The 72,089-nt window shown below is 38.0% G+C and overlaps 4 protein-coding genes and 1 long non-coding RNA gene across 12 annotated transcripts in view; 3 read left to right on the top strand and 2 right to left on the bottom strand.

Annotated features, from left to right (window-relative positions):
• Window positions 1–309, bottom strand: part of LOC145820686 (uncharacterized) — a 2,671-nt gene extending 2,362 nt beyond the window's left edge. Inside the window, exon 1 of the long non-coding RNA XR_014362708.1 lies at window positions 13–309. This is a non-coding gene — a long non-coding RNA (uncharacterized LOC145820686). The remainder of the gene's footprint in view (window positions 1–12) is intronic.
• Window positions 310–1,377: 1,068 nt separating this feature from the next.
• LOC145819461 (zinc finger BED domain-containing protein RICESLEEPER 2-like) lies at window positions 1,378–1,815 on the top strand. The gene has a single exon (XM_082913461.1). It carries the CDS (start codon window positions 1,378–1,380, stop codon window positions 1,813–1,815), a length of 438 nt encoding a protein of 145 aa, XP_082769587.1.
• Window positions 1,816–7,001: 5,186 nt separating this feature from the next.
• Window positions 7,002–9,304, top strand: LOC114278236 (uncharacterized). Its single transcript, XM_028220249.2, has 3 exons — window positions 7,002–7,405; window positions 7,624–7,959; window positions 8,257–9,304. The coding sequence occupies exons 1-3, from the start codon at window positions 7,002–7,004 to the stop codon at window positions 9,302–9,304; spliced, it is 1,788 nt and encodes a 595-aa protein (XP_028076050.2).
• Window positions 9,305–19,161: 9,857 nt separating this feature from the next.
• LOC114278269 (tricin synthase 1) lies at window positions 19,162–34,857 on the top strand. 7 transcript variants are annotated; one of them, XM_028220294.2, is made up of 9 exons: window positions 19,162–19,736; window positions 19,826–19,889; window positions 28,815–28,898; window positions 31,707–31,832; window positions 32,152–32,219; window positions 33,951–34,020; window positions 34,100–34,165; window positions 34,241–34,318; window positions 34,403–34,857. In XM_028220294.2, exons 2-9 carry the CDS (start codon window positions 19,884–19,886, stop codon window positions 34,442–34,444), a joined length of 540 nt encoding a protein of 179 aa, XP_028076095.1. In that variant the 5' UTR covers window positions 19,162–19,736; window positions 19,826–19,883; the 3' UTR covers window positions 34,445–34,857. The 7 variants fall into 7 exon arrangements, 3 of the variants coding, with proteins under 3 accessions (XP_028076095.1, XP_028076094.2, XP_028076093.2); XR_003634848.2 differs by having other exon boundaries at window positions 19,356–19,736; window positions 19,836–19,889; window positions 34,100–34,173; window positions 34,391–34,836; XR_003634847.2 differs by having other exon boundaries at window positions 19,358–19,736; window positions 19,836–19,889; window positions 34,100–34,173.
• A 979-nt stretch (window positions 34,858–35,836) lies between these two features.
• LOC114278267 (transcription factor-like protein) lies at window positions 35,837–49,145 on the bottom strand. Of its 2 annotated transcripts, none has more exons than XM_028220291.2 (4): window positions 48,814–49,145; window positions 39,390–39,943; window positions 37,190–38,104; window positions 35,837–36,382 (listed from the first exon to the last, which is right to left on the bottom strand). In XM_028220291.2, the coding sequence occupies exons 1-4, from the start codon at window positions 48,982–48,984 to the stop codon at window positions 36,103–36,105; spliced, it is 1,920 nt and encodes a 639-aa protein (XP_028076092.2). In that variant the 5' UTR covers window positions 48,985–49,145; the 3' UTR covers window positions 35,837–36,102. The 2 variants fall into 2 exon arrangements, with proteins under 2 accessions (XP_028076092.2, XP_028076091.2); XM_028220290.2 differs by having other exon boundaries at window positions 39,390–39,949; window positions 48,814–49,131.
• Window positions 49,146–72,089: the final 22,944 nt, after the last annotated feature.

Raw genomic sequence — 72,089 nt, 5'->3', positions numbered from 1 at the left:
GTAAGGAATCACCTTCTTCTTAACATGCTCAAGCAAAATACATGTAATGGCCCATAAATCCAACTCTATACCATAGGATCTTCAAGATTTGAGAGACAAATCTTTGCCTAGAGCCTTCATAGACATTTAATCTTGCATAATTTTGACAAATCCAAGCCAAACTTGAGTTTCTCCTTCCTTTTCTTCACTTTTCCATTGGTTTTCCTTCAAATTTCCAGCAAAGATTTAAGGAGTTGAACTCTCCCTCATTCACGGTTCTCTCTTTCTCACCCACGGCTGTCTCTCTGTTTCTCACGGTTTTGCCAAGACAAAATGAACCACAGAATGCACTCAATAATAATAAGTGGGTTTGCCTACTCTCTCTCTCCTCATGTACACATATAAAACTTGAAGGCTTAATAATTTATTATATATATATTTAATATACACTCATAATTCTAATTTAGTCCACAATTCAATTTATAGTTAAGATTGATTTAATTAAATAATACATATAATTAAATTGACCATAACTAATCATAAATCTCTCATAATTTAATTAATCTAACTGACTTCTATTAGAGCCTAATTAAATATACTTAAGTTTATCAATCCAAATCAGATTTTTAGTCAGACTTCCAAAAAGGCTCCAAATATTAAATTGAATTTATTATCACTATCACTTTCGATTTCCCAAATCATTTAGGTCTTCAATTTCTGATCAGACTCAAATTTCCAACAGTAAATTACATATTCAAATTGGACGTTCCATAAATAACTTTAACTCTCAATAATCACAATTCTCAATCCTCATAATCTATTTAACTTAATTAACCCCAATTCGGACCCAATTTAATTGAATCTCAATTTATAAATCTGAATCGAATAGTTAATTAAACTTCCACACGGTCCGATATTCGAAATTAAAATAACTTAATTCACTAATTATATTCTCTTGAGCCATTTGGGCATTCTATTTCTAATTCCAAAATAAATCCTCAATAGAATCATGTATGAGTCAATCTACATAATTTTTATAAATCCCTAATTAATTATAATAATCGGCACTTAAATTTCAAATCCTCTTAATTACCCAAGTACTAATCATTATACGTGATGAGGTCGTTACAGTTTACCCATATTTCAATTACTCAAATATTATTTAATTAAGGTTTTGCACATTATGACCTTAATCATTTCCACCTCTGAGATTTTGCTGAAATAAAAAGGAAAGTGTCACTGCAACCTAAACAATTTATTTTATTGAAGTCAGTAACCAATCTACTTACATTCTCTCTAGCCAAAAACAATGTTTTCTGGCTTATCATTTTACGTTACATTTATGTTCCATGTCCACACACAAAAGAAGTTCTTTGTGATACTTTACTCAATTGTTTGATGGATTGGGATCTTGATAGAAAAGTATTTACTATCACTGTTGATAATTGTTCCACCAATGATGCGATGATTAACATTTTATTGGATAAATTGGATAGTAGTTCTCTTTTTTTGGGTGGGACTTTGTTTCATATGCGTTGTTATGCACATATTCTCAATTTGATTGTCAAAAATGGATTGGATGTGATAATATTAGGTGTAGAGAAAATTCAAGATAGTGTAGCTTATTGGACAGCAACTCCTAAAAGAGTAGAAGAATTTGAAGAAACAACTCATCAAGTGAAAAATTTGAATACTAAAAAGATGGGACTTGATTGTGCAACTAGGTGGAATTCAACATACTTGATAATCCAAACTGCCTTGTTGTACAAGGATGTATTTTACCATTTGAAATATGAAGAGACCCAATATATAACATTGCCAAGTGAGGAGGAGTAGGAGTTTGCTAGAGAAATTTGTAGGAGATTCAAAATATTTTATAAAGTAACTGAATTGTTTTCTGGAACTAAATATCCCACAACTAATGTTGCTTTTCCAAATTTATGTGAGATTAGGATAACTATCTCTCAATGGCTCTTTTGTTCAATTGAGGTGGTTAGATCAATGGCATAAAAATGTTGGGAAAGTTTGATAAATATTGGGTTATTATACATGGTCTTATATGAGTTGCTGTTGTACTTGATCCTACATACAAACTTAGTGTGTTGAAATTTTATTTTGATAAACTTTATAGAGATACAGCTGAAGAGGAAATTGCGAAGATTCGCCAACTTTGTTATGATTTGTTGCAAGAGTGTCAAAGAAAAGAAAATTTAGTTTGGGGACTAATGCTAATGTTGAATCTTCTACAAGTTCAAATTTTGGAGATTCAGAGGTAGTTTCGAATTATGATTTGTTAATTAGTAGAAAGCGAAGAAAAAAGTCAACAATGTAACATCAGAGTTGGAACATTATTTAGAAGAGGATGTTGTGATAAGAACTTCCAATTTTGATGTATTAACTTGGTGGAAATCAAATGCATCGAAGTATCCAACCTTACAAGTAATAGCTAGGGATTTTTTAGCTATTCTGGTATCCACTGTTGCTTCTGAGTCTACATTTAGCACTAGTGGTAGGTTGGTGAGCCCGTATCAGAGTAGACTTCATCTAGAAACTTTAAAAGCATTAATGTGTGCACAGAGTTGGTTGTGGGCTATAGAGATGCTAGATACTTAAATAAATCAATGAGTAATGATTCATCCCCCCTTTTCCCCCCACCCCCTTTGACCCCCTCTCTCTCTCATTGGTTACCTTTTCTTTTTCTTTTTCTTTTTTTTTCTGCTCCACCAATCACCCCCTGCCACGTGGCAAAGGGGGTGAGGGGGTGACCCCCAAAAGGGGGTCTCAAGCATTATTCTAAATCAATATGTAATTATTTTTAAAATAATATATTTTCATTGAATAGTCTCAGTACTTAATTTATTTTCTTATTTTTTAGGTAATTCAACATTGGAATCAGTTGCTTACGCTACTATATATGATGAGATGGATGTCAATCAAAGTTGATCTTTCTTTTGCATTTCCCTTGTTGGACAACTCAAACTTTCATAGTAGGATCTTTTTACATGTTATACATTGTCTTTCAATATATGGATGTGAATCAGAGTCAAGCAACATATTTTTCTTTGATCTTTATTATCCTTGTGTAGGTTTTGTTGCTGGAGCACTGCTGCTGTTGGAATGCTGCTGCTGCTGTAGTGTTGTTGCTGCTGTAAAAAACTTGTAAAAAATTAAAGTTGAAATGTCAAAGAATGCACTTTGTTGAATTGGGAGCTAAAATGCCAAAGAATGTGCATTAAGAGTTTAGTGTGTTTTGCTTTCAGCTGAATTAAGCCTTACTATGAACATCTAACTACTTTAATAATTTTGTGCAATTCATTTATGATGTTTAGAATTACACAGATAGGTACTTTAACATACATGTGTATTTAGAGTGAAGTCATGCATATATGGGCTTTGGTTGGCAAAGAGTTTTTTGACATTATTTTTTTGGTTTTGTCTTTAGGATCTTTGTTATGCATTTTGATTTGTTACAATTTATTTATTTTTTGTGTGCGCTACTATTGGGATGAACATGGGTAGCTCTGTATTAGTGTTGGTTAGTAGAGATCAGCAAACAATTCATTGTTTATGCCCTAATGCAATTTAATATGGGTCTTATAACACTTTCTTCAAACAGGATCTTTCACATTTTATTTCTGCAAACAGGCTCTTATAACGTTGTAAACAGGCTCTTATAACATTGTCGGGGGAAGAGAGAGAGAGAGAGAGATAGTTGTAATTTATTTTTTATTTTTAATCTTCTACGTTCTTCCATATTTTTTTTTTCAATTACTAAAACTTATTTGATTGTCTCAAAATTATATATTTGATTATTTTAAAATAAAATTTTTAATTAATTAATTAATGTGAATTTAATTTTGTTGTTGAATCAAATAAAATAAAATAAGATCGAATGTATATTTAGCTTTTGTTGTAAACCTTAAAAAAGTAATTAAAAAAAAAGAAGAAGAAGAAGTTGGTTGTTAACCTTAAATAAAAAAATAAAAATAAAAAAAAGGGGGCCAAGTTGGGCTAGGGAAAATCCAAACCCATTAGAAGATGGGAAGGATAGTATCCATGGGAATGGAGAAAATTTATTATAGGATAATGAGAATGGGGAATTAATATTCACCCCATTAACCTCCATTGCCATCCCTAGTCGCTACCTTCCCATCTTCTCGCTATCACCGCTCTCTCCCCCCTCTCGCCTCAGATCTACCTTTCTTGAAGACAAGTTTGCGTCAACGCCATGCGCAGTGGCAGCAGCAGTGGCAGAGCAGCAATTAGAGTTCAGATATACCAGCCTCGAAGAATATTTTCTTTCTAGGTCCATCCCCTTCTCTACTTTAAGGTAAAACCCCCATGTTTCTTCTTTCATACATGTGTGTGTATATATATATGTATATATGTATCTATTTTTGTGTATTTATGTAAGTAATTGTATTGGATTTCAAGAAGCGGAGTCGATCTATTACTGAGTATAAATATTAACGTTCCTCCACCGCTACAGCACTAATATTTTGATTTGATTTGGAATCTATAAATCCTTTGTTTCACTGCACAAAACTTATGGATTAGTTTAACAGTAAGAAGTCATGTCACGACTCGCTCCCCGTACCCAAGGGTTAAGCATCGTGATGGCCAGTAACTGAAGTTACCTACGGCCAATTCTTGAATAAATTAATAAACGCTAGTGGAAATAATATTTAAGTGAAGGTACCAAAATAATCATTGGAGCTTCTATTTAATTAAATTGTCAGAGCTGAACTATGTCTACGAAGTGCTTTGTGCCTACCTCATACGCTGGCCCTGACATGTGGCCTGAAAGTGGTAAACAACTATAAGAACATGGCAGAGTGAGAAATACTATACTAAGAGCATAAGGGCATAAAATCACAATGGATAATTATAGGGCTAAACAGAGCTTGATGTTAAATATAGAATATATAATACGGAAATCATTTGGCATATAATACAGCAATTATGTAAATAACTATAACTACGGTACAGAATAGAACAAAACAAGGGTCACCGGCGTGACAATTATAATAGGGGTCAATGGATCCATAACAAACAGAGGACCACAAAGTGGCCAAACAGGGGCCAATAGTTATTTAAGTCCCCCAAGGCATGGGACCACTGCGGTGGTACTTATAAAATAATTACTCAAAACACATTTTAAGAAACAGTTATATCCATGGGTTTTCCTTATTATATAAAATAAGGTTCATAAAATAAATAACATAATTAAAACATAATTATGTAAAATAAATTTTGGTAATTCAAAACATACGTAAAATATATTATGGTGACTCAATGTACAATATAGGGATTTTTGGTGAAACCCCCATTTTGGGCCTTTTTATTAGGGTAAAGGATAATCCAATCAATTTTCTTTCAAAAAGCCCCTGAGTAGGAAATGCCTACCTTAATAAGGACATTTTATATTTATATTTTTTTATAACAATATTGCCCCTCTATATATACGTATAATACATTTGAAATATTTGAAATCTAAGTTGAAGATCTCGCAGGAGCGAAATCGATGAAGACGATCTCCAAATCTGAAGATCTTGAAGCCGAAGATCTCTCACTTAGTCAACAATAGATGATCTCGCCGTCGACGATCAACACTCTCAATTAAACGAGAGTTTCATTGAGATTTGTGACTATTGATCGAGTTTTAGAGGTTTTTCTTCTCAATTAGGTATATTGATTTGTTGATTAATTTTTTTTTTTGTTTTTGTCTTTGTTTGTTTGTTTTTTTTTTTTTTTGATTTATTTTTGTTGTGTTTGATTTGATTTCGTTTGACAGAACCAGAGTAAAATTTTACTCTGGTTATTGCTCTGTTTTTTGTTAAGAGAATGAGAGTAAATTTTACTCTGATTTTATTGCTATGTTTTTTGTTTGAGAGAATTAGAGTAAAATTTTACTCTGGTGTTAGAATGACAGTAAAATTTTACTGTCAAGAGGTGGTTATTGCCAAACACTTCAATCACCACAAACACTGCCTCCACTGATGTTGATCATGATTATTGAGAAGATATGGGAGATATGTTCTTTTAGCTTATGCGTTTTAGTTATCAATTTTTAACTAGCAAAAAATTGCACCAAACAAGTTCATTGTCTGCAAATAATACCATTTCTATAAAGTACAAATTTACTATGTTATTGAATGGTCGTCTATGGGTGTGTTGAGCCTATGGTTTCATAGTAAAATTTTACTTTATTTCAGAGTAAAATGTTACTTTTAGACTAAAATTTTACCTTATTTCAGAGTAAAATTTTTTACTTTTGTGTAAAGTAACATTTTACTTTTAGATTCAGAGTCTAACATTTTACTTGTTTTTCAGAGTAAAATTTTATTTTTATACAGAGTAAAATTTTACTTTTGTACAGAGTAAAATTTTACTTTTAGATTCAGAGTGTAACATTTTACTCGTTTTTCATAGTAAAATTTTACTTTTGTGCAGAGTCTAGCATTTTACTCGTTTTTTAGAGTAAAATTTTACTTTTATAGAGAGTAAAAATTTACTTTTAGATTCAGAGTGTAACATTTTACTCTTATTCATAGTAAAATTTTACTTTTATACAGAGTAAAATTTTACTTTTAAAATCAGGGTGTAACATTTTATTCTTTGATTAAGAGTGTAACATTTTATTCTTATTTCACAGTAAAATTTTACTTTTAGATTCTTTTTGTAACATTTTACTCTTATTTCATAGTAAAATTTTACTTTTATGCAGAGTAAAATTTTACTTTTAGATTCATGTCTCAAGTTGTGTTGGTGACACACTGTATGAGTTGTCAATCTTTGGCAAACCAAATAGTAAAAATTAACTCTAAAATATAATACAATGTTACACTAAACCACAATAAAATGTTATCAATTCAAACTAAACACAAATTGACTTTTGGACTTGTAATGATAGTAAAATTTTACTTTGATAGTGATAGTAAAATTTTATTTTGATAGTGACAGTAAAATTTTACTTTGATTGACAGTAAATTTTTACTGTTAATTGATTGCAAATTTGTAAAATGGTTCCACCTCTTATGTTGTTATGCAAGTATGGTGATCGTACCATTGTGTTCAAGGTTATGTCAAACTGCACGTTAAAGGATTTAACTAATTTCTTAAGTTGTAAATTGAAGAAGTTTGACCGTAGTGGTTGCATACTGTTATTGTACTGTTTGCCTGGACATTTGCAATGCATGATTGATGATGATTCTGATTTTCAGAATATGTTGTCGCTTGTTTATCCCCTTGGTGTTGACCGGGTTGATGTGACTATTACTGAAATGGGCATTTCAAATGAAAAACATGGAGTTGAAGAATTAGGGGACGCTAGTGGATCCAACATTACTGATGATGAAATGGATTTACTCCCTATGTTTTGTCAACATGAAGAAAGGACTTTGTTGTCTTGTGGATGGGTGGATGGGTGAATGGAATTACTCATGTAAGTGAAAGATTTATTGGAGGTGCAAAGGATTTCCGGACTACATTATGTAAATATGCCATTGAGATAGGATTTGAATTTGTGTATGTGAAGAATGAGAAGTGTCGGGTCACTGCTGTGTGTTCAATGCGGGAGTCCAAAACTTGTTTATGGTGAGTACATGCATCTCTAGAAAGTGCTAATAATGTTTTCTACATTAGGACTCTACATGATGAGCATACTTGTGGAGCTACAGTTTGTACTTCTAAAAACTCAAGGATGAGTTCAAATTTGGTTGCAAGTTTGATTGTTAATGAAGTTCGTGGGAATCCCCAAACTCGTCCAATTGATGTTGCGCGTCAATTTATAGATCAATACGGGTTCATCATTACGTACAATCACGCTTGGTTAGGAGTTGAGAAAGCTAGGACTACTACTTTTAGAGATTTCTCTATGTCTTATGATGAAATTCGATGGTATATGGATATTGTGATGAGCACAAATCCTGGTAGCTATTTGCGTCTTGACTATAACCATCAAAGTGGACGGTTCAAGAGGTTTTTTGTTGCATTTAATGCTTCCATTCAAGGGTTTAGGCATTGCCGTCCTCTATTGTTTATCAATGGAACTTTTCTGAAGGGGAAATATAAGGGCACCTTGTTAACAGCTACAACGAAGGATGAGGATTAAGGTAGATATTACTATAGTTTATTCAAAAGTAACAAGCTACTTATTCTCAGAGTAACATGTTACTTATTTTCAGAGTAACATGTTACTGTTATTCAGAGTAAAAATCTACTATATTTGTCCTTTTCGTTTAATATACTTACTAATTGTAAAATGTTATTTTTCAGGTTTTTTTCCCTCTTACAATGGCAATTGTCGATACGGAGACTACAGACAGTTGGGAATGGGTTTTTTATGCATTTGTCGAATATATTGTTGGATGAAAGACCAAGTACCTTCATATCTGATCAGAACGCAGGACTTTTGGAGGCTTTACCCAAGGTTTTACCTACTGCTTACCACTATTTTTGTCTCCAACACTTGAAGGCCAATTTGAGGGATAGGTTCTCCGGTCTAAGTTTCAGCAATACTTTCAGGAGTAGAATAGTTTTTTTGTTTTCTTCATGTGCTTATGCTTCGATAGTGGGATGTTTTAATCAGTGCTTGAAAGAATTGCAAGATAAGGGAAAAGGGATCGTTTGTAGGTTTCTATCCAATTTGCCCTATGACAAGTGGACTAATGCATATTTTAAAGGACAAAAATACGGTGAAATGCACTCAAATGTGGCAGAGTCTTTCAAATCATGGATCCGTCAGGCTCGTCATTTGCCCACTACAAAAATGATTGATTCAATTAGGTTGAAGATCATGGATTTGATGTCGAGAAGGAGAGAACAAGCTAAGAAACTGAATACTTTTCTTTGTCCGGAGATGGATTCAACATTAGTAAATGCTCTTAAAAGTGGAAGAACTTGGTTGGTTAGTCGTTCAAGTGATCATGTTTTTGAGGTTCAATCCCGGCCATCGGTTAGCGTTGACCTCTTGAATAGAACTTGCTCATGTTACCAATGGCAATTGAATGGATTTCTTTGTGCTCACGCGGTGACCGCTATCCAAAAGAGCGGAGGTGATTTGCATGCACATGTGGAACCATTTTATTACACTAGCAAGTTCAAAGATTGCTATGCTGAGTCCGTTTATCCAATACCCACTGTTGAGAAACCTCTTGTAGCTATGGATGATCTTGTTGTCCTTCCTACAATTTGTAAGAAACCACTTGGTAGGCCAAGGAAGAATAGGACCCCATCTAGGGGTGAGAAGATAAGGCGAGTACAATGTGGTAAATGCGAGAAGTACGGTCATAATAGGAAGACTTGCAACGAGACATTGCCGTGAAAGACATTATTGATTTTGTAAAAGAAGTATGAAAATAATGCAGTTCTTCTGCAATAAATAGTCCATAGCAATAATAGTATAGTCTTTTAGACTAGATTTGTAAGGAGACATTGCAATAAAAGACATTTTTACTATGTTCTTGAAAGGTTGTCTGTTCTAGTTTCTGATTTGCTTTGTGGTTGAGTTTGACATTTTAATATTTTTTTTTAATGTGGTTGAATAAGTTTCATGTAAATGAACTTATAATGGAGTTTGTTCAGTTGGTGTGAAGGTTGGAAATGGTTGTGCTTAGCCTGTACTTTCAAAGTAAAATTTTTCAGTATTTCAAAGTAAACTTTTACTTTATTGCAGAGTAAAATTTTACTTTTTTCAAAGTAAAGCATTGCCTTCACTCACATGAAAGTAAAACTTTACTGCCTTTCAAAGTACAAATTTCCTATGTTGTTGAATGGTTGTCCATGGGTGCGATGAGCCTGTGGTTTCACAGTAAAATTTTACTTTATTTCAGAGTAAAATGTTACTTTTAGATTAAAATTTTACCTTATTTCAGAGTAAAATTTTACTTTTATAGAGGGTAAAATTTTACTTTGTGTAGAGCAACATTTTACTTTTAGATTTAGAGTCCAAATTTTATTCGCCCTTCAGAGTAAAATTTTACTTTCATACAGAGTAAAATTTTACTTTTGTACAGAGTCTAACATTTTACTCGTTTTTCAGAGTAAAATTTTACTTTTATACAGAGTAAAATTTTACTTATTCAGGCTAAAACATTTTGTTCTTAGATTCAGAGTGTAACATCTTATTCTTATTTCAGAATAAAATTTTACTTTTATACAGAGTAAAATTTTACTTTTAGATTCAGTGTGCAACAATTTACTCATGTTTCAAAGTAAAGTAAAATTTTACTTTTATGCAGAGTACAATTTTACTTCATTTCAGAGTAAAATTTTACTTTATTTCAGAAAATATGTTAGCCCCCTTAGAAAAACATTTCCAACCTACACCAAAATTTACCACAACACACAAACTCCCCTGATAATCATCATGCAATCTTTGTGCAAAAATAATCTAACAACACAACTACATATATCATTAGAGATACACAAGTATAACCTGTATCATTGTATTTTATCCATAACAACATTCATTCCTAGTCAAAACAATATCCTTCTATAATAATGTATTAATCACCAAACCACAGTAAAATTTACTAGAACAATAGACATAGCATGTACTATCTAATACTCTTTTAGTATTCTTTCACTTACAATTACTTTTTTACAATTCTTTCATTTACAAAAACCGAAATTACATACATCATTCACAATAGTTTCCCAGAACTTGCCCACATTGTCATCCTTGAGGTCTTCGCTCTTGCCTTTTTTTTTTTTTTTGAGGTTGAAGTGTTCGTCAGTCCATGCTTTTGAATAATCATTCAAAAATTGATGCACTATTGACGCTCGAAAATTGTTAATTTCATCATCTTCCATAGAATTTGCAATAGGCTCATCTATTATGATTTGGCGCATGATATAACATACAATAATTCCACAATCAACACTGTTAATAAAAATTGATATCTTGTTAGATTTAGTCAAATTGGAAAACTACCAATTCAAGCATGTAATAGTAGCGTGAAATACTTACGATGTTGGGCGTTGTTGCGGACTATCTTTCACCGAAACCAAGTTTGTAACCTTTCTTCTACCTCTCTTCGTTTTGTTGGCCAACTTGCTATCCACATATGTTATCTAACATCATTGCATAATTGTTTGGTCACAATTAAATTCAAGAATAAAACACAGCAAAAAATTATTGTTAATATGATGCAAAGCACTTACAATCTTTTTTGTATCCTTAAGGTAAGGATCTTCTCTGTTGTCTCTTGGCCTTAAAGAATTGTAATGTCTCCACTCATCAAGTTCAGTGTCAAATATAAGAAGTGTCCAGTGGTAGGGTTTTTCTTCCTTCTTGTTCCCATTGGAGTTCATGCAAAAGTGAAGGTATCTGTATGCACTCAAATCTTGCTCAAGCACTTGGTTAATTAAATGATTTCTCAAATCTCCATAACCCCATTTCACTAATGACTGCATTTAATCATATAAGAGTGTCATGTCTCAAGTTGTGTTGGTGACACACTGTATGAGTTGTCAATCTTTGGCAAACCAAATAGTAAAAATTAACTCTAAAATATAGTACAATGTTACACTAAACCACAGTTAAATTTTATCAATTCAAACTAAACACAAATTGATGGCTTACCCAACAAAGGCTTGAGAAAAAGATGACTTATTCTTTTCTAACTTCTTTGCTTGTTGCTCAATCTCAAGCATTTCTACAAAGCTGTCAATGACCTACAAAAACAAAAATCAATTAAATATATGTTAGTAAAATGAACTATTTTTAGTTATTGAAGTGAACACTAGCCATTGAAAATTGTATGGCCACTTACATTATTTGTAGTAACACCATCTCTCAGAATTGCATCCACATCATGCAATGTAACATATACTCCATTTCCTATGCCGGACCATATGATTGCATTAGTCATAAGGTAAAAAAAAATGTTGATTAACACGTTGCAGTTTGATAACAGTAAAAATCTATTGTTTGATAAAATTAAAATGGTCTTACTCTTTGGTTTCTAAATTGTAAATCTTGTTCAGTAGACACTTATCATTCTCATCAAGCAATTTGCATATTGCAGCCTTATCTGGAAACAAAAACCTTTCAACTAGCTTTGGTTGGCTTAGAGGCAAGTTGTCAACACAAATCACTTCATTTGATATCACTTCAATTGCTTGTTTTGTGGTCTTTTTTTTCTTTGCCTTTCTTGGCTCACATTTAAAATCAGACATCTCTTTTTTCTTTCTCGCCTTGATTTTGATTTTCTTGACCATGGATGTTTGCAATGGCTCTACGACTATAGGTGTTTCTTTCAATGTAGTTTGAATCCCAAAGTTTTGTTCTTGTTCTACTCCTTTAGCATGTGGCATTTTTTTAGAAGCAAAAGCTTAGGTAGCTGCATGAACTGCATTTTCTTCAATCTGTTCAACCAACTGTTTATTTTCAGATTTGAGTACTTCAAACTCCTTTCTCATTTTCTTTCTCTGTGTTGCTCATCTTTTCCATCATTTCTTTTGTTTTTGCCTTTTGATCCTCTTGTATTTTTTGCATTGTTTCCCTCATTTTCTTCAGTTTGTCAACCAATGCTAGATTCTCACTTTTCAGCCTCTTGTTTTCCTTTTGAACTCATTCTAATTTCCCAAGATCAATAAAGTCCTTCAAAGGTTGATCATTTCTTAAAGCTTCAACTACATGATCTTCATTTTCTTTAGTCTCCAAACTTTCCTCCATGTCCAATGCATCTTCTTCCTCATTATTGCGAATGAGATCCATTCCTTTTCTGGAAATGGGTTTCAATTCATCGTGATTTACCTGCATTTGAAAAATAGAAAAAGAAAAGAAGTCAGCAATGAAGAAAACTTTAACCACCAGAGTAAAATTTTACTCTGTTTCAAAGTAAAAGTTTACTCTGATTGTAAGTAAACTTTTACTCTGTTCAAGAGTAAGTAAAATTTTACTCTGTTTCAAAGTAAAATTTTACTCTGATTGTAAGTAAGAGTTTACTTTGATTGTAAGTAAACTTTTACTCTGTTTGAAAGTAAAAGTTTACTCTGATTGTAAGTAAACTTTTACTCCAATTTTAAGTAAACTTTTACTCTGTTCAAGTGTAATTTTAAGCAAAATGAACCAGTAAGGCTGAGTTTGGAAAATGATACCTCTTCGAGCTTTAGTGTTTGCAATGACCTCTTCATTAGCTTTTTCCTCAATGTTGATAAGTCCCAACGAAGGAGCCTTGGACACAAATTTTTTCCTTGAGGTTGAATGAGGATAGTATGCTCGCATAACCAATACTATAAAATAAAAAATCGAAATTATTTAATTTTGTAAAGATAGATTGCATAATATTTCAAGTAGTTCAATTTACTTACCAAAAGAAGAAGTACACATCCAGTTACATTTTCAGGACTTCTTAATGAAGAATGGATTGAAGTAGTCAACGTGGATGCAACTGCAATCGACCATGCATATGAATTCATCATTTCCAAATCTTCTACAAGGGCGACAAAAGCTTATCCAACTGTTAGACCAATTGTTGGTATTAGCAAAGTTGCCACAACAAACAAACACATTATTCGGGTAACATCCTCAACATCAACTGTCGTTGTGCCTTCCAATTCATCTCCTAATGCCTCTCGCAAACTCTTTACGGATATTCTTGACATATTGTGAAACCTTCTCTGCACAAAAGCTGATTCTTGTTTCTTCCCATATGAGACGTCTACTTTTTTCGTTCTCGATTTTATCCAAAAAATAAAAGTAACGTCACTGTCCTGTATGTCACACGTTTTCCCCCCAAGCTTAAATCCCTTTGCATGAAAGTCATAGTATTTGATCACATCCATGACATTATCATCAACTTTCTTGAACTTCTTTAACACCACATCTTCTTTCTTCCAAAAAGATTTAAATAACATCCCAAAAGTTGTTCTCTCGAGGATAGTAATATGTCTTTCAGTGAACCTCGTGTCTCGCATTAGGTTTATCAGTGAAACAATATTTGACCTATATTGTTTCATATAGTTCTCCATCTCCCGTATTCCATGTACAACATTCAACTTCGAAGGTTTTGTTGTTGAAGGCATTGGATTGCTTTCATTACAGTCTTCATCATCACTAGCATTGGACTGAACTTCTTTACTACTTTTGCTTTTTTTTTTTAAGGACTTTCTTATTTTGTATAGCCGTTGGTGGAACTTCAAAACCATCATCATCATCATCACCACATTTGCTTCTTGTAACAACTATTTTAAAACAGTAAAAAGTTTTCCTATATCAACAGTGTAACATTTTACTTTAAACAACAAAGTGACAAAACAAATAAGCACAAAATGCACAAGCATTGTAATGAGACAATAAAGTTTTACTTTGTTTGACAGTAAAACTTGACTTTTATTGACAATAAAATTTTACTCTGATTGGAAGAAAAATTTTACTCTGAACAATATACCCTAGGAAATAAACCAAAAACACATACAAAATTTATAGAACCAAGAATCAACAAAACCTTGTCTCAATTTTGACTATACGCAACACAATTCTGAAATTAACATGTACAATTCATATTCAAACTGAAATCAGAGAAATGACGAAACTACAATCACATTTACATACATAAATAGTAGGGGTGGGTGCAGGTCAGTTGCAGCCACGGAACTTCCAATCCGCCATTCGTCCGCCAGATTGGCGGATTGGAGAAAATCAATCCGCATCCGTCCGCCAATCCGGCGGATGTGGATTGAGTAGATTGGCGGTTTGGCAGATAGATACGAATCAGTTGGCGGTTTAAAATTTTATAAATTTTCAACATAATTCAACTTATGCACTTCCTCAAAAAAAAAATATATATATATATATATATTACAGTCAATGACTTAAAAAAATATTACAATCATTGCATGCCTCATCTAAAGTAAGAAAGTTTGAAACTTTAGAATATCATAATCACTGCATGTCTTATCCACATACTACAATCACAGCATACCTCATCCACATAAAGTATTACAATCTGTGGTTCTTAAAATATAAAAACAATTCAAACCACCAAAACCATGAACAGAGTAGTAGTAGAGATTGTATGTTTCTGTATTGTTACATCTATATCTATTTTTAAAAACAAAAATCAACCAACATATATCATATTTTCTATTTATTATTTTTAGAGATAGATTTAAAAACCAAAAAATATAGATACATAATACGTTTATTTTTTTCAATTCAAAAAAGATATTCAATTTGAAATTTTTTTTCAACAGAATATTTAAATTCTTTTTTAATTGAAAACACAAACAAAATATTTAAAAAAATTGAAAACACAAAGTCTTATAAATTATTAGAGATGCTCGCGGTTTGGCAGTTCGGTTGCGGCCAAAGGAATTTCAAATCTACCATCCGTCCGCCAGATTGGCGGATTGGAGAAAATCAATACGCAACCGTCTGCTCATCATTACGCATCTGTCCAAAATGCGGCAGATCAGTTCGGTTCAGTCGGTTTTGGCGGATCGGTATATCCGCTGCTCACCCCTAATAAATAGATACATATATATATATATATATATATACAAATTGATATGCACATTTATGTAATGAGCAAAGGCTAGAGTTAAAGTAAAATTTTACTTTGGTTGGAAGTAAAATTTTACTCTAAGAAATTCATGAAGCAAGTGAAATTGAAAGCATTGAAATTGCAGGACCAAAACACTACAGAAATCAAAGCAACAAAATTGAAGCAAAACTGCATACACCATTCTAAAATACCTAAATTAGTTTTCAAAATTTTTAAACCTTAACATTCTCACATGATTTAGTAATTTAAAGTATTTTAAGCTAGTGATAAAAATTTTAGAACAGATGATCCTTAGTGTAACCCAAAATCCCAAACTCTACTTACCCTAATGCGACAATGAAAAAAAAAAAGAAATAAAATCCTTAGCAGCCTTACAATCCCACCCCATACCATGCCAACGTAATCTCATACACCACTCGCAAAATGAAAACAAACCTAGACAGACTTCATAACATCGAAAAACTAGAAGAAAGGGAAAAAAATCACCTGCAAAATATGTGTCCAAGAGAGAGAGAGTAAAGCATAATGCAGAGTTCGATTCGAGCCCAAGCGACAAACCTATAACGTTCCAGGGGTAGAAAGACAAAATAGCTCTAGAGAGCGAGAGTAATGAGACTCAGAGAAGGGTTTTCAATCGATGCTAGGGTTTTCGAATGAGGCTAGGGTTTTCGAATGAGGATATTCAGAGGAGGGTTGTCAATCAATGAAACAGAGCGATGAGAGAAAAACGGTGCGATTGTTTCATATTTCTCTACTTATATGAAAGGACATTTCAGTCAATTCATAATATTTTTTTAATTGAGGGGCTTTTGGGCTCATTGTTTTATTTCGTAGGTTTCACACAAAATAGGCCCAATGGGAGGAGTTTTTTTACCAAAAATCCCTATAATATAACCCACATTTATATTAATCCCTTATCGAAACATCCTTCTTTACTGATTGACTACTCTTTTCCTTGTTCATCTTTTCTTACCCGAGGCATCCTTATATAGGTGTCTTTCCAACCATATTCTCTCTAATCTGACCATTTCTTTCTCCTCCAAGGAATCACGTGATATCACCACGTGGCCCTTTCTTTGGCATGCTTATCTTCATCTTCTTTTTTTTTTTTCTTTTTTTTTTTTCTTCTTCTTCTTCTTCTTTTGAGCCTATCCACTATCATGATTGATTATGGTATTAAAATACTAAGAACTTGTATTTGAAATGTTTTCATCCCGTTGATATTTTTGTCTCAAAATTTTTTTTTTTTGAAAAATTTAAACAGATAGTTATTGTTGTTGTTGTTGATGTTGATGATGATGATGATGAAACAAATTAAAATTTTTTTACTAGATTTATCAGTTCTAGGTTAGGGTTTTGTGATTTCCAGTTCTAGATGTGATGATGAATACATTTTTTTAATATGGAGAAAATAATATTGTAGATGATTTTCAGGAGTTTTGTTGTTATTGTTGTTGTTGAAAAGTATATCGTAAATGAATAGGGGAAAAAACTGATTTTATTGCCTAGATAGAGAAAGATAATAAAATTTGAACAAATAATAAAAATATATTTAAAATTTGAACAGATAAAAAATTTAAATAGATAAAAAAAATTGAACAGATAGTTTTAAACAGATAAATAAAAAAATTGAATAGATAATAAAATTTGGATAGATATTTGAATAGATAAGGGTAAAAAATTTGAACAAATAGGGAAAACTTTACATCAAATAAGAAAAAATTTGAATAGATAGGAAAATCTTTGAACAGATAGTTAACGAAAGTCGACAAATAAAAAAAATTCAACAGATAAATTAAGGGATAAAATTGAAAACATATTTCACAAATGGTGGACCTTTCATCAAAAAAAAAAAAAAAAAATATCGGATATACACTATTTAAATTAAATTTATCACCAATTTACTCAAAAATATATTTATTTTTTTTAAAAAAAATCACTATTTTCTTTTTTCTCACTATTAATGCTAGCCAACCAACTACCAGCGAGCTCCTTTGAGTTTTGGACACCTTCCAACACTCACCAGTCACTACCTATAACCTCTTCCCTTTAGGGTGGGTTGGGTCGCCTCCTACTCCTTTGAAGGAGCTGTTGCTGCTTGACGCTTCATTGTAATTCCAAAGTTTTCACCAGTTCCAAAAAAAAAAAAAAAAAAATTCAAATAAATTATGTATTTTTATTTTCTATATTTTATTCAAGTTGCAAATGTTACGAGCCTTCCGCTCGATTGCTACTATTCATTATTGGTGGCTCTAATGTTAAGAATGCTTCTTCTTTCTTAAGATTTATAAGAAGCCGCCTACATATACTTTTTACTTAGATTTTTTTTAATACTAAAGATGTTAAATTTTTTATGAAATAAATAATTAAATATCTTATAGGAGTGAGGGTTTACACTTTTGTGAATTTTACACTCATATGAGACATTTAGTAGTGGTTTGGAATAATCTAAATAAGTGTACTTTTTAAATTTTTATGAAATATGGATTAGGTATGAGTTAAGTTTGAAGTGATGTGATAGACATGTAATGTAACTTAAAAAAGATAATATAACTTAAATAGGATAGTGACTTTTTAACTTTTTTAAGTTATGACAAACAAGACCTTAATTATTCATTTAGTAAAAAAATTGAGACATGCAAAAATTTTCTTAGATTTTATCTTAGCATAAAAAGGCCAGAACAAAAGGATTATTTCTCATTTATCACTTAGATTTTGGACTCCGCAGAATTCTAAATTAACCATATAAAGGGTTCGTTTGAAAAGTGGGATTGGCTTTTTAATTTTTTGATTATTTTAGTTTGGAACTAAAAAGTCTCATTTATGAAATTTTTTTTGATTTTTTTTTACTTTTATGAAAAAAAGAATATAATGATTATGGGTTAGATATGATATTTTGTTTTATTAAGTTAAAGGTTTATTTTATTTTTTACAACTATTTTAGTCTAAAAAAAAAAAAATTCTAAAACCTAACTTCGCAAACGGGTTGAAAATATTATTTATCATTTTTATTTTTGAAATTACAAAATTGAATTCATTCCATTCCGTCTCGTTCACTCTCGTTATCTCTCCAATTACTAGTAATTTGCTCCGCTCCAACATATGGTGCAAGGAATTTGGATCCTCGGCCGCCCTTTTGGGCGGCAGTTCCAGCAGCCCCCCCAAAACGACGTCGTTTTGGGGGGTTTTTTCGTTTTTTTTTTTTTTTTTTTTCGCAGAACCAGAGCAGCAGAGGGGAGGGGAGGGGAGCTCGCCGGAGGGGAGGGGAGGGGAGGGGAGGGGAGCTCGCCGGAGGGGAGGGGTCCGGATTCGCCGTCGCAGGTCGTCGAGCTCGCCGTCGCAGGTCGTCGAGCTCGCCAGCCGTCCGATCGTCGCCCGATCTGCCGTCGCCTCCGCGTCCGGCCCGCCTCCGCCTCCTCCTCCTCCTCCCCCGGTGATTTAGGCCCCCTCCAGTCCGGTGCTCCCTCTTCTTCTCCCTTCCTCTCTCTCCTTCCCCTCCCCTCCCTCTCTCTCTCTCCCTCCCCTCCTCTGGTTCTGTCAAAAAAACGAAGAAGAAGAAAGAAAAAAAAAAAAAAATTCAAAAAACCCCCAAAACGACGTCGTTTTGGGGGGCTGATGGAACGGCCGCCGGAAAGGGCGGCCGAGAATCCGGACTCATGGTGCAAGAAGGGAGGGGCACTAAAATCTGCCCATAACATAGTAATACGGTGAGAGGAATTTTAGAGATTTCAAATATTCTATCAAAAGTTTTATCAAATATTTTATATGAATGTAAAATATACACAATATAGGTTTCATGTGGGTTTCATATTTATGTGACACATTTGATAAAACTTTTAATAGAATTTTTAGAATTTTTAGCGTTTTTGATACGGTAATATATCGGGTCCGAAAATATGCGGTAATGGACCGATTATCGATAATTAAATGTCGGGTCCAGACGTTTTCCTTCCCGCATGTCCATCTATGGCGGCTTCGCTGCTTCCTCGTTCAACATACCCTAGATTGATCTTCGCCCCTCTATTCTCTCTCCAACGTGATCTTCTCCTTCCAAGCTTTGATCGCCTCGTCCATGTCTCCTCCCCAATCGCCGCCTTCAATCGTCGATTTAGGGCTCAGAACTCGAACAACAGCGCCGACGCAACCGTCGTCGCCGGCGACGAGAATTACGGCAACAAACGAGTCATTAGCGTCACACCAAGGCTCTATGATTATCTATTGAGCAATGTCAGAGAGCCTGAGGTGAATTTCTTTCGATTTTGTACTCGAATGTATATATATATACACACATGTAAGTATTGTTTATGCGTTGTAATGATTTGATTTTAAAGTGTGTTTTAGATTCTGAAGGAACTTAGAGAGGAGACCGCGACCAGGCGAGGTAGTCAGATGCAGGTATTCATAGTTTCATTCAAACCTTAGTTCTTATTTTATTGTCGTTTTCTAGGGTTTGTTTGAATCAGATTTTTTGTTGTTCTTTTTCTTCTATTTTTGTTGAGCATAATAGTAATTAGAGATATAATTTATTTGTCATTTTGGTTGTTAAATTTTGTCTTGACAGTTCGATAATGGAAAAATCATGTTTGAAACTAGAACCTCTCTGCAACCAAAGAATCCATTATGTGTTCTGCATTTAGAAGATGACATATTATAATCATTTCATAATTAATTGGTGCTGTTGTTAGATCACCAATTTCCCCAAGAGTTCAAGCTGTTAGGAAATGAGTGTAACAATGTATATCAAACTATGCAACGCCCTCTTTCACGTGCAACCTATTTGGTTGTGAAGATGCAAATAGACATACATAGAGAGAAGCTCAATGCAAATGGGGAGCAAATGCAGACACAGAAACTTGAACTCAGGACTTTTCCTAACTTGAGTTTTGATACCATGTTTGGTCACTAATTGTCCAAAAATTAATTTGTCAGAAAATAGACCCACAATGTATGTCAAGTTAGTTGCACGTGCAAGAGTGACAAGGAAAATGGACCTCACATCATTTTATATTTTAGGGCGGTGAAGGAGTTATGAGAATTGAGCTTATTATGATGTTTGGCTTGACATAGCTTTGACTCTTTTGTGTCTCATGTGGATTATTTGGGGTGAACACAATGAGATTTTATAGAATCGAGGAACCTATGCATAGACTTAAGAGTGGTTTTGTTATTATTTTGTATAGTTGGATTTCTTGGGATATTAGACCTAACCTGGGTCAAGACTTTGATGTTTTTTGACAGTCTTACTTTCTGTAAGATGCTTGTATGGCTGTTGGATTCTTTGAGACCCTAGTTTAAGGTTGTCTGATGTATATAATACAATTATTTACTTATTAGCAAAAAAAGGTACCATGTGGGGTCTATTGTAGCGACATTGTGAGCATGGTGTGAGGCAGTAGTGCTCTTGCCAAAATTATTAAATACAAGGTGTGTTTTAGAGAGTACATAAATATTGTGATGCAAGTTGTAATAAGTCAACTTAGTTAGCTTATTTGATTAAAATAAGTTTAGTAATGGTGTTTGGTTGCAATCTTAGATTACAGTTTTTTTTTTAACTTTTTCAGTTTATTTCTCCGAAATAAGCGAGATTTTCTTAAGGTATAATTCGTAACTTTTTTAGCTTATTTGAAATTCTAAAATCATTATGGATGAAGAAGCCCCGTCTCTTTTGCCTTCATTATTATAGGTGTAGACGTCCCCGAACGTTCCGGGAGGGAAATCCCCCCCTTGTTTTGTTCATTGGGTTTACTACAGTTCAGGACTCAATGTCACGGTCCTGTATCTAATCTTGCAGAGTATAATGCAAGACCGATGAATCATCAAAGAGTCCAAATCCGGCAAATCGTTTTTGAAAATAGATTTTTTTTTTTAAAGAAGTGCCAAACATGAACTACTTTGCCAGATACAGAGTCGTCACCTAAATATTTTATTTTGAGAAATTTAAGAAACCCTGACTCGTTGTCTAAGGTCACGTGTCCGCCATCACCAAAATTGTCTCGGCTCGGGAACTTGGGTACGATTGGGGAAGGTCACTTCGTGAGCACCCCCGCTCGCCCGATCAAAGATCGGCCTCTACTAACCATGATATCGGATTTTGAAAATATTATGCATTCTTATTCCGGTTATTAGTCTAGATTTACTATATGATGCGCGCAACATATAAGTATAGACTGGATCGCCTGAATTGGAACAAAACATCTCATGTTTGTTTTGAAAACGGTTTGTTACTCGCAAGTAGGCTAAAATGTGGATTTGCCACCCTCGGGTGGGCTTAGAAAATAAGATGATTTGCCACTCTCAAGTGGGCTTAAAGCTCACAGCCAATGTATTATTCCAATTCAAATAACACAACCTTCACCCACAGGCATTCAGACAGTTATATCACATAAGCAATTAGCCTCATGGTAAGCATGCTATCATGGCAGTCACTCACACGCATGCAAGGATGCTAAAGCATAAAATTTACCGAGTACTCCAAGCCAAAACAAAAGCTATGTTAGAGATCCATGCATGATCCTAACTATACAGAAATGCCTAATGCAACACATGCAGGAATGCAACTACAGTAGGCTCGGCTATTCTAAAGATGGCATGTGAAATGCTACAACTAACAAATCTTCAACTCGGAATTGAAATACAATGCAGTTAGTATGATGCGCCGAGCCTAGTGCATGCAAGACAGATGAATGAATGCAAACATGCTATCATAAGTGAGAGGGTAATTTTGGTGAAAATTGGGCCGAGCTATGAGATGGACTTTATGGCCCAAAGTATGAAGGACTGGGTAAAAAGGCCGAAAAGTTACTCCGGCCCAAGAGAGATAAAGTTACTCCGGCCCAAGAATTGTAAAGTTACTCCGGCCCGGAAGCAACTTGGAGTTAGGCCGGTCTCAGAGTTAGTCCGGTCATGACGTATTGAGGTTAGAACGGTCAAAACCTTGCTACTCGGTAGCTCGGTCTAAACATACCATGGTTTGTACATGAAAGAACTGAGATAGGGAGTAGAGAAGAAAGAACCGAACTAAGGATAGTTCGGCCTACTCTGTGGCTCAGCATAGCCAGTATTATTTCGGTCATGTGGTAGTTCGGCCATGGTAAAAACCATCTCACTTGGTTTAAGCAGTGAGGGGGTGTTGAAGGATAAGCATTATCTTTCAGGAGTATGAATCCTAGGAGGACTCTGCATGGAGAAGTAGAAGTCCTACTAGGATTGTGCCACACGAAACTTATAAAAGCTTACAAACATCACCTTGGAGGAGGTAACACACAATTTTGCTTTCTAAATTCACAGAGTTTTGTCTATTTGTCAAGTTTGCTGACTTAGGCATCGGAGAGGTTTCCGGCACACACTCGCCGGCTAGCTCACTTTTGTGTTTTTAGGTGATAAGGCGACGTCGTACGGAGGAGCGCAGACTTGGTCAACAGGATTATACGAGAAAATTTATTTCTTTCCCGTACAATAAGTATGCTAATTGAAACATACCCTAATCTAACCATCATAAGTTGGTAAATAAAAGGGAGAAAGACGTGGGGTTGGAAGACATACATCACACGCACGCACACTTATTACAATTGTGCCCTCACCGGAGGGTCCGAATAAATAATACAGTCCGAATAATAATTACAGTTCGAATAAGTACAAAATCCTAATTAATCAACAATTTAACTAGGAAAGCAAGTAAATTAGCATGCAAATCCATGGACCGCCTCAGCTCTGTTCCGAATGATGAAAGATGCATGCTCAAGTTGCCTTGCGCGGAAATTCATTGCGATGTCCCGATTCGCCTCTGTTTGCAATTAATGCCGGAATGCTGTGCAAGGCTTTAGAAAGTTGCTGATTTCTGATTTGCTGCAACAGAGAGTAAGAAAGGGGCACAGCAAAGTATTTTCACATATGTATGCATGACTATTCTTCAGGGAGTGTAGTCCTCGATCCTCGTGCCACCAATCACGCATCTCGATGCATGATGGCCGAGGAGTCGAATTGCACGACTCGATGTGAAATGAATACACATATAAACACAACAAGACTTAAACTCCATCATGGGTAATCCAGAGTGTCGGCGACCGGGAATTGAGACACGTTCCGTCACTCGGAGTACGAAATGTCCCTCGTTTCCCGTGCTTGGGCTAACTTCTATCCCAAACACAATGCAAATGAGATGGCATACACAATGCGACTAACATACAACCTAGCATACGCAATGCTATGAAATGACATACACAATGCTCGATGTAACATGGCATACACAATGCTCTAACATGCAACTCAGCATATACAATGCTATGGACCGAAATGGCATACACAATGCACGATGGACTTACACCAACATGAGTGGACCTCAGCCACACTCACATCAGTGGCCATTAGATGAAAATGAGACAACCGAAATGCGTGCACACATGCACAAATACCAAGGACCGAACCCAAGGCATCAAATGCCACTCTATCAAAGCATGACAAGGGATGAAAGATGGCATGGAATAGTATAAATTACAGCTCTGAAACAGCATGAAATATAGTCCCGAAGCGTGCAAATATGGCACACAATGCAAGCTAGGGGGCCCGGGTACCGAAACTAGTAAAGTGCGTTACACTAGAGGTACCCAAAGCAATGCACCAAAGGCAAAACCAGTGTTTTTAAAGGCTCAAGGCGCATTAAGGCGCTGAAGGTCTCTCGGGGCCTAAGCGCAAGGCAAGGCGCGGGCTTTATTGAAGTAAGGCGCATAGTCTTCGTAAAAAATAGAAAAATTAATATAGACTAATCATTCATAGTACTAAGACAATTTTTTACATTCTAGTACTTACTACACAACACAAAAAATAAATAACAGAAAAAAAACAATTTCAGTATAATGATTATTACATAAATAAATAAAAAAAAACAATTTCAGTATAATGTTTAAATTAAATAACAATTTCAGTATAATTAATTAATTCATACATACATAAATAAAAAAAATAGATACATAAATTAATTAATTATTATGATTATTACATACATAAATAAATAAATAAATTAATTCATACATACATAAATAAAAAAAATAGATACATAAATTAATTAATTATTATGATTATTACATACATAAATAAATAAATTAATTAATTCATACATACATAAATAAAAAAATAATTAATTCATAAATAAAAATTATTATGATTATATGATTATAACAATTTCAGTATAATGATGAATCAATTTCAGTATAATCATAATGAATGTAATGTATCTATTTTTTTTATTTATGTATGTATGAATTAATTGATTAATTTATTTATGTATGTAATAATCATAATGAATGTAATGTAATGTATGTATAATCATAATGAATGTAATGTATGTATGAATTAATTAATTAATTAATTTATGTAATGTATCTAATTTATTTATTTCAGTATAATCTATTTATGTATGAATTAATTAATTAATTTAATTTAATTCATGTATGTCATTTTTTATTTTTTTTTTAACAGAGACAGAGTCAAAACAAAGGGAAAAAATAAAAACAAAAAATAGAACAGAGCTAACTAGCAGAATAAGAGGAGAAGAAAAAAAAAACAAAAACAAAAACAAACAGAGCTTGGATTCGACAGAGAAGAGCCCAGTCAGAAGAAGAAGAGGAGCCCAACGAGCGAAGCAGAAGAAGAAAAAAAAAAAAAAAGAACGATCGAGGTTCGAAGAAGGAGGAGTCGAAGGGGGTTCGACAGAGGTTCGTGAAGAAGAAGAGGAGGAGGAGTACCTGGTGAGAGAGAGAGAGACGAGCCCAATCGGAAGGAGTCGAAGGAGCTTCACCGAAGGAGAACACAGATTAGGGCTTCGATCAGGTTCGATTTGAGTCCTCTTCTCTTTTCAAATGTATTGTATTGCATCTGAGTTGTAATCGTATGTGTTGGAGGCAAGAGCTTCACAATTTTCAGCCGTCAGATATGAATTAAGCACAAACCGAAGAAGCCTGACTAGACGCACGACTTGCGCCTCTCTGCGCCTCTTCCAGGCGCACCCAAGGCGCGCGACTGTTATACCTCGCCTCGCCTGGGCCTCCTCAAGTCGCGCCGGCTGCGCCTCGCCTCGCCTGGCGCCTAGGTGCGCCTTTGACAACACTGGGCAAAACCAACCCCAAAAAGATCCTAGGCAGGTCTGAAACAGTGGGAAATTGACCTAAAATGATGACTCGGAATGCAACGAAATAGAGCTCATTCAATGGTCGGTAAATGGGGTATACAAGCCGACTCTCAAACGCATTTAAAGAGATGAAAACATGGCAACATGGCATTCAAACAAGCTCTGAAATGTGATGAATAATAGGCTCAAAACATGAACAAACCTCAGTATATGCATGGAATGGATCTCAAAACTCAAAGCTAAGCATGGACCTTGAACTACAAGCATGCAAAACTAACATCATTCGACCACAAGACCCAAAAACAGAGCTAGGGTAGTCCAAAATAAGCACATTATCAGTTTAAGGCATAGCCAAAATATGCTAGAATCAATGGCCTATAAAGCATGCAAAGAAAGCTAGTGAACCATGAGTTGTTCTACGACTATATGAAGCATATGAGGGTTCACACAACCAGCCAAAAACAGAAGTATTTCATGTCAAAATATGCCCAAATAACCACTGAAACTCAGTCAATACATGCAAGAATGATGAGCCCCTTTGGAAAGCCATGCGAGGGGTTGTTCTACATATACATGATAGACAGACAAAAGGGCAAAACCACCTCTGGAAATAAGTTATGACAGCCCTAAAACTCACCAAAAAGGCCCTAAAATTAGTCTAGGAAGCATGCAATGAAAGGCCCCTTTGAAAGGCCTTGAATGAGATTGTTCTACACATGCATCATAGACATAAAATATGGCTAAAGGGGCTCCAGACAGAGCTAAGGCAGACCTCAAAACTCACATAATAGGGCCTGAAACAAGACTTCAAAGCATGTAAAATAGAGTTCCTTTGGAAGGCCAATAAAGCTAGTAAAGAGAACAAGGGGTGAGAGGGTCACCCCTCTCTGATTTTGAAGCTCAAAAACACATATTGGCCACTGAAAATTTACTGGATTTCAGTGGCCAAAAGGCCAAACCAAGGCTAATGCAAATGCTCTAATGCATAGCCCTAAACATGAGGAAATGGAGCATACAAGGGGGAAGATGACCCCAAACAAAAAAAAGTTCTTAAACAAACATGTTTAGAAGATCAAAACAAGACTTTTTTCAGTTTATGTTGAAGTCCAAAAATGCTTGCAAATAGGGCTAAAGAATGGAGCAAAATAATGTCAAAATGGGAGAAATGGAGACTTACCCTTGTAGCACAGCAATGCAGCAACTTCTGGACCAAGAAAGTGAGCTCTCAACCTCTAAAAATCAGTCCCAAGGTGGTTGAATGGGTGGTGGAGGTGGTAGGCTAGGATGTGTAGTGTAAATAGTGCAAGAACAAAGGGGTTTTGGAGCTTGGAAGAGAGAGATATGGAGGGAAGTGTATGTATGCTCTAACCAAAGGGTTCAATCCTAGTAAAGGAAGGGAGGGCCTCTCTTATAGAGAAGAGAGGCCAAAGCTTCTCTTTGAAGCTTCAAATATCCTCCATACACGTGTATGGAGGATGGTCCAAATGCCCCCCAGCTGGCACAGCTGTGATGCATTCAGAGAGAGCAAAAAACAAGAAGCAGGCTGACCAATTAAGGTGGTCGGCCGGCCACTCTCCCTGGTCGGCCGACCAGGGGTCAAAAGGTTCATGGAGAAATGCTGGCCGGCCACCCCAGAAAGGTGGCCTCCCAGATGAGTGCAACACAGCTGTATGGTGGAAAACTAGAAAATGTGACCCAGGAGAGAGAAAAATCAGCTTTTTAGCAAGGTTCAAAAGGGTCAAGAAGAATTACTGGTCGGCCTACCCATATTGGTGGCCTCCCAGATGAGCACAACACAATGGTGGTATGAAAAACCAGAAATTGTGGCTCAAAAGTGAGAAAAATCAGCTTTTTGTCAGAAAAATCGGCTGGAGGAGAGAGAAAAAGAAAAAGCTAGTTTCCAAGTGGAAAAGGTGGCCTCCCACCATACTACCACTTCCCTAACAATGAAAATAGGGTCCCTACCAAAAATGAACCAAGACGGATGCAAAACGAAGGTTCGGGGGTCAAAACGCGCAGTCCGGGGCCCTGAAAACAGGCTGTTAGGCACCGGAAGTGGCGTGCGACCATGAAGGTGGCCTCTCGGGCCACAGTGTCCCTCAAAAGGGAGGAAACAAGGTGTGCCAAAAATCGGAGCAAATGGAGGTAGTTAAGCGATCCCGAACTGAGGCACACGGCCGACGGCTTCGAAAATCGGAAACTGGCCTCCAAACGGGAAAAATGGCCTACGACCACGAAACGTAGCCTACGGCCGCTGAGAGATGGTCTACGAGACCTCTCCCTCCCTTCGGGAAGAGAAAACAGAGAAAACAGGATTTGGTTCGCAAACTGAGGCAAAGTACAAAAAAGTCCCGAAGTCCGGAGGCAAGGCTCGCAGCCGAGACTCTGAAATCTCAGAACGAGCACAATATGCAATATCACCGAGCGCTCAGTTGGTGATGTTTGAGTCTTAAGGTCGGTCAAAAATGGGATGTCTACAATAGGCATCTTGGATATTTACATGACAAAAGGCTATGTAACAACTTATTTAACCATACATGTTTATTTATTTATTATTTTACAGATTATGAAAAGCTGCACTAAACAGATTTTCAACATATTTAAAAAAATTAAGTTAATAATCTAAACAGTTATAATTGTAAAAGCTAACTTATAAATGACACCGAATGGAGCCAATATCTTGATTCTTGAACCCATCCTAGACTATTATGGTGACTAAGATATGCAATTTTTTTTATTTTTTTTAAAATTTTACTCAGGATTCCCATTTTCTCTGTCATAATAACCCTTCCCCCTGGCATCCTTTCACGCACTTGGAATTAAGTTTGGGTCATCACTGTGGTAAATGATAGTCCTTGGGGAAATTTTATTTTTTGTCTTTTTTGGGGCATAAAAGGTATGTTTTTACCATATTTAGATCCAGTTATGACAATTGTGGTATTGTAAATGTGTCTGAAATCGCCTCTCTTTTTGCATCAAACTCAGTTTGAAAAGAAATCATTGCAATTGTGAAGATTTAGGGGACTGATTGAAATTTACTTTCTATCTTTTTGAACCATTTATTGACTTGCTTGATGCATGGAATTGATAGGTTGAACTGCTTCTTACCAAGTCGACGTTCTATTGCATTCCTGAAGTTGTGAGGTGATTTCCTAAACATGTACCCGAAATCTGAAAATTGTTGCTCTGTTTGATAGGTATCTCCTGATCAAGCACAACTACTTGCAATGCTTGTCCAGATTCTTGGGGCAGAGAAGTGCATCGAAGTTGGTGTTTACACCGTAAGTATTCGTGCATTCTAAAGTATAATTACCTCAATTTCTTAACAACTTGTTTGTTCTTTCTGTATCATAGTGTTCTACTTGTTTATCTCCTCTCTTTACCATGGAGAACCAAAATGTAAGAAATTTGGTGTTCTTGTTGAGGAGTAATTTTCACACATTATGAATCAAAAATTAAATAAAGTAAATTTATCAACAAAAAAATCAAATTAGGTAAAAATTTGGAGAAAATCAATGACCTAACAAAGCTCCAATCATTTTTTAGCAAGCATAGGTTAGATGAAGTTAAAGAAATTTGGTAAAAGGTTGAAATAGGAAATGCTATAGTACCTTGTACTAGGATCAGTAGCAATGATTGATTACATGGCCAACAGTTTTGACATTCCTGATGCACATAATTCAGGAGGGAAAGAGCAGTACTAAGGCCTCGTTTGGGAACAGGCTAATTTAGTAACTTTTTGGCTATTTGGCTAAAAAGGTAGGTAAAAAAAACTTGTATGTTTGGGATGACTTTTTGGCTAATTACGAAAAGATGTGCAAAAAGTAGAGAGAAAAGAGAATCTTTGACTTTTTGGTATGGGTTGTTGGCTTTTTGGCTAATGTAGTAACTTTTTGGCTAATTGGCTAAAATAGCCTCTTGCCAAACGAGGCTTAAGTCTCTTTCTTTGAAAGATATTTCTCATAATTGAAGTCTATTGATTGAGTGAGGGCCTTATGTTTGTTTGTTCTTATCCCCCTCTTCTTTGCCATAGGGGGAGTGTATGTCTTCTTGTTTGAATGCTCTTTGGCATCTGAGGAAGGATTCAAGCTGATTAAAAAAAAAAAAAGGTTAGGAAGGATTCAAATTTTGGTACAAGTAAGATGTAGAATGAGGGATTTGCAAGAACTCCACCAGACTCACAAGTCAAGCTGTGAGAAGTGAATGTCTAACAGACTGTCCTTTACTGAACTTGTGTAGAGAATATCAATTTAGAGAGTTATAGACAGGATAGCCACAACCCCAAGGGGTTGGCCGAGCAATAAAGACTCGAGGATAAGATCCAAGGTTTCGAGTTCGATTCACCCAAGGGGCCACTGGAGGTTTACTCGGTTGTTAACTTCAGGGCCCTGGGATTAGTTGAGGTGCTCGCAAGCTGGCTAGACACCCAGTTACCAAAAAAAAGAAAAGTTCCAGGATAGCCACTTGTTCTGTGTTTGAAGGTTGTGGCCTCTAGAGAGTGGAATGTCTCGGGGAATGTGATGTAGATGGGCATAATTCTGAATCACTAAGTACCAGAGGAGGTGTTCATTTCTCAAGAATTTCCACGACCATTTCCTATTAAATGCTGTATTCTTTCTTCCAAATTTCCGAAACCAGCTTTGCTGTTAATGAGCATAACAGTGGCAGTTAATCATACGATCCTTTTCTCAACAAAAACACACCGTTGAGAAGGTTTAATAGAGATGGTCATCAACACTGTGTGATAAGTACCATAATTGATACTGCAGTGACGCTATTGAGGATTACTAGACAGTTGTCATTTTTTGTTTATTATCTTGTTGCTGAGACTGCAGGGGCCAATGGGACGAAAGGCAACGACCACGCTGTTGAACCTGTGATTTTGGGAATGAGGTCCATGTTTGGTAGAGTAGTCTTATTATTCCCAACTGGAATAAACTTTTAAAAGCTTGGAAACTTGTTATTTAAGCGGGAGCGGGAGCGGGAGCAGGAGCGGGGAAGCGTGAGTCAATAGAAGTTTCTTAGGTTGGGAGCGCCTCGGGGAGCGGTAATATATAAATATATATATATATATGTTTTAATACACATTAAAAGTTTTTTTTATAAATATTTTTTTTAATACATATTAATTATTTTATTTATTTATTATATTTTTTAAATAATGTGTTAAAATATATTAAAATAAATAAAAAATTAAAATTGGAGAGGGGTGAGATAGACACAAATTATATTATTTATTAGATTTATTATATGTATTATATATATATATATATATTTTATTAGACACAATTATGTTAATATAATTTATTAGATATATATTTTATATAATAAATTAGATATATATATATTTTATATATAACCAATTATATTGTTATAGGTTGAAAACGGGAGGGACAGAGACGCACGGTAAGAGAGAGAGAGAGAGAGAGAGGAAGGCAGATCGAAAGCGAGGACATGGCGACGCAGATCGAAGGCAAATCGGAGGAGCTAACGAGTCTCTACAGCAGATCGGAAGGTAGATCGAAGGCGAGAGACTGAGATCAAAGGCAGATCGAGCAGATCGAAGGCAGACGCACCAGGTCTCTCTCTCTCTCCCCTTTACGATCCCATCTTCATTTGAATCGCGTTTCTCTCTTCACAGAAACGCGATTCTTACGCGTTTCTTTCTAGGAAGCGCGGAATCGCGATTCTGAGTAAGAATCGCGGCCTGTTTGCGCGAATCCTGTAACTAATAGCCTTTATAATATTAGTTGGATATTATGGACTACAAATCTTTATGACACAGGAAGGCTCAAGGTCAATTGATGGTGATCACTCTGTTACAGTCAGTTGTGTCTTTTTTATTTAATGGAACTGAAATACCGTCATCCATGGTTGGCATTCTTTTATGGAAGCATAGGATCACTAATTTGGCATTCTTTTATGGAAGCATAGGATCACTAATTTTTACTAGTCCTCACAATGATGTTCTCTTTTGTTTTTCTTGTTTCACTGTAAGCATATAACTCTTCTTGCAAAGAAAAGAGGGTCATGTTTTGTTGGAATCTCATGAAGCATGTCTTTACTAATGTAATGATTTTGAATCCCAGGGATACTCATCGTTGGCTATAGCTTTAGTCCTACCAGAATCAGGCCGTTTAGTTGCTTGTGAAAGAGATATGAAGTCTCTGGAGGTTGCGAAAAGGTATTATGATCGAGCTGGTGTTTCACACAAGGTGAGTCATATTTTCATTAATGCTTGTATTATAAAAGTGTTTGGTTTTGCATATAATGGATTCTGTAAGGAAGATGTACTAAACATGTTTCCAGAGAACTGCTTAAGACGCCCATTACATTATGATTGCTGCTATTTATTTTCATTTCCCCCCCTCAAACATATAGTCTATCATTCACACTGTGTTCTTCCTTGACAGGTGTAGACTTTACAGTGTTTACATCTATGTTAATAAATTTCTATCTTTACATATTTGTGCTACTCTTTCTCTCCTTCCATTGATGTTTGTATGGTTACTGATACAATATAATTGGCATTAGGTGGATGTGAAGCATGGTATGGCTGCTGATGCTTTAAAATCTATGATTCAAAAGGGGGAAAGTTGCAGGTATTTAGCATATAGAGCCCAGTTATATTTAGTAATAGTTCTTGAAATTGTGCTGTCATTTATCCTTGCATCCATGCCTTAAATATAGCCAACATGCAAATGGGGCAGATGAACATTTGTAGACACCCCATATTTTATTGGCTATAAGACTTAGGCTCCTCTTTTGAGTCTTCCAGTGATGACCAGAGAATGAATTGAATTTCAATGAAAATGTGCTCAAATTTTCTCCGGATTGAGCACAAGCTCAAACACACCCTTATGTATGGTGGTTTTAGACCTTAGAAATGGTTCTCTAGGCTAGAAATTGTTTCAAATGATTAAACATGGAAAATGGCCAAATGCCCCATTGTTTGCCTTTGTGAAGGGTTTACTTCCACACATTATTTTATTTGCAAAATATCCCTTTCTAAATTTGGTTTCCACCATTCTGTAGTAATATGACAGAACTTTTCATGTGTATCAAATGGGCCTTGATATGATTTTAATTGAAAGAGTTGTGAACATTTTAAGAAAAGGAATCCATTTGCTCTTTTCAGGTAACATGGTGATGAAAAGTATTAAGGATATGGAAACTAAATGAAAGTAGACTCTTTAAGCTTTCCAACAGTATTTGGCTTATATAAAATGGAGTGTTTTTTTTTATAACTCGGTATCTAGCCCACTGGACTAGACCGACTAATTTGGGGACCAATCTCACTGTCCACTAGTTGGTGGGGAGGGGGGGGGGGGGGGTGGGGCAATTAAAGCCGGGACAAAGCCTGTATGGATTGATCCCAATAAATTGGTTGAGGAGAATTTGAACTAGACTTTGGAGGGAGTACACCCCCAGGCCCAAGCCTTGACCACCACTGAATTGACCATGCAAAGTTTGGTCACAGAACAGAGTGACCTGGAATCACGTAGAAACATCCTAGAAACATGGATGTACTGATGCATCATAGCCGGCAGTGGCAGCTCCAGGAATTGTTCTCATGATATTCTTTCTAGAGACACTCCAAATACATTATTTAGTACTAGACATAAGCAAATAAATTAAAGTATCTGTCGCTCCTTTTGGGGTGGCAGCCAGCGCGGATACTTTCGAGGAGAAGATCAAATGACTTCCCCTTTTTATTTTGTATAAAGGGAGGTACAGTGGAATCTGGGTGCTGTAGCTAAACTGATTGCAAAAGAGTGAAAATTGGCCATATTAAAATTAACTTCTGGGGAGGCCTGTTTGATATCCAAAACATTTGATTGAAAAATCAATCTGATTTATTTCGTACCCACTTGCTCAATGGGAAAATGAGTAAAAATCAATAGGATCAGGCTTCCCTTGTCGGCTCTTGTCATTAGACCACTATCTATGATCAAATAAACAAAGAAACAACACACCTAATTTTTATCTACGCCATACATAATTTCTGGGTAAAAAGAGTTGTTAAAAATAAGAGAAGAGAATTGCTCTTGAAGCCCTTGGAAGACGCACAAAACTCTCTTTCAGCCATCATCACCATAAGCCATCCATCACCCTTTTTCACTCCTAGTGGCCGGTCATACCATGGCTAGACATTTCATTTGGTGTTCCATTTGCTGCAGACAGTGCCCAGTGGTTACTTTGTGGTTAATGCATTTGTCGCAGTTCGATGATTTTTTCTCGCTTTTTTTCATGTTGTGAATTTGTGATGCACCTGAAAATCACTATTATAAATGAAAGAATATCATTTCACCACAACTTTTTCTTTTATGCAGCTATGACTTTGCATTTGTTGACGCTGAGAAGAGAATGTATCATGAATACTTTGAATTGCTGCTGCAACTGGTTAGGGGGCCAAGACATACAATCAAAACTTGTAGCACTTTGTGACAATGTACTGATTGTTGTTCATGTACTGCTGCAGGTGAGGGTTGGGGGTCTCATTGTGATTGATAATGTCCTCTGGCACGGAAAAGTTGCTAATCCACTGGTGAATAAGTAAATAAATATGCTCTGTAAACCTTGCCAGAGATATTATGCGACTTAACTAGCTTCTTTTGAGCAGGTCAACGATGCAAAGACTGTCAGTATAAGAAATTTCAACAGAAGTGTAATGGAGGACAAACGTGTCAGCATCAGCATGGTAGGTGCACGAGTTTCTTTTTTTGATATTTTTCAAGCTACTCAATTTATTCTATATTCATATACCAAATAGTTTTAATTTTAGGTACCCATTGGTGATGGCATGACAATTTGTCGAAAATTATGATTTTGCAACAAAAGACTGATGGCATTGGTTGACCTTCCCGTGGTGGCAATTTTCTGGAAGGGTATAATACATGCAGTCGGAAGCATTTAAAATTTTATATTTATCGATTCCATTGAAGCGTATACAGCCTTTATTTTTATGTGCTCCAACCAACTAGGATACATGCATTTTTCTATCTCAGTCATCCTGGGAGAGAGGTATTTGGATGTTAAAAAGAGAGTTAAATAGATTAAGGCTGCATTTAGATGTTGTAAAGATAGTTAAAGATAAGAAAGAAAAAATGTTTTTTTTTTTTTTTGGTTGGGGCAAGTAAATGAGAAGTAAATATATGTTTGTCAAAATAACTTCTTTTATTTAGTTTTGTATAGAAAAAATTTATATGGGTGAGTTCATTTCTCTTCCATTTTTGTTTATTCTTGACAAATCAAGATCCAAACAAGGTGTAAATGGCATGACATTTGTCGCATAGCAAGATAATGCCTGAAACTGGGTCGGGCCGGGAAAATGGTTTGCAAGCCCACCTGCTGGATAAGCCTTGGACTGGGTTGTGCGCTTGAACTTTATGCCCAAGATACAAGCATGGCCCAAATGGTGGACGGGCTGAAGGGGCCCAAATAGTCCACCTTTATGCGCAAGACATGCCAAACAGGCTTGGCCCATATAGTTTACAACATGGCAAAAAAGGTCTAAGCAGCCTACACAACCCAACTTTAGGCCCAAATGATGTACAGTCTGGGCAAAAGAGGCCCAAATGCTCCAACTTTAGGCCCTGTTATGATCCAAATATTTTATATTCTGGGCCATATAGGCCCAAATGTTCAACTTTAGCCCCAAAACATGGCCCAAATCGTTTACAGTAAAGAGCCCAAAATATATGGTCAAAGTAGTTTACATAGAGGCCCAATAGCCCAATTCCAGGCCCAAGACAAGATCCAAATGTTCAACGGTCTGGGTTAAAGAGGCCCAAACCAGCTTGAGAATACATGGCCCAAATGGTGTACAATCTTGGTGTAAGGGGCCCAAGACATGTCCCAACTCTAGGCCCAAGGCATGTCAAAAAGGCCCAAATGGTTCATAGGTCAAACTGGGCCAACAAGCTTTGGACCAAGATTTAAGGTTTTTGTTTTTTATTCTTTCTTTTGTTTTGTGCACTGTCGGTATTTTACTTTCATAATTACTAATGGCCCCAAGGACCAACTCAATGGACTGCCTCTCATGAGACAATAACAAGACAGACTTCAAGCGCCCAGCTCAAGCGCCCAGCTCAAGCGCCCAGCTCAAGCCCCATGTAGTGTAGGCAGGCCCAATAAAAGGCTGCTAAATATTTTTGCTTCCGTAGCCTAAAACAGCTAGCGACTTTACCAATATTTTCTGATGGCTCCACAAATCAAATGAACAAAAATAATAAAAACTATATTGCTTTCCACATGCAACAACAAATTAAAATAATAAAAACTACAGTGCTTTCCACATGCAACAAAAATTATCATAAAAATACCAACAAATTTTTATTCTGCTAGCAAAATTCTTTTAGCTTTCCAACTTCCACCAAAAACCTGTATATCCATCCACGAAACATTACCATTTTCTCCGACATTGGTAATTGCAAATTCCATTGTCTTCCTGCCCCAACATCTTTCATGGCACCTGCTTCAAATTTAATTTTCATGGTCTTGTACATGGTCATTGTGCTGGCCATCCTCACCAACTCCATCTCCGACACCATAATCAACCCACGGCAACATAGACTCGAACAAGACGGCCAATGCATTTCGGTTCGCTATATTACGGGGAGCACCTCCCCCATGAGGTGGGTTGGCAACTTGATCACCATTCGGTACCTCTCTCATTCTTGGATCAACAAGAAAATTCTGCAGGTTATCAGGTGGCATTGTTGGTACTGAATCGGAGAAATCAGATACCAATAAATGGCTGTACCTGAAAATCAAGAAAATTCCGTTGTTCAAAAATTAAACGATGCACGAGCAACCAGCCAATAAAAGTACAGAGTCGTGTATGTTTTACAACATATAACCAGGGCTGCAAGACAAAAACCAAGTTACTTATGCGCGACTCATATTCAGTTCATTATGTAAACAACCTAAAAGATTGAACGCAAAGCTAAGCTTGAACAATCAATTACGCGGTTTGATAAGCATATATGCATCATAAAAAAACTAAGCTACTTGACTCATGTTTGCCTTGTTAAAAGCTCGTTCAAGATTGACTTGCTATGTAAACAAGTCAAAGCTTGTACAAGTCTTGAAGCTTGTGAAGTTTTCAAGCAAAGCTTGAATAATCTATTACTCAGCTCATTTGTAGCCTATATATAACAGCCAGATAATTAGGGGTTGTTTAAGGTATCCTAAATAAGTACACTTTTTGTCTTTTTGGACTAAAAAGTGGAGGGAAAAAATATGGATGTTTGGGTTAACTTTTTTACTTTTTATGAAAAAATGTGTAATAAAAAATTGTAAAAATTGGTTTGTAGAAGAAAATTAGGATTGGGAGTTGTGCAACCGTAATTGTTAACTTTTGGTAAATAGTGTTAACTTTTTAACTTTTTGAGTAACTTTTTGACTTTTTGACTTTTTTTAAGTATTCCAAACTTGGCCTTAGTTACACTGCATAAATCTCGGTAAATAACTTATCTAACCAAAGTACAAACATACAATATATCTACTGCGGCCAAACTGAAGCAAGATAAAAGAGTAGGATAACCGTGTAAATGAAAAGAACACTTACTCATTCTTGTCCGATGGGAAAGCTTCTTTCCTTACACAAGCCCAGTCCTGAGTTTCACACTTATTACGCTCCAGTGTATCAATCGCTAGTAGCGCAGAGTTCCTAAGCAATTTTTGCAGATCGGGGAGCCTCCAGATAAGATAACTCCTTTCGACATATATATTAATCAGATGGTCTACAGTCGGGATTCCTGTTTGATCTGATCCGAAGTAACTGTGCTTGAGTATCTTTGTCCACGCTTGATCCTTTAGAGGTACTTTTGCAACTAATTTTTTCAAGACTGGCGGATGAAGTAACAAAGCCTGCTTTAGGAGATCAGTCGAAGTAGCTTTTCCAGGCTTCATTTGTGTATTGTTTGAGCCTTCCTCATGCTCAAGATAAAATCGACAAATGGCAAGAGAAAAGGAAAAGTTTGGAATTAACCATATGGAGTTATCTGTTCTATATTCCTCAGAGAACTGTTCTAGCCATTTGTACTCCTCTGCCCTCAAAGAGAAATAGTCAATACATTGCATGGCACCCTTTCGATCATCTGAATCCACAGAAAGCAATAATTTGCAAATTTCAAGTGCAGAGCGATGACATCCACGCCTGTGCATGTCATTCATGTGAGTGAAAAGTGCCGTGAACAATGGCCTGTTACTTTCATGGCCAATATATTTCAATTGGCAAGTGCCCTGGAAGGGGCTGAACATTGGATGCCACGCACATTCCAAGGCATATAGACACTTTGCAATAGAATCTGCCGCCATTTGTTGATCACCAGAGAACTTAAAATACTCCGCCATAGTTATCAGTGAATCTAAATGATACGGATGATAAAACAAAATACTTGCTATACCATTAAGATCATGTGTTGCTTTAGCCGCTTCATATGCACTCTGCACTTGGCTATAGGAAGATGAGTGTACGTATCTACATGATGACAAAAACCAATTAAAATATACATCAGTACGACACCAAAATTTGAAACTGATATGTAGTCGAGGTTAATGCATGTCATAAGACTCATAACATTGATTATGAGCATATCAGGTAATAATAGCATCTCTAAATATATTGTGCTCTGTGCATAAACATATATCCCATAAGACATTGTGCATTTGATAGAATACATAAACTGCATATTCTGCCTATAATGAGAAAAAAAAGATCAATATCAAAGTTTAAAAGAGTATGGTAACTTCAACTCTAATTTCAGAAACGGAGCTAGCAGCCTAATTGGATACCATTTAAGATATTTTAATTACAATGCTCGAATGTAAATGTTCACGGAAGCGATGTGTGAGGAAATAAAACTTATAGACATAAAACATGCTTGGGGCTTGGGCTTAAAGATTCAGACATGTTACATTTATGACCAAATGAACTCAAAATCACATCTCAATGCAAGGACACCAACAGGGTGCTCCAACCATGTTTCACACTGTATTCCTTTAATCAACAGATTGATACACCACTTTCATTGGCTTAGTACTTGAGAACAGGTGAGGACCAATTTTAAAAATAAAGGCAATACCATATTAAAAAATTTCTTGCAGTGGGGCAAAGGAAGAAAAGAAGATATTAATTTGCAAGGAAAATGGGCTGAGGTACCACTAATGCATACTAAGAAAACTAAGACCAAAAAAAAAAAAAAAATGCTTCTACACAATTATAGGAATGGTGTTTCTATGGAATTTCCACAACATTTTCAAGAGTTTCATTACATTCTTTTAAAATCATGCTAGAGTTTCTGAAATGTCTCAAAAATGTTCCCTAGGAATTTTCCTTAAAATGAGTTTCCCCTCTCGACGAGAGTTTCTTGATAACTATTATTTATTGGAAACAAATGAATGCCAAGTCAAAGCATAAGATTACCTGAATGGTTAAATGCTATTGATGAGAATAGTAATTCCCCATTCCGAACAATCAGACCATGGAGGTGTTTTCAGCTCATCATATTATACTAGACTCACAAACTACAACAGCTCTAGAATCATGCAGTTCCATCTCAAGGCTAGATAAAAAAATAAAAATAAAAAATGTATGCACATCACATCAGGGTAAACTGATGTCTAAGAACTGGATAGATATTTCCTACTCCGTAGCTTCAATTAACAAGAAAGTAAAGTAGTTTAATTGCAGTATAAACAATGATAAGACATGTATAAAGTAAGTCTAATCAAACAATATCTAGCAGATTAAGCATGAGATTTACTTGAAATAGTGGTACCCATCTCTTGTTTCCAAAAGTTCCATTGACAAAGACCCATCCCAACGATGCCAATGTTCTGATGGAGTGACAAGAATAGTTTTTCGATGGTTGTGACTTCCATGTCTCCCCCCACGTACCTGTCTCGAACTGCCTGTTTGGTGACTCTTTTGAAATGAACTTACTACCTTAGAACCAAATATTCGTCGCAGCTCATTTTCTGCACTTAGAAATTTGGGATCCACTTGTAAAATGGAGGGCGTGCATTGTTTAAGCATGCTGTCACCGATTTCTACCTTTGCTGGCTTGGCTTTTAAAGGGCCCAATGGATGACTAGAAGAGTTATCTTCAATAGACAAATTTTCTAAAATCACATCTAGGGGCTTTTCAATGTTTCCCATACTTGATGAGGGATCCACCTTGTTCTTTTTCTTTTTCTTTTTCTTTGCTTTGTGATTGGATGATGGAACTGTGTTAACAGTAGCTTTCACTGAGGGTTCTCTGTCATCAATGTTTCCTATCAAGGGTTCATGTTCATCAGCAATTTCTGGCTCACTACCCTGCAGCTGAAAGTTGACCAATAGTCATTGAAATTCAACAAAATGTCCTGAAATGATGGTTCTTAATTACTTCCATCAGCAATACCAAGTTGGAAAAAGGATGAAAAGTATATCTCAGCACCATAGTGTCACTAGATAGCAGTTGAAAAATGGGTACGAAGCATTGATTGCCAAAGCTTCTTTATATGTATCTATAAAGATTTGTTTCAGCAATTTATTCTTGGCAGGAACACAGCTAGCATGATTGCCATAAAACAATTTTAAATGGTCTTGGAAATTTCATTGCAAGTCAACAAGTTACCCTCTGATTTCCATAACGTTGTCTGTTCCACACTGAGGTCACACAGGACTTTGATTGGTCAAAAGCACAACTATAGAATGTGATATTCAGAACAAGGACACAGATCTTAGCTAAATTGTATGATAATGCTCTCTCTGGAAGGCGACACAAACAACAAGAGGACCAAGAGATGGAAATTTTGAAGCAAAATAAATTTGGATAAGTCATTCAATTAGAAGATGGGATCCACTATGAAGACTGATGGCTAAGATTGATGTATGCAAGTCTTAAAATATTTGTCCTAATTTTAGGTCCGACTTTAATCTATGTATATCTTTCAACAGCACATTCTGATAATTTTAGTTTCCTTTGCCTTGCCTTGAAGTTCTTTGTCCAGAGATAAGGATTTCAATAGCAAAGTTTTTAACTTGATGAGTTCCCATTCCGCTTTGAATTTTACAAGGTTTGGGTCTTTTACACAAAATCTAGGGTTGTTTATGGTTGTCTGTCTATATATATTTTGCACGTACGTGGGTTATGTGCGCCCACTGACCTCTTCCAAGTTCCAACAAAGCAAAAACAAACAAACAAACAAACAAACCATAAAAGAAAAGGAAACAGCAAAAAACAGTGTCGATTTTAACTTTTAGCAAAACCCTTAAACATATAATGATTAATTTGAGCTGCAATAAATTATCTCTTGTGGATTTACAATATAATTCAAAATTTTATGGTAAATTATGCTTTCACCCCCAAAAGTATTGCTTGTTTCTCACTTTCATTGTAAAAGAAAAGATTATTCCACTTTAATCTCTCAACTACCAAACTTTTTCCAGTTTGGTCCAATTTGCAAAGGAGGTGTCAGTGCTGAGGTAGTTTTGGATTTTTATGTGTTATATTTCTCACTTTGGCACTTTGGCCCGTTACTTACACTTTAGTCCATAAGTATCTGACAAGGTCTATCTCTAAACTGAGGGAAAATTCCCCACATTGAGGGGTCCCATCACCGAACCCCTCCCTTCTCTCTCCAACCCAATCGGCAAATACCCCTCCCCCCCCCCTCTCTCTCTCTCTCTCCTCTTCTTCCCCCTCCAACTCCACCACCATCACCACCACCACCGCCAAACTCCCCCGGCAGCCACCATAACCAAACCAACCGTCTCTCTCTCTCTCTCTCTTGACTAATCAATGCCTTTATCACTATACCCATTATCTAGTTCCTTTTGCTTGACGAATCTCAAGGACTTGAGGAGGAGGTTATGATGGTAGTGGTAACGACCAAGGTGGTGGTGAGAATGGTTATATGGTTATAGTGTCAATAAATGGTGTGGTAGTGGTGATGGTTATGCCAGTGGTGTTAGCGAACAGCATGGTGGCAGAGTCAATGAGGAGGGGGACTAGGGTGGTTGATGGTAGTGTTATCGTGGTTGGTGGTGGTGTGGGAACAATCATATAGTCTAGTGACCAGATTGGGAAAAGTAAATTTTAAGGGCCAAGGTGAGAGAGGCAAAGGGTGATTTACCCATTTTTTCATATTTCCATGGATACCCATTGATACAAGTTGAATATGGGTTAGGTCAAGATCACATTGTGCAATGTGTCCTTATCCATCACAAAAACATAACATCCAATACAAATTGGACCAAACTAGGAAAAGTTTGATAGTTGAGAGACCAAAATGGCATAATTTTTTCTTTACCAAGTAATACTTTAGGAGTTGTAAGTGTCTCGACATAAAGATATGGATTGCAAAGCTTTTAACTTGATGAGTTCCCATTCCATTTGACATTTCACAGAGTTTGAAATCCAAATGGTTCCTTTTTTATGGTTGTTAGTCTGTATATATTTTCATGCGGTTGTTTATGGCTGTCTCCATCTATATATATTTTACATGTATATGGGTTGCGTCCATCTACGTTACACGGACTTGGGTGTGGGTATTGGGTGTGGGTGCTTATCTGGGAGTCAGACACTTCAAAATTAAAAATTGAAGATACGTGGATATGGATCCAAATGTGGATATGGGTACGGGAATACGTTATATATTATAAATAAAAAATAATTATAATAAATAAGGAATAATAAATTATGCTTAAATAAAAAACAAAAATTAAATGTTTTATTTTATAAATTTTTTAAGATTTTTTTTTATTATATATGATTTAAATAGATTTTTTTAAAACAATTATATGATTTGTTTTATTTATTATATCTTAAAAAGTTAAGAAATAACAATTAAATGATTTGTTATATTATATTTTATTATATCACAATATTTTCCCCCAAACCACTCTCTCTCTCTTCTCTATCTTCTTTCGTCTTTACCTTTACGTCGATTTGAACCTCTACGATGACGGCGACAAACCTGAAGCAAAACTCTCTCTCTCTCTCTCTCTCTCTCTCTCTCTCCCAGATCTAGAAACAGACCACATCGCGCGACCACAGATCACCACGATCACAGATTTGAAGAATGGATGACGGCGTGGGCTTCGCAATCCAGATCGGGGTTTCGGTTGTCGTTCATAGCGGCACAAAAGATTGACGAAGACGATCGAAGCCCTACAATTTTAGCCCTAATCGCAGGTATGCCATCGTATCCACTTTCTATATGCTGTATCCCGTCCGTATTCCGCACCCGTACCCGTGTCGTGTCGTGTCGACACGGGTACTTCGCCAAAACTGGAGAGTCCGTGTAACGTAGGCGCCCATTGGCCTCTTCCAAATATATATATATATATGTTAACAAAACTCTTAGACATAAAATGATTAACTTGATTTATAATAAATCATCTCTTATGGATTTGCAATATAATTCAAAATCTTATGGGTACATTTCTACTCAATGATGCACACAAGTTGACATGACTATGACAAAAAGTTTACCATAATTTATCAAATTGTCAAAAGCTTATTTCATTTTCTCCTTTCCAAAGTAAATAATTTTCATTCTTTTACACTATGCTCCTAGTTTAAGTACATATTTCTCATTCTCCTAATTACTACCATTTTTTTGGTAATTTCTAAAAAAAAAGTAGTAATACACCCATAGTGAATTGCTTAAGCTTAAGGATACGTCATTCTCCTTTGATCTATCTCCTCAATAGAGGTCTCCTAACAATTTTTTTTTCACTTTCTTTATATACAAACAAATTTATTAACAAAGCCTCTCTATTTTTCCTTATTCCATAAAGACTTGGAAAATTGACCCCAAATTGCTCCCCTCTCAAACCACAAAATTCTCACTCTCATCAACAAGACATGGGCCTATCATCATTCAACCATAGTATTAATGCTTCTATGTGAATCATGCCTCATCAGTTTGATAGTCTTCACTTTATTGGCAAAAAATCAAGCCTAATCATGGCATAACTCAAACCCAACTGAGTGGGGGACAAAGCAGGATGGTTGCTTCCCTTACTTAGACTATGAAGCACGAGAAATCCAAAAATGATGTCGTATGAGTACTGGGTGCTTACCGAGTGCTGATACGCGTACTAGTACGGCGGTACACGTACTGGGTACACCAAATACATGCCGAGTACGGCAAATACGTTTGGGTACATTGTGGGTATGGCACGGGTACGGCGAGGTTTTTTTTTTTTTTTTTTGGCAGCTGTTAGAATTTATTGCAGCCTTTATTATTCTTCTTTCAACTTCGAAAATCATCAAGTAATTTATTTCCAATACCCTTTACCCATGAGTCATGATTTCGCTCTCTTTTGCATCATGTTTTGGACAATCAAAAAAATAAATAAATAAATAAAAATAAAAATTATATAATTTTTTAGACAAGTTTTCTTTTTAGTTTTGATATAGAAGCTTTGATTTATACGTTGGATGTTTAACTATAAATTTATAAAAAAAATTAAAAATTGGCGTACCTTAGTCGTACCTGTACCCTAGGTTACACGGACTTGGGTACAGGTATCGGGTGCGGGTGCGGGTGCGTATCTAGGGGTCGGACACTTCAAAATTAAAAATTAAGGGTACGTGGATATGTATCCAAATTTGGATACGGGTATGGAGATACGTTAAATGATTTTTTTTTAAAAATATATATATTTATCATATGAAGATAAGTTATATTATATAAATAACAAATAAAAATCTATGGAGATGAGTTATATTATATATATTTTTATTTTAATATACATTAATTATTTAATTTATTTATTATATTTTTTAAACAATGTATTCTAATTAATTTTTTTATTTTATTTTACATAGATGTGTTTATTTTTTTTTATTAATATATACAAGTATATAATATCTTATAAATATATTATATGTTATATAATAATTATTATTTAATAATATATAATAATAATAGTTATTATTATAGTTATTATAATAAACATATTATATGTTACATAATAATTATTATATGATATATAATAATAATATTTATTATTATAGTTATTAACTATTAATAGTTTATTAACTATTATTATTATTATTATTATTATTATAGTTATTATAATAATAGATAGATACGAATAGATAGACAGAGTCAGGAAGAAGGAAGAAGGAAGAAGATAAAACGATAGAGAGAGGGAGAGGGAGAGGGAGTAAAGGGGAAGCGATAGCAATCGCGATCGCGAGGGAGAGAGAGACCTGATGGAGCTTCGATCTTCGACTGGATCGACCGGATAGAGCTTCGACTGAAGGTCTTCGAGCTTCGACCAGGTTCTTGCTCTCTCCTCTTTCATTTCTTTTGCTGTCTGTGAAGAGCCATGTCTGAATGAGAACAGGCGAATCCGACACAGATCCCACACCCGCACCCGTGTCGTGTCGTGTCGACACGGGTACTTCGCCCCAAAGTGGCGAGTCCATGTAACACAGCCTATACCCTACTTTTTTAAGAATTTGCCTAGCTATGAAAGCTGCAATTACACGGAAAAACTAGGTTGTCACTACTGCAAGGATCTTTAGGCGACATTGGTCTATTCCTTCAATCTTGATCAATTTACAAAGTCAAGTTATTGCAAATGGCACCAAGATAGTTATGGGGCTTCTACAATGAGCCACTAGAACAAGAAAAATTAAGGTTGCAGGTTACTATCTATGGCATCACCAACCCAGTATGCATGATTGAGAGGTTATACCCAACCCACCCTCCGAGACCCCTATGGCCACTGGTTCAATGATTAAAACTCGGTCTATTAACTTTGAGACTATGAGTTCAAACCTGAGGGTAGCCATCTTGGGTACATAATGCCAAAGGTTAGCTCTCTTTACCCAATCCACTTCACCCCTCCTCCAGACCCCTATTCATGGACACTAATAGGGATACTTTTTTATTGTGGAGCTAAGATGAGTGACATATAATATATTATTTACTATTTAGTATTAGTAGTTTTTATCTTATAGCTTAATCGTTTGCTAAATTATCTTCTTGCTTGATCTTTCTAATGCGTTATGCACGAGCATTGCACGGTTTGTAGTCTTAGGTTGTCCATGTAGCAGATTGTTTTGTGTAGTCTAGTCTCTTTTAAATTAGCTAAAACTCTCGAGTTAAATGTACTTTATATATTTTCTTCATATCTCCATTACACTACATCAAATGAAATGTTTTAGTTAATACAAAACTCAAAACTTTGTGTCAGATATTAACAAAAGGAAAAAGAAAATCACTTGGCATCCTTCATTTTTAGTTGCACCACTAGTTAGGATATGCAAATGCACTATGATAGATAACATAATTCTCAACAATAATTACAGAAGGATCTTAATTGGAAGATAATTTGGTTCAGTAGAAAAACTTCGACTTTATTAGAGAAGAAATGGATCTTTTAAAGGTTTTGAACTGATAAAGAGGCGGAGAGATATCAAAAGGTTGAGAAGGTTGGAGGAGGAGGAGGAGAAGCTCATATAGCTATGTTATATGTTGGGCTAAGGCTTCTAAAAGATTTTGGGGGCTCATTATTTTGACAATTGAGGTAGGGTTAAAGATCAGTGGTATGTCATGGACTTTCTAATTGGGGGAGGGGGGAGGTACATGAAGGTAGAGAAGGTAGAGACTCTAGTGCATGGGAAGCGGGAAGTGGTTAAAATCCCGAACATCCAGAATGGGAGTGGGTGGGTGGTGATGACCAAGGTGTCCAAGACTCTGGTCATGTAGGCGAGGGGTGGCATAAGAAAGTTTTTAAGTGTTTCCTTGAGGCAGCAAATATTTAGTCATGGCCAAGGAAAGTAGTGGAGGTAAAGGGTAAATTGTTGGCATGGAGAATCATGGAGAAGTGGAAGTGGCGCAGTAGTCATTTGAAGAGATTACCATTTTTGCAAAGTTGTCCGATGAGGAGGTGGTTGGGGCCTTGGCATATACCATTGCCAAAGGTGGTGTAGAAGTAGGTTAAGAAATGATGGCGTGTTTCACTAGAGGTCAAATTATAGAGTTGAGTGGGGCACAATTTCTCTTTATGCTCTCATTAGAGAAGACCCTAGAGGGTTTTAAAGAAGAGAGATTGCAAAATAGAAGAGCAGTTATTTTTGGATAAGTGGTCAAGATGGGGTGTCACTACAAACCCCAAGTTAATCCTAAAGTACCTTTTTTTTTTTTTTTTTGATAAATAGGTTAATCCTAAAGTACTTAGTCTATAAGAGAAGCTTGTGGGGATTTCATTGCAATGGATAACCAACGACAAAGAAGGTTGATATTCGCCTCATCGATGGGCTTGTCTATTGGAACACAAAGATGTAAGATTATGTCCTATATGCTAGTCGCAATTAGTAGTATGAAGTATGAGATATCGGTCTAGTTGGAATTCAACCCTTGGATAACATATACCAAGTTGAGAGAGTAGTTGCAAAAAACTCTTCGAAGACAATAATAGCCAGTGAAAATAGAATTCTCTAGCTTCTTGCAATTCAAATTTTGAAAAGCAATCAAGGGTAGGGGGTGTAAAAATGACCCGTGGGCCACCCGAAGCCTACCCGCAAGCCCAGCCCGAGATCGGGCTTGGGCCGTGTGTTTTGGAGCCTGGCCCATCGACCCACTCAAAGCCAGGCCCAAGGCCAAGCCTAGCCCGACCCGCCCGAGGTCCAGTGCCATTTTTGGTGGAAAAGAAAAAAATTTGATGAAAAAATACAAAATATATATATATATATATATATTCAGGCCCGCCCAAGCCTAGGCCCGAGGCTCAAATACCCCTAGGTCTGGGCCTAATTTTCTCGCCCGTGGGCTGGCCCGGCTCGGTTTGAATTTTAGATGGAGCCTGTGTGACCCGACATAGGCCGGGTCAGGCCAAATTTATACCCCTAACCAAGGGGTAGGTAGGAAAAGAAGGGGCATTGTGAGGACATGTAGCAATAATTGATTCAGTAAAAAGCGAGCTCAAGTTGGATACAATTGGACTCACTTCCTACATTTAGACACACATAAAACACATTATGAGTTTGAATAAAATAATTTCTAATTCAATAATATAATAAAAAATAATAAAAAATTATAACTATTTTTTCTCCTTTAGATTTTAAAAATTATCACTTTTAATTTTAACTAAAAGTTTCCTTTTATTTATTTATTTTTGATAACTCAGTATCTAACCTACTGGACCGACTAATCCAAGAAATCAATCTTACCGTTCACTAGCAAGGGGCCAAATAAAGCTGGGCCAAAACCCTATATGAACTAGCTCTAGTAAATTGTTTTCACCTAAAAGGTTTTGAACCTGCAACTTTGGAGAGAGTGCACCCCCGGGCCCTGACCACCAAAACCAACCTTTTGAGGTTAACTAACATATTCATATATATGATATATAATAATTATTTATCATTATATATGATATATAATAAATATATAAAATTATAAATTTTACACGTGTCCCTTACACATGTCATGTCCCTCATTTTTTAAAAATTTGTGTGTTGGCGTGTCGATGTCGTGTCTGTGTTTGTACTTCTTAGATGGTCATTACTAACAACCGCCACCACCCCTGTCTTTCTCTCTCCCCCTCCACCAACCCACCCATCCACCGATGCTGAAGCCTCTCCCTTGCCACCCCTAAATACTCTTTGCCACCTACTAGCAACCTCCATTCCCCCTCCCCGGCTACCCACTTGCAGCCCCATGCTTCTCCCTAACCACCAACCTGCAATCACAATCCTCCCCCATCATCTCCCCACCCTCAGCCACTACTCCCCTTCCTTGGTCACCTACCAGCAACCCAGTAATATTATTTACGTGTAGCAGACAACAATTTAGGGGTTTTGAATCCACATATAACAATTCCAAATCTAAGACAATTGCATCCAGCATTATTAGAAACAATGTGTACAATCAACCAGAATTGAAGATAGTGAATTCTGAGTTTCTAAGGTTTCGATTTAATAAAAAAACGTGATGGCCAAAATTTTCATTCAAATGATAAACATCCACGCACAATTTAAAAGTAATTTGAAACCCTAAGTCGTCAAGATTGAAAGCCTAACTCATTCAAAGAGAAACAGATTCGCGATAGGTAATCAAAAACCCTAACTCGTCAAGATTGAAACCACACGCAAATTAGAAAAGTATAATACATCAACAAGAATAAAAGCGATTGAAGGTAAATATCAACAGAGAGAGAGAGAGAGAGAAGAACTAAACCTGATCGCGATCATGATCGTCGTCGTTGAGGAGATCGAAAGGGTTTACAAAAGCTGGGGTGGAGGAATCGGGAGACTCGGAGTCATCGTCGTTGTCGAGTTGATGATCTTCTTGTTGTTGTTCTTGAGATTCTTGTTGCCTGAGAACTTTTCTCAGATATCGAGCCGACATTGTTGTAATCACGACTATCAGAGAATCGTTTCCCCCAAACACCCTAACCTAATCAGCTTTCAGCTCATATCCGAGGGACAAAGTTTTACCCTCACGCCACGCTGGTTTGGATCGTTAGTGAAAAAATGATTAGCAAATAGATTATTAGTGCGAAAATGATTAATAAAGAAATGGAAAATGTTATGGATTTGAAATAAATTATCAAATTTTTTACCAAACCTCTCACATGGGTGTACGATCCACACAAATTAAATGTGTGTGGGTCTCACACCCATATGAGATAGTTTGTAGAAAATTTAGTAATTTGTTTGAGATTCCTAACATAACTCTAAAGAAATTGTTAGTGTGATGATTATTAGTGAGGGATTAAATAAAAATATATTTATGTTGATAATAGCGTGAAAAATAGTTAGAAATAAGATTGTTAAAATTATTTTTATATAAAATAAAAGTATATTTTTATATTAAAGAAAATATAAAAAAAAAATTACAAATAATATACTGCACTTGGGTGTAATAAAAAATAAAAAACTATTTCAGTCAATCAGCCAAACAACTAGATACACTCTAATTTTCAGATTATTTTTTCAATCTCACCTCTCCCAAAACTACACTAATCCGGTCACTGAGACGGACTGTCAATACCATTGGGTGTGTTTGTTTGAACGGACTGGATAAGGAGGAATTGTAATCCATCATACTATTAGTCCTAGGATACATTGTCTCCGGACTATTTGGTTGGACTGGATTTGTATCCTATGTTTGTTTAGTCATAGGATTAGATGTCTGGATTTGACTATTTTTAGTTAATCCAATGTTTGTTTGGGATATTATAGAAAATGATAAATGCTCAAATGACTAGTTTATCCTTTTCAATTATTTACTAAGTAATAGCAATATTAAACATAGCTTTAATATTTTAATTATTTTTAGCTAGATTAAATAAAAATTTATTTTATTTTATTTTTTGCACAATTAAATAAATTTATTTTTAAAAAATTAAATAAATTATATATAAATAAAAATATATGTTATTTTTTAATTAAAATTTTAAATAAATTTATTTTAAATAATAATAATTAAAGAATGAAATAAAATAACACATCTATTAAAATTTAAATAATGAAATTAAATAAAATATAAACAAAATTTTAAAATAAGATATCTATAAAAAAAATTAAAAAAATTAAATAAATAAAACAAAAATAAAAATTAAATAAAGGAAAAATTATCAATAAATCCCAACCTGAGGAATGTTGTTCCATTTGGTCCTGTGTTTTTTCTTATGAACCGTTTGGTCCTATTTAGTTAGGAAGGAATCTTTTTATTTGATTTGATATTGTTCAAGTTTACATTTTTATCCTTTTTTATAGGATTAAGGGGATTATAGTGATGATGTGGATTTGCACATTTCCGTTTTTATATATTTGATTCAGTGATTTATAGGGGAATTGGTTAGTTTGTTGATGTGGTTTTATTGGTTGTGGGTTTTGTATTTGCTAGTCTAGGAAGCCTATCGTGCTGTTATAGGTTGCCAGCATTGGCGATGTTCTAAGATTTTTTTTCTCAAGATAAATGTTTCAGAAAAACCACCTACAACATTTCTAGAAACAATCTATGATTGCATAAACTAATATTACACACCTTCGCACTACCGCTAAACATCTATCATTTTCCTAATCGACGTTACAATTACTTTCACCCAGTTCTGAACAATTGGATTTGTCATACCATCAGCCTAATCTAAACATCTTCGGAGTTACGGCGCAACCATGTTGAATATATCACCCCAAAATGGCAAACATAACCATTACAACCGGAGACATTACCGTTACTATTCAATAAAGACCACCAGCACGATCAATATTGATAAAAAACATTCAACAACGACACAATACCAACGACGTTTACATTACCCAATAGAATATACAGACAGTAAGGTTGCCTTACTCTCATTATGCGTAGTACATTGGGGAAATGAGTGAATACAATAACTAGTGTTAGTGTTAATAATGAAATACACCCACAATGATATGCGAAGGGGTTTGAGAGATAAGGGAACTATTGTTAGTGTTGAAAATCAAAAAATCTATATCGAAATCGGATAAGAAAACCCTCAAGACTTATATTTTAGACATAACAAGTCAAGATTTGCACTCTAAAACTATAGATATATGCTCTAGCAGTGTAAATCTCCACTTTAGAATTGTAGAATTAAACTAATTTTAATTTTTAACTTAAATAGAATGACAATGTTTGAGAACTTCTATATAAGTCACATCTTTTGTTTCCCTTTAGTAACTTTCTTTTATAAATTATATGAAAACTTTTTACTTTTTCGATCAGTCTTGAGTAAGTAAATATAAAAAATAAAAAAAAATCCCAAAATAAGCTATATATATATATATTGTCTTCTCCATACTTTTTTTAAAAAAGATTTTAAGTTTTTTTTTAAAAAATATTCATATTTGTCTCGTTAAATAAAATTTAGAAACTTAAATTTTTTGATTTTTTTTTATAGTTAGGACAAAAAAAAGTCAACATAAAGGTCACCAAAAAACCAAACCCCAAACACCCACACATAATTAAAGTGTAATTGTTCAATTTAAGACAAGCAAGATTAAAGTAAAATTTAAATCAAATTATTAGAGTTAAAAGTATAATTTATTCAAAACAAAACTTAATATTTAAGAAGTTAATTACACGAAAACCCAATTGCAGCCAAATATTGCTCACTAGTTTGTTCATTTTGGACAACTGTTTATTGGATAAATTACTAGTTTGTTCATTTTGGACAACTGTTTATTGGATAAATTACACCAAGCACCCAGAAGTTTAAAATATACAACAAGGTTATAAAATTGGTATAATTGTAAGTAGGGTTAAAATGATTCAAACTAATGTAAATGATATGCAGATGCAAAAATAAAAAATATAAAAATATATATTCTAATATAAAATATCTGACAATAATTTTTCTTTTATATAATTATTGAATTACTGACAAAAATAGGTTAAGGTATTATATGAATTAAAATATTAAAAGATCCTAATATAATTGGAAAAATTACTCATAAATCTCATTTGAAGAAAAGTTATTCTATTTAGTCTTAGAAGTTTTCTTTCAAACCAATTAGTCATTTTTATTTTGGGTATTTTATATTTCATTGATTTGGGGGTTTAAAAGTTTACTTGTTTGCCATTCACTACAAGAAATAACACTTTTTTGCCGACCAAAAAATTAGTCGCCGAAAGCCTATTTTTAGTAGGCAAAAGTTATCCGCGACTAATTTTTTTGGTCGCTACTTTGGTCGCCAATTGAGGGTCGGCAAAAGTAACTCGTGACCAAAATTTTGGTTGGTCAGAAAAAGTTAGATTTGCCGACTAAATTTTTGGTCGCTAAATATGTCATTACTGTGACTAATCCATTTTGTCGCTAAAACACTTTGGTCGCGAAAAGTGATATTTTCCCAACCAAATATCTTAGTCGCCAATTGTGACATTCCATGACCAAAAAGTTTGGTCGCCAATTATCACATTCAACGACCAAAAAGTTTGATCGCCAATTGTGACATTTCATGACCAAAAAATTTTGGTCGCCAATTGCGACATTCTACGACCAAAAATTTTGGTCACCAATTGTGACATTCTACGACCTCTTAATTTGGTCGCCAATTGTCAGATTCCACAACCAAATTGTTTGGTCGCCAATTGTCACATTCCACGACCAAACATGTTTGTCGCCAAAAGAAATGTTTGCGCAACTGAAACTTTAGTCGGCAATAGACCTATTCGAGACCAAATCCTTTGGTTGCCAAAATTAATAATTTTAACGACTAATTATTTAGTCGCCAAATGTGCTTAGCGATACACTGACTATTTTATTTAGTCAGCAAAAGTATAACTTATCTTTCCCGACTAATCAATTGGTCACCAAAACTAGAAAAACAAAACCAAAATTTGATCGCCAAAATCCAACAAAATAAACTTGTAATTTATAATAATCCATCCGATTTATTCAATATAATCTGTAATTTGCAAAAATCATTCAAACCAAAAAATTGTAAATAAAACAACAACATTCTTATTATGTCTATAGCATTACCACTTTGGTATTTCATTGTTTAGTTTTTTGAACGGACTTAAATGTAATTCAAAGAAGAACAAGTCAAAAATAATTAAATAAAATAACAGTTCACAATAATATGCAATGGACTTCTTAATTAGCAAATATAAACTATACATATTGGCATACGAGAGTGTCTAACCATACTGAAGGGAAAAATTGAAGCGGAATTCAAACGGTTCGTCTATCTGTACCAAAAAAAAAGAGAAATTATGTTAGGTAATTTTTTTATGAAAATATTTGCACATCACATTATTGTAAAATTGGACAAAAAATGAAACATGTCCATGGAAAGTGACATGGGTAAGCCCATAAAGATTATAGCCCACCATTTAGGGCCCAATACATAACTCAAATACTAAAACCCAGCATTGCTGAAGCCCCACGTAGCAATAAGAACCAATGGCAACAAGACACATGGCAAGAGAAGAGCAAGCCACATAAGCAGACAAAGATCTGCACATCGCCATTAATGAAGCCCCTTACAGCATTTATTGCGATAACCCCTCTCCATCGAGACAGAACGCCTTCACCATGAACAAGGTAAGCTAGAGCGTAGACTTTCAGCTAAGGTGACAGGTCAGAAAGGACGACGAAATGATTACCGGAGGATATAAACAGACGTCGAAGACAAGAAGAAGGTTAAACTTTTCTATCTCTAAATCATCTCTACATTCCGTTTCTCCCTCTAACTTGCTCGTCGGAAGGTTCACTGGGGGATTTCCCGTTCCCCGTTGAACTCGTGTGCAGGTCTTCTAGTGGGCTTGATCATTTGGACACCGAATTGGGAAGCGTGAATCAGCCCGACCCGTTCTATTTGGAATCCGCCGTATCAACAGTTGGCGTCGTCTGTGGGAAAGGTTTTTGTTTCGCGCGCCAATTGTGCTCATTGTCGCCGGAGACCCTCTCCCAATAACCCCCTTCTACCACTTGTGAAGGTGGATGGTCACAACTAGATCCATGGCTTCTCACCCCAATGTTCTCGATCATCAAGCCAATCCTCCCAATCCAAATAACCCACCATAGTATTTCACCGAGCTCACCAACAGCATTAACCGCTTGACCGAGCAAAACCAAGCCCTAATTAATGCTCTACTCCAAAGAAACCTTCCTATGCCTCCTCCACCACCTCAAGATATTCCACCCAACCAAGAACGAGCCCCGAGCCATACTATCCTACAACCTAACCCACCAAACTTGGAAGGCTTGCGAGCTCCCCTCCCGAATATAAACCTGCCACTCTGGGCCCCGCATCCATCGGCCTCGGTACCAACCCCCGAGAGAGAGGCCAGTAGCGTCCAGCCCCCGCTCCCCTCCGGTGGTGACAACATTCCTCTCTTGGATGCAAAACTCCGAGCCATGAAGCTCCAGCTCCAAGGAGTCATGCAAAACATACAGCATAAACCATCAACCACGGCCAACTCGCCGTTCGTTGCCTCCATCCGGGACAAACCTCTACCCCCTAAGTTCAAAATGCCCACCATCGACTCTTTCAATGGTACAACAGACCCAGTCGATCACTTGGAGACCTACAGAACCCTCATGACCCTTCATGCATTCCCTGACGAGATCATGTGTCGGGCTTTCCCCGTAACACTCAAGGGGTCGGCTCGACTCTGGTTTAGTCAACTACCAGCAGATTCTATCTCCACTTTCCAGCACCTCAGTGACTCCTTCCTCAGCCATTTCATTGGAGCCCAGCACCAACGACGTCCAACAACCCAACTCCTCAATATCCGTCAGACTGAGGGGGAGTCGCTGCGCAGTTTCGTTACCCGCTTCAACACCGAAGCCTTGCAGGTAGCGAAAAATGATGACAAGGTCATCCTTACGGCTTTCATGGTCTGTCTACGATCATCTGATTTCCTTTTCTCCCTCTCAAAAAATCCCCCGACCTCCATGGCAACCCTACTCTCTAAAGCCCAAAAATACATGAATGCCAAAGATTCCCTAGCCGCCCGACAAGACCCAATAGCCAAAAACCCGACCTCTAGAGAGAAGAGAAAGGACTCAAAAACCAGAAATACCCAGTTGTAGACACCCCATTTTTGACCGACCTTGAGACTCAGACGTCACCAGTTGAGCGCTTGGTGATATTGCATAATGTGCTCATTCAGAAGTTTCAGAGTCTTGGCCGTGGGCCTTGCCTCCGGATTTCCGAACCCACTTTTGTGCCTTGCCTCGGTTTACGAACCAGACTCGGTTTTCTCTGTTTCTTTTCCTGACGGGAGGGAGAGGTCCCGTAGACCATCTCTCAGTGGCCGTGGGCTACATTTTGTGGCTATAGGCCATTTTGCACATTTCGGAGCCCGGTTCCCGGTTTTCAGAGCCGTCAGGCCGTGTGCCTCAGTTCGGGGCCGCTTAACCATCTCCTATTGCTTCGGTTTTTGGCATACATCTTATTTACTCCTTTTTGAGAGACACTGAGGTCTGAGAGACCCACTTCGTGGTCGAGTGCCACTTTCGGTGCTTAACAGGCAATTTTCGGGGCCCCGAACTGCGCGTTCTGGCTCCCGAACATTCGTTTTGCATCGATTTTCGTTCATTTTTGGCAGGTACCTCTGTTTCATCACCCGGAAGGCCGTAGAAGGGTGGAAGGCCAGCAATTGTTTCAGCAACCAGTTATATATCCTCTGTCGCCCTCCGACGCCCGTTTTTCTCACTTCCAAGCTAATGTTGAACACCCTTGGGCCATTTTCTTGAACTTTTAACCACATATTTGTGATGTACACACATGGGAGGACCCTAAAAGTTAGTGGCCGGCCACTAATTCCACTTGACCCTTTTGAACCCTTCCTAAAAATGGCCTATTCTCTCTCCTGTTTTATAGTTGACAATTTTGAACCACAGGGTTGTGTTGAGGGCACCTGAGAGGACAGCAATGTGAAGTAACCGGCCACTAATTCAACTTGGCCCTTTTGACCCTTGGCCGGCCGGCCATGAGGGGTGGCCGGCCGGCCACCTGCATCTCCAAAAAGTGGCCGGCCATGATCCTCAGGTTGTGTTTGTTACAGTTGTACACTTTTTCCCCCCAAAAACCTGTATCCGGAGGGGACCTTTTTTGGGGGGAAACTTGGCTTGTTTTCCCTCCATTTCTTTCCCTCCTTTTCCCCCCTCTTTGGTATACAAAGCTGGCCTCCAGCATTGAGAGAAGGGTTACAAAAAATTTCCTAAAGGCCTCTTGCATTGTATCAATCTCCATCTCCATCTCCAAGCTCCAAAACACCAAAATCCTACCCCATTTTCACACCACCACCTAGCGTCACCACCACCGCTCCATTTCCAGCAGCTTGGGGAACTTTCCAGCAGCTAGGAGGCATCACTTCTCAAGCCAAGAAGCAACCAAGGGTTGGTCTTCAAGGGTAAGTGTCAATTCCCTCTTTTTGAGCTTAATTTTGCAACATTTTTCTAGCTAGTTTTCTTGCTGTTTTGAGCTCCGGCCAAAACTGAAAGTACCCTTTATTTGAGCTCTATTTCATGTTTCATTAAGGGACTTTTGTCATTTGAGGTCCCCATCTTGCACTTGCTTCATTATTCCCCTTGTATGCCATAATCTTGCATAGTATTTTTGGCCTGTGTGTGATCTGTTTTGGAGCATGATGTAAACTGTAAGTGAGATTATTTTGAGCCCCTCTTCAACATTGAAGAAGGGCTCATCACTGTTTGGGACCTCCATATGCCACTTGTCATTATATCCCTCTTTGGTCCCCATTTTTGCATGATTTATTAGCCCATTATGCTTCTGTTTTTGGTCTTTTTACAGAACTGAAAACAGTCTTATTTTGGCCCATTCTTCATATTTCATTAAGGGTCTTTCATGTTTTGAGGTATCTTTTATACACTTCATGTTATATCTCTCTTTTGGGCCTCATTTTTGCATAGCATTTTGGACATATTTGCATACTGTTTTGGGTCCGTCCATCAACTGTAAAATGCTTTATTTTTTGCCACTCTTCAACATTGTTGAAGGGCCCCTTTGTGTTTAAGGCCAGCAACCACTACTTGCTTCTTTGGCCATCTTTTGGCCCATTTCTTGCATGAGAATTTAGCCATACCTGTGCTGGTTTTTGTGGTTTTCCATAAACTGTAAAAAATCATATTTTGGCCCCCTCTTCAACTTTGTTGAAGAGCCTTAATCTGTTTGGGGTCAGCAGTTGTGAGTTGTTTCATTATCTCACATTTAGGGCCATTTTTGCATGCTATTTTTGCCCTATTTGTGTTTGCTGTTTGGCCATGCTTTGAACTGTAAAAATGCTTATCTAGGGGCTGCCTTGCTTCTGTCTTTTCATCTCATGTTCAAATTATGCATGCATTGCATAGCTATAGGCCATTTCATGCGCCAAAACTCATGTTTCGGGACTCGTTCCATGCATCGGGTTTCATTTTACCGGGTTTCGGGGCTATTTTGCATCTCATTTTACTTCTGATTATTGCATTGCGTATGTCATTTCATCCATAGCATTGTGTATGCTCGGTTGTGTATTACCTTATTGTATTGTGTATGCCATTCCATAACATTGTGTATGTTAGGATTGTATCTTGGTTGCATTTCATGCATGTCATGCATATTGCATCGTGTTCGGGATAGGAGTTAGCCCGGGCACGGGAAACGAGGTACGTTTCGTACTCTGAGTGACGGAACGTGTCTCAATTCCCTAGTCACCGACACTCCGGATCATCCATGATGGAGTTAGGTTCTTGTTGTGTTTATATATGCATTCATTCTACATTGAATTGCACAATTCGACCCCTCGGCCATCATGCATCGATATGCGTGATTGGTGACACGAGGATCGAGGCATGCATATATTTGTGAAAATACATTGCTATGCCCCTTTCCTGCTCTCTATTGCAGCAAATCAAGAATCAACGGTTTTCCGAGGCTCGGCGCGCATTTCAAGAAAAGGTATAAACAGAAGCTAATTGGGGCATCGTCATGGATTTCCGCGCAAAGGCAACCCGGGCATGCATCATTCATCATCCGGAGAGGAGTCAAGGCAGTCCCTGGCTTGCATGCCAGTTTATTTATTTTCTTAGTTAATTTGTTAATTAATTAGGAATTTGTACATTATTTGGACTGTATTATTTGGACTGTAATATTCTTTTATTCGGGACTGTATTATTTATTCGGACCCTCTGTGCGAGGGCATAATTGTAATAAGTGTGCGTGAGTGTGATGTATGTCTTCCAACCCCACGTCTTTCTTTCCTTTTATTTACCTGCTTATGATGGTTAGATTATGGCATATTTCAATTAGCATACAGTATGATAACATGTTTGCATCATCCATCTGTTTTGCATGCATCGGGCTCGGCGCATCATACTAACTGCATTGTATTTCAATTTCAAAGTTGAATACGTGTTAGCTGTAGCATTCCATATGCCATGTTTAGAATAGCCGAGCCAGCTTGTAGACGTCCCCGAACGCCCCGGGAGGGTTAGCTCCCGTTCTGTTCATTTGGGGTCACTACAGCTCGGACTCTTGAAATGTCACGGTTCCTAATCTGAACCAAAGAGTCCAAATCCGGCAAATCGTTTTGAGAAACTGATTTTTTGAAAAAGTAGTGCCAAATATGGACTGCTTTGCCAGATACAGAGTCGCCACCTAAATATTTTATTTTGGGAAATTTAGGAAACCCTGACTCGGTGCCAAGAGGCCACGTGTCCGTCATCACCAAAGTTGCCTCGGCTCGGGAACTTGGGTACGATTGGGGAAGGTCACTTCGTGAGCACCCCCGCTCGCCCGGTCATAGACCGGCCTCTACTAACCATGATATCTAGTTTTGAAAACTTTGTGAGTCCTTAAACCGGTTATTAGCCTAGGTTACTATGTGATGCTCACAACATACAAATATAGACCGGGTCGCCCGAATTGGAACAAAACATTTCATGCTTGTCTTTGAAAATTGTTTGCTACCCGCAGGTAGGCTTGAAACATTTGATGATTTATTCCAATTTAAGTAACCCAACCTTCACCCACAGGCATTCAGGCAGTTGTATCAGATAAGCATATAGCCTCATGGTAAGCATGCTATTCATGGCAGTCACTCACACGCATGCAAGGATGTTAAAGCATAAAGCTTACCGAGTACTCCAAGCCAAAATAGGAATTTATTAGAAATCATGCATGATCCTAAATATACAGAAATGCCTAATGCAACACATGCAAAATGCAATTATAGCAGGCTCGGCTATTCTAAGATGGCGTATGGAATGTTACAACTATCATGTATTCAATTTGGAATTGAAAGTACAATGTAGTTAGTATGATGCGCCGAGCCCGGTGCATGCAATACAGATGAATGATGCAAACATGCTGTCATACTGTATGCTAATTTAAACATGTCCTAATCTAACCATCAAAAGCAGATAAATAAAAGGGAGAAAGACGTGGGGTTGGGAGACATACAACACACACACGCACACTTATTACAGTTGTGCCCTCACTCGGAGGGTCCGAATAAATATACAGTCCAAATATTACAGTCCAAAATATTACAGAATCCTAATTAATTAATGAATTAACTAAGAAAGCAAATAAAACTGGCGTGCAAGCCAGAGACTGCCTTGCTTCTGATGGATGATGCATGTCCGGATTGTCTTGCGCGGAAATCCATCGGAATGCCCCAATTAGCCTCTGTTTACACCTGTTCTTGAAATGCGTGCCAAGCCCCAAAAGGTTGCTGATTCTTCGTTTTGCTGCAACAGAGAGCAGGAAAGGGGCATAGCAATGTATTTGCACAGATATATGCATGTCTCGATCCTCGTGCCACCAATCACGCATACCGAGGCATGATGGCCGAGGAGTCGAAATGCATAACTCAATATAGGATGAATGCACATGAAACTACAGCTAAAACCTAACTCCATCATGGATAATCCGGAGTGTTGGTGACTGGGGAATTGAGACACATTTCGTCACTCGGAGTACGAAATGTACCTCGTTTCTCGTGCCCGGGCTAACTCCTATTCCGGACACGATGCAATATGCATGATATGCATGAAATGCAACTAAGATACAATCCTAACATACACAATGCTATGGAATGACATGCCTCGAAATACGTGCACATGGGCGCGCAAATCGAAAAAATGACAGAATGTAATCTAAGATACAACCTAGTATGTACTATGCTATGAAAATGGGATGTCTTGAAATGCGTGCACACGGGCACGCAAACTGAGAAAATGGCAGAAAACGATGAAAATGAGATGCCTCGAAATGCGTGCACACGGGCATGCAAACCGAGGCGATGACGGAATGCGATGAAATGACATGGAAACATGATATGGGCTTATACCAACATGAGTGAGCCTCAGCCACACTCACACAGGATGCCGGCGGATAAAAAAGAAGTGCCTCGAAATGCGTGCACACGGGCACGCAAACCGAGGCGATGGCAGAATGTGATGAAATGACATGGAAACATGATATGGGCTTATACCAACATGAGTGAGCCTCAGCCACACTCACACAGGATGCCGGTGGATAAAAAAGAAGTGCCTCGAAATGCGTGCACACGGGCACGCAAACCGAGGCGATGGCAGAATGTGATGAAATGACATGAAAACATGATATGGGCTTATACCAACATGAGTGAGCCTCAGCCACGCTCACACAGGATGCCGACGGATAAAAAAGAAGTGCCTCGAAATGCGTGCACACGGGCACGCAAACCGAGGCGATGGCAGAATGTGATGAAATGACATGGAAACATGATATGGGCTTATACCAACATGAGTGAGCCTCAGCCACACTCACATAGGATGCCGGCGGATAAAAAAGAAGTGCCTCGAAATGCGTGCACACGGGCACGCAAACCGAGGCGATGGCAGAATGTGATGAAATGACATGGAAACATGATATGGGCTTATACCAACATGAGTGAGCCTCAGCCACACTCACACAGGATGCCGGCGGATAAAAAAGAAGTGCCTCGAAATGCGTGCACACGGGCACGCAAACCGAGGCGATGGCAGAATGTGATGCAATATGACAAAATGATATGTAAGCATGCTAATGGAATTTCAGCACTAAAATATGGGGGAAACAGTCCCGAAATGAGGCGAAATGACATGAAATGTAAGTAATTGTCCCGAAACATGGATTTTGGGACCCGAAATGGCCTATAGCTATGCCAAACATGCACAATATGGACATGAAATGCAAATACAGAAGCTATAAAGTCCCAAAAAATGCACTTTCACAGTTATAAACATGGCCAAACAGCAAGCATAGGTATGGCAAAAAAAGCATGCAAGAATAGGGGCCAAAAGAGGGGTAATGAAGCAAGTGATATAAGAAAAACCCAAACTGAAAAATTTCCTTCTACAACACTGAAGAGGGACTAAAAATATGAATATTTACAATATATGGCAGCCCCAAAATCAGTATACAAACATGATAGAAATGTGATGCAAAATAAGGCTCAAAAGTGGCTATAACATGAGGTATACAAAATAATCACCAAACAGCCAAAGGCCCTTAATAAAACATGTAGAATGGACCAAAATAAACACTTTTACAGAACTGTAAAATGGCCAAAAACAAAAGCATGATAGGCTAACTAAACATGCAAGAATGGGGAATAAAAGAGGGATATAACATGAAGTGACCTATGGAGGCCCCAAACCATGAAAGGACCTAAATGAAACATGAAGTATGGACCAAAATAAGAACTTTTTCAGAACTGTAAAATGGCCAAAAACAAAAGCATGGTAGGCTGCCATTGCATGCAAGAATGGGGAAGAAAAGAGGAGTATAAAGGTAGGTACAACATGGAAGTCCCAAATGGTGTTGAGCCCTTCTTCGATGTTGAAGAGGGGCTCAAAATAAGCCTAATATCAGTTTACAACATGCTCGAAAATAAATTGTTCATGGGTCAAAAATAGCATGCAAAATTATGACATACAAGAGGATCAATGAAGCAAGTGTATCATGGAGGGCTCAAACAGGGTTGAGCCCTTAATGAAAAGTGAAGATGAGCTCAAAAGAGGGCCCTTTTCAGTTTGGGCCGGAGCTTGAAACAAAAAGCAAGTGGGGCTTACAAATAAATCAAGAAAAAGGGTCAAAATGAAGAAAAGGTTACTCACCCTTGAAGACTCAAACTTTTGTTGCTTCTTGGATGAATTTGCAGCTTCTTTGGCCTTTGAGAAACCTTCCTTGTTGCTGGAAATCAGGTGGTGGTGGTAGAGCTTGGTGGTGTAGAAGGAATGATGGTTAGGGACTTAGAGATTTTTCAAGAAATGAGGGGTATGGAGATGGAGTTGTGTATGGAGGCTTGAAGGTGAGTTTTTCTAACCCCAAAATACTACAAGGCTTGCTTGCTATATAGGCCAAAAAAGGGGTGTAAAGGTGGGGGAAAGGGAGAGTAATATTCCCCCACGAAATATCCCCCAGATAAAGATCTTTTCTGGGGGATAAAGCCTCACAGCTGTAAAGGGAACAGTGCAAGGAATACGGCCGGCCTGGTACTTTTGTTGCAGGTGGCCGGCCGGCCACACCCCCTAGCCGGCCGGCTAGGGGTCAAAAGGTTCAATGAGATTTTCTGGCCGGCCACCAATTGGTGGGGTCCTCCTATGTGTGTACAACACAACCATGTGGTTAAAAGTCCAAGAAAGTGGGTCCAAGGGGTTCAACATTAGCCCGAAAAGAGGGGGTCAAAAGGGTCAAGTTGAATTAATGGCCGGCCATGAACTTTTAGGGTCCTCTCATGTGTGTACATCACAAATATGTGGTTCAAAGTTCGAGAAAAAAGGCCCAAGGTGTTCAACATTAGCCCGGAAGTGCGAAAAACGGGCGCCGGAGGGCGTCGGAGGATGTATAACTGGTTGCTGCATCAATTGCTGGCCTCCCACCCTTCAGTGACCTCCCCGGTGATAAAACAGAGGTACCTGCCAAAAATGAACGAAAACCGTTGCAAAACGAATGCTCGGGGACCAAAACGCGCAGTTCGGGGTCCCGAAAATGGGCTGTTAAGCACCGAAAGTGGCATTCGGCCACGAAGTGGGCTTCTCAGCCCCCAGTGTCCCTCAAAAGGGAGCAAATAGGAAGTATGCCAAAAATTAGAGCAATAGGAGATGGTTAAGCGGTCCCGAACCGAGGCACACGGCCTGACGGCTCCGAAAACCGGAAACCGGACTCCGAAATGGGAAAAATGGCCTACGGCCACCAAATGTAGCCTACGGATATTGAGAGATGGTCTACGGGACCTCTCCCTCCCCTCAGGAAAAGAAACAAAGAAAATCGAGTCTGGTTCGCAAACCGAGACAAGGCACAGAAGAGGGTTCGGAAGTCCGGAGGCAGGGCTCACGGCCGCGACTCTAAAACTTCTGAACGAGCACATTATGCAACATCACCAAGCGCTCAATCGGTGACGTCTGAGTCTTAAGGTCGGTCAAAAATGGGGTGTCTACAGTTGCCCCTCTTTGACAGAACTCGGAAGTCATAAGTGACGGGAGTGAATGTCAAAGCCCAGAGACGACCCATTTTTGACAAGGCCGAAGACTTAGACAAACAGACAGGATAAACAGAGATGCGCCCGCAGGCATGCCTGCAGGCAGGGGGCAAAATGCAAATGATATGCAAGAAGCTGAACATAACTCAATGATCATGCAAATGCAGCAAGCTGTAATGAAACAAGTATTCGCAAATAGATGCAACAGTTTTAAGCAAGAGTGCAAAGCAGCAACTACATTTCATGCAGTTAAGAATGCGGAGGATTATTCAATCCCCGCCACATCTCACACGGAGAAGATACGATACCTGCGTGATTCGTCTGGTCGCACCAGCCTCAATTGAACCGTACATACAATATCGTGCCTGCAAAAGAGAGAAATTGCAACAAGTACAATATGCTACCAACATATATTTAATGTGATTCCGAAAGTTCGACACACGCAGTGCCGGCGAGTGAATGCATCGCAATGCAAAAGTGGAACATGCGTGACAACGCATGCTCAAGCATGGAGGTATGCCAATATCAAGAAATGTACATGACAAGGCAAGTATGCTCATGAGAATGCAAGATAATGCGACACGAGCATGAATCAGGGTGTTCATTTGTCATGAAACAACGAGTACGGAAACGCGCATTTCGGCGAAAGCAACTCGATCGCGGCCTCCGATCCGCTTCCCTGAAAGGTTACAACTCATTCAAAAAGGATACACTTTGATTTCGATGAATGATGATGAGACATATGTCAGAACTTGAAGCTGAAGTCCCGGCGGAGCTATTTCGCGACCGGAAGTGTACTTTTCTTGAACTTTTTCAGGTCCCGGGAACTCCGATCTTCCTCAAAATTTGCAGAGAGCTAGGTGAGCATGTGGGGAGCATGGCCGGCCGTTTATCTTCCCAAGGGGAGGTGGCCAACCGGTTTCCCATAAAGCTAATGGCTGGCCGGCCAGTTATCCAAAAAGCAGATAGCTGGCCGGCTAGAAAAAGGGGCCGGCCGGCCATATGCCAGATCCGAGGGCATTTTGGTCTTTTTCACCCCCTTCCTTCATGCTTCTTCAACCAAGACTTGAGGCCTATAAAAGGCAGCCGAGGCCTCTTCATTTCTTGCCTTCTACACCACTTTCTTTTCCAGATCTGAGTTTCATACGCGTTTTCCAACGCCCCGTGCAAATTGTTTTCGCAAAAACATTCAGTTTCAAGCACTTTGGAGCGATTAAATTCCGGCTTCGGAGCTTCTTTTCGCATTTTCGCCACTTGAGGTAAGTTTGTCTCAATATTTGGAAGATTTTCTCGGGAGTTGACTTTTGTTGACTTTTTATTTCCCGAGAGTTGACTTTTGTTGACTTTTTCCAATTTTGGCTCATTTTGCTCATTTTTGCTCCTTTTGCAGATTCTTTGAAAATGGCGGGCAATTCACCCCACGGCGGAGGTTTTCCAGGTGCCGGCGATGATTTCGATCCCATGACTCTACCCCCGAGGACCCGACCTTTTATTCCCGGGAGGTACCGTCCGCCAGCACATGTCCTCCCTCGTGCTGTCTTTCGTCATTTTACTAGCTTCGACGAGCGAGCACCCGTGGATCTGCTTCTCCGAGAGCCGGAGCACCACCTCTTTCATGAGGCCCGAGAGGTATTTACTTCATTTTCTGTATTTTTCCTAGATTTCACACCTTTGCCATGCTTGAACACGCAGTTTAGCTTATGACATAGTACTTTGCTTGCATCTTGAACATGTAATTTCAACATTCGAATTTCTGAACACTCGGCTCATTAATTAATCGCGAACGCACAGTCCACATTAGAACACACAGCTCAAACACTGATTTGTCGAACACACAGCCCGAATTCGAAAGTGAACACACAGCCCACACTTTAAATTTTCTGAACACGCAACCCAGATTAGATAGTGAACACGCAGCCCACATTTAACTGAAAGTTGAACACGCAGCCCAAACTTCAAATTTTCTGAACACGCAGCCCAGATAGATAGTGAACACGCAGCCCACAATTTTAAACTGAAAGTTGAACACGCAGCCCAAACTTCAAATTTTCTGAACACGCAGCCCAGATAGATAGTGAACACGCAGCCCACAATTTAACTGAAAGTTGAACACGCAGCCCAAATTTCAAATTTTCTGAACAGGCAGCCCAGATAGATAGTGAACACGCAGCCCACAATTTAACTGAAAGTTGAACACGCAGCCCAAATTTCAAATTTTCTGAACACGCAGCCCAGATAGATAGTGAACACGCAGCCCACAATTTAACTGAAAGTTGAACACGCAGCCCAAATTTCAAATTTTCTGAACACGTAGCCCAGATAGATAGTGAACACGCAGCCCACAATTTAACTGAAAGTTGAACACGCAGCCCAAACTTCAAATTTTCTGAACACGCAGCCCAGATTAATAGTGAACACGCAGCCCACATTTAACTGAAAGTTGAACACGCAGCCCAAACTTCAAATTTTCTGAACACGCAGCCCAGATAGATAGTGAACACGCAGCCCACAATTTTAAACTGAAAGTTGAACACGCAGCCCAACCTTCAAATTTTCTGAACACGCAGCCCAGATTAATAGTGAACACGCAGCCCACAATTTAACTGAAAGTTGAACACGCAGCCCAAACTTCAAATTTTCTGAACACGCAGCCCAGATAGATAGTGAACACGTAGCCCACAATTTAACTGAAAGTTGAACACGCAGCCCAAACTTCAAATTTTCTGAACACGCAGCCCAGATAGATAGTGAACACGCAGCCCACAATTTAACTGAAAGTTGAACACGCAGCCCAAACTTCAAATTTTCTGAACACGCAGCCCAGATAGATAGTGAACACGCAGCCCACAATTTAACTGAAAGTTGAACACGCAGCCCAAACTTCAAATTTTCTGAACACGCAGCCCAGATAGATAGTGAACACGCAGCCCACAATTTAACTGAAAGTTGAACACGCAGCCCAAATTTCAAATTTTCTGAACACGCAGCCCAGATAGGTAGTGAACACGTAGCCCACAATTTAACTGAAAGTTGAACACGCAGCCCAAACTTCAAATTTTCTGAACACGCAGCCCAGATAGATAGTGAACACGCAGCCCACAATTTAACTGAAAGTTGAACACGCAGTCCAAACTTCAAATTTTCTGAACACGCAGCCCAGATAGATAGTGAACACGCAGCCCACAATTTAACTGAAAGTTGAACACGCAGCCCAGATAGATAGTGAACACGCAGCCCACAATTTAACTGAAAGTTGAACACGCTGCCCAAACTTCAAATTTTCTGAACACGCAGCCCAGATAGATAGTGAACACGCAGCCCACAATTTAACTGAAAGTTGAACACGCAGCCCAAATTTCAAATTTTCTGAACACGCAGCCCAGATAGATAGTGAACACGCAGCCCACAATTTAACTGAAAGTTGAACACGCAGCCCAAACTTCAAATTTTCTGAACACGCAGCCCAGATAGATAGTGAACACGCAGCCCACAATTTAACTAAAAGTTGAACACGCAGCCCAAATTTCAAATTTTCTGAACACGCAGCCCAGGTAGATAGTGAACACGCAGCCCACAATTTAACTGAAAGTGCATGTAGCTTATTTCACTTCATCGGCATACAGCCCATTTCATCTCATTGGCACACAGCCCATTCATTTCATTGGCGCACAGCCCATTCATTTCATTGTTGACACAGCCCATTCATTTCATTGGCGCACAGCCCATTCATTTCATTATTGACACATGTATTCATTCTGAATGCAGGTTGGTTCCCGCAGTGTGCGGGGGTATGGTTCTACCATCGCGCGGGACTGGTATGCCGAGCTCCCGGAGGGTGTCCGAGATTTGGTAGATTTGGCAGGGTTCGGGCCCTTCTGCGTCGGGTTGTCACGTTGTCCTGCCAGGAGGACACTGATGGCGGCCTTGGTAGAGAGATGGTGGGACACCACCAACTCCTTTCATTTCTCTGCTACCGGGGACATGACCATGACCCCTTTTGACTTCGCTGTATTGACCGGCCTTGACATCGAAGGTTGGTCCATCCCCTACGATGAGGATATGGGCGAGTGGGAGGCCGCCTGGATGTATCTATTGGGGGCTCGCCCACCTGTTGACAGGGTCTTTGGGAGAGTCCGATACACTTGGTTCTCTTCCCATTTTCGGCGGGCGGAGATGGTGCCTGAGACTCCCGAGGAAACAGAGCAGTATGCCCGTGGTTTCCTTATGTTCCTCTTCGGGACTACCCTATTCGCCGACAGAGGGAACACAGTTGGGTTATATCTGCTGAGCGCTCTGGTCGACCTATCACATGTCCATCGATATGACTGGGGTGGCGCCGGCCTGGCTACCCTTTACTTTTATATGAGCGCGACCTCCCGCGGGCGGGGCGATTTACTTGGCGGCTACTGGAGAGCCTGGGAGGTACTTTTCTGTCCCCTTGATTTACATTTCTGCTTCTCATTACTTGTACATTGCACTCACAGCTGTAGACACCCCATTTTTGACCGACCTTAAGACTTAGACGTCACAGATCGAGCGCTTGGTGATGTTGCATAATGTGCTTGTTCAGAAGTTTTAGGGTCGCGGCCGTGAGCCCTGCCTCCGGACTTCCGAACCCTCTTCTGTGCCTTGTCTCGGTTTGCGAACCAGACTCGGTTTTCTCTGTTTCTTTTCCTGAGGGGAGGGAGAGGTCCTGTAGACCATCTCTCAGTGGCCGTAGGCTACATTTTGTGGCCATAGGCCATTTTGCCCATTTCGGAGTCCGGTTTCTGGTTTTCGGAACCGTCAGGCCGTGTGCCTTGGTTCGGGACCGCTTAACCATCTCCTTTTGCTCCGGTTTTTGGCATACTTCCTATTTGCTCCCTTTTGAGGGACACTGGGGTTTCGGAAACCCACTTCGTGGTCGAACGCCACTTTCGGTGCTTAACAGCCCATTTTCGGGATCCCGAACTGCGTGTTTTGGTCCCCGAGCATTCGTTTTGCAACGGTTTTCGTTCATTTTTGGCAGGTACCTCTGTTTTATCACAGGGAAGGTCACTGAAGGGTGGGAGACCAGCAATTGTTGCAGCAACCAGTTATCTCTCCTCCGGAGCCTCCCGGCGCCCGTTTTTCCAACTTCCGGGCTAATGTTGAACACCTTGGAGTTAATGTTGCCAACTTTCAACCACATATCTGTGATCTACACACATGGGAGGCCCCTAAAAGTTGGTGGCCGGCCATTAAGGTTACCTGACCCTTTTGACCCCTTTCTTCCGGGCTAATGTTGAACCCCTTGGGCCCACATTCTTGAACTTTGAACCACATATCTGTGATCTACACACATGAGAGGCCCCTAAAAGTTCATGGCCGGCCAGTAATTCAACTTGACCCTTTTGACCCCCTCTTTCCGAGCCAATGTTGAACCCCTTGGACCCACTTTCTCCAACTTTCAACCACATGGTTGTGTTGTACACACATAGGAGTACCTCCCCAGTTGCTGGCCGGCCAGAAAATATGATTGAACCTTTTGACCCCTAGCCGGCCGGCTAGGGGGTGTGGCCGGCCGGCCACCTGCAACAAAAGTGATAGGCCGGCCGTGTTCCTTGCACTGTGCACTTTACAGCTGTGGGGCAATATCCCCCAGATATTATCTGTATCCGGGGGATATTTTGTGGGGGAGTTTTGCTCTCCTTTTCCCCCACCTTTACACCCCCTTTTGGACCCTTATAACCAGCTGGTGGCCTCCTTTGTTGGGGTTAGAAAACTTCATCTTCAAGCTTCCATACTCAACTCCATCTTCATCCCTCTCAATTCTTCAAAAAACCCTAAGTCCTTAACCATCATTCCTTCTACACCACCAAGCTCTACCACCACCATCTCATTTCCAGCAACAAGGAAGGATTCTTGAAGGCCAAAGCAGCTGCAAATTCATCCAAGAAGCAACAAAAGTTTGAGTCTTCAAGGGTAAGTGATACTTTTACCCTTTTGACCCTTTTTCTTGATCTATTTCTAAGCCCCACTTGCTTTTTGTTTCAAGCTCCGGCCCTAACAGAAAAGGGCCCTATTTTGATCTCATCTTCACCTTTCATTAAGGGCTCAACCCTGTTTGAGCCCTCCATGACACACTTGCTTCATTGATCCTCTTGTATGTCACAATCTTGCATGCTATTTTTGACCCATGAGAAATTTATTTTCGAGCATGTGGTAAACTGATATTAGGCTTATTTTGAGCCCCTCTTCAACATTGAAGAAGGGCTCAACATCATTTGGGGTTTCCATGTTATACCTACCTTTATACTCCGCTTTTCTTCCCCATTCTTGCATGCAATGGCAGCCTACCATGCTTTTGTTTTTGGCCATTTTACAGTTCTGGAAAAGTTCTTATTTTGGTCCATACTTCATGTTTCATTTAGGTTCTTTCATGGGTTGGGGCTTCCATAGGTCACTTCATGTTATATCCCTCTTTTATTCCCCATTCTTGCATGTTTAGTTAGCCTACCATGATTTTGTTTTTGGCCATTTTACAGTTCTGGAAAAGTGCTTATTTTGGTCCATTCTACATATTTTATTAAGGGTCTTTGGCTGTTTGGTGATTGTTTTGCATACCTCATGTTATAGCCACTTTTGAGCCTAATTTTGCATCACATTTCTATCATGTTTGTATACTGATTTTGAGGCTTCCATATACTGTAAATATTCATATTTTTGGTCCCTCTTCAGTGTTGTAGAAGGAAATTTTTCAGTTTGAGTTTTTCTTATATCACTTGCTCCATTACCCCTCTTTTGGCCCCTATTCTTGCATGCTATTTTTTCCATACCTATGCTTGCTGTTTGGCCATGTTTATAACTGTGAAAGTACCTTTTTTGGGACTGTCTAGCTTCTGTCTTTGCATTGCATGTCCATATTGTGCATGTTTGGCATAGCTATAGGTCATTTCAGGTGCCTAAATTCGCATTTCGGGACAATTCCTTGCATTTCATGTCATTTCGCCTCATTTCGGGACTGTTTTCCCCCATATTTTACTGCTGAAATTCCATTAGAATGATTGCATGCTATTTCCATGTCATTTCATCACATTCTATCATTGCCTCGGTTTGCGTGCCCGTGTGCACGCATTTCGAGGCACCTCATTTTCATCCGCCGGCATCCTATGTGAGTGTGGCTGAGGCTCACTCATGTTGGTATAAGCCCATTTGTCATTTCCATGTCATTTCATCATATTTTGTCATTGCCTCGGTTTGCGTGCCCGTGTGCACGCATTTCGAGGCACTTCATTTTTATTCGCCGGCATCCCATGTGAGTGTGGCTGAGGCTCACTCATGTTGATATAAGCCCATTTGTTGTTTTCATGTCATTACATCGCATTCTGTCACCGCCTCGGTTTGCGTGCCCGTGTGCACGCATTTCGAGGCACCTCATTTTCATCCGCCGGCATCCCATGTGAGTGTGGCTGAGGCTCACTCATGTTGGTATAAGTCCATATCATGTTTTCATGTCATTACATCGCATTCTGTCACCGCCTCGGTTTACGTGCCCGTGTGCATGCATTTCGAGGCACCTCATTTTCATCCGCCGGCATCCTATGTGAGTGTGGCTGAGGCTCACTCATGTTGGTATAAGCCCATTTATCATGTTTCCGTATCATTTCATCACATTCCGTCATTGCCTCGGTTTGCGTGCCCGTGTGCACGCATTTCGAGACACATATCATCGCCTCGGTTTGCGTGCCCGTGTGCACGCATTTCGAGACACCTCATTTTCGCATCATTCTGCCATTACCTCGGTTTGCGTGCCCGCATGTACGCATTTCGAGACATCTCATTCTCATAGCATTGTGTATGTTAGGATTGTATATTAGTTGCATTTCATGCATATCATGCATATTGCATCGTGTCCGGAATAGGAGTTAGCCCGGGCACGGGAAACGAGGTACATTTCGTACTCCGAGTGACGAAATGTGTCTCAATTCCCCAGTCACCGACACTCCGGATTATCCATGATGGAGTTAGGTTTTAGCTGTAGTTTCATGTGCATTCATCCTATATTGAGTTGTGCATTTCGACTCCTCGACCATCATGCCTCGGTATGCGTGATTGGTGGCACGAGGATTGAGACATGCATATATCTGTGCAAATACATTGCTATGCCCCTTTCCTGCTCTCTGTTGCAGCAAAACCAGGAATCAACAACCTTTTGGGACTTGGCACGCATTTCAAGAACAGGTGTAAACAGAGGCTAATTGGGGCATTCCGGTGGATTTCCGCGCAAGACAATCCGGACATGCGTCATCCATCAGAAGCAAGGCAGTCCCTGGCTTGCACGCCAGTTTTATTTGCTTTCTTAGTTAATTCATTAATTAATTAGGATTTTGTAATATTTTGGACTGTAATATTCTTTTATTCGGGACTGTAATATTTGGACTGTATTATTTATTCGGACCCTCCGAGTGAGGGCGCAACTGTAATAAGTGTGCGTGTGTGTGATGTATGTCTTCCAACCCCACGTCTTTCTCCCTTTTATTTATCCGCTTATGATGGTTAGA

The sequence above is a fragment of the Camellia sinensis genome, chromosome 2 (assembly GCF_055761805.1).
Source record: "Camellia sinensis isolate YWXY chromosome 2, ASM5576180v1, whole genome shotgun sequence".
NCBI classification, from domain to species: domain Eukaryota; kingdom Viridiplantae; phylum Streptophyta; class Magnoliopsida; order Ericales; family Theaceae; genus Camellia; species Camellia sinensis.
Note: the sequence above shows the minus strand (reverse complement) of the source record. Positions and strands in the feature narration are given on the sequence as shown.

Coding starts and splice junctions, on each gene's coding strand:
- LOC145819461 (XM_082913461.1), top strand. CDS start 1,378: ATGGATTGGGATCTTGATAGAAAAGTATTTACTATCACTGTTGATAAT.
- LOC114278236 (XM_028220249.2), top strand. CDS start 7,002: ATGGTTCCACCTCTTATGTTGTTATGCAAGTATGGTGATCGTACCATT. Junction 7,406..7,623: donor TCTTGTGGATGGGTGGATGG/GTGAATGGAATT, acceptor TTTCTACATTAG/GACTCTACATGATGAGCATA. Junction 7,960..8,256: donor CAAAGTGGACGGTTCAAGAG/GTTTTTTGTTGC, acceptor GTTATTTTTCAG/GTTTTTTTCCCTCTTACAAT.
- LOC114278269 (XM_028220292.2), top strand. CDS start 19,422: ATGTCGGGTCCAGACGTTTTCCTTCCCGCATGTCCATCTATGGCGGCT. Junction 19,737..19,835: donor GCAATGTCAGAGAGCCTGAG/GTGAATTTCTTT, acceptor AGTGTGTTTTAG/ATTCTGAAGGAACTTAGAGA. Junction 34,021..34,099: donor TTGAATTGCTGCTGCAACTG/GTTAGGGGGCCA, acceptor GTACTGCTGCAG/GTGAGGGTTGGGGGTCTCAT.
- LOC114278267 (XM_028220290.2), bottom strand. CDS start 48,984: ATGTCGGCTCGATATCTGAGAAAAGTTCTCAGGCAACAAGAATCTCAA. Junction 39,950..48,813: donor ACGATCATGATCGCGATCAG/GTTTAGTTCTTC, acceptor GTCAACTTTCAG/CTGCAGGGTAGTGAGCCAGA. Junction 38,105..39,389: donor GATGGGTACCACTATTTCAA/GTAAATCTCATG, acceptor GTCATCATGTAG/ATACGTACACTCATCTTCCT.